The following is a 70,691-nucleotide window of genomic DNA, read 5'->3' as shown; positions in this document are numbered from 1 at the left end:
AAATAACTTATAAACTTTCAACTTTTTAATTATTATACTCATTAATTTTTAACTAGCTTATAAACTAGTTTCACCTAACACATCCTACAAGTTTTCAAATTTTTAACTTGTAACTTATAGCTTATAAATTTTAGTTATTTCAACTTATTGATAAACTAGTTTTACCAAACACACAGCTAACACGATAGTGAATGGAGGCTTAAAAATGAGTTGCACCTTTAAAGTAGTCAAGCTGAGGAGGGAATTACGAAACCATTTTATATTATCAGAATTTAGACAGTCATCAGGATCAGGTATAATATATTTTACAGAAGGCACCAGGATTCTTCATAATGCGGTTTGGATATCATTTTAGTTTTTACATGAATTTTTGAAAGTGTAAAAAGTGAAATCAGGACTGGAGGTCCTTACTTGATTGAGACGCAATAAAGATTTACTAACATGATAATCAGCGAACATAAGAAACGATTGCCAAATTACCTGGGCAGTAAAGTGCCTGTGTCCCGGAGATAAAGTACTCGAGGCTCGACCCATCGCCCTCTCAAGCAGAATGCGCATGGATCTTTCCTCCTGTAGGCGTAACTGTAGTTGCTCAACCTGTAAATCATAATAGTGAGGGTCTCAAGCTTTGTTATCTTCATCTGCGTACTATCTAGTGTTCTTTTTCCATTGTATTATCTTGAGCTGAAGATTATTCCAAAACTCTACTTGCTTATGTAACTCCCCAATGAAGGATTTTCATTTTTTTTCCCGTGAAGACAGGAGAAATTTATTATAGAAACACGAAACTTTTTGTCATTAAGTTCCATGATGATATCAAACAATTCTTTTCGCGTTTTCAAAGAGGGTTCACGAGCTCACACATGCATTGGCTTTGACCCCTTTGTTCTTTTTCTCCAACTTTTCAATTTGAACTTTTTTTATGCGTCAATTAACTCAATACTAGAAGAGAAAAAAATTTCAAGTTACGAAGCCAATTTTACTAGGGTGAAATGAAACCAAAATACATGAAACCAAGAAGCACACAGTCGGTCAGAGTCATCTCAGGTCAAACAGAATGTGGGAAGTCAAACAGAATTGTTTAAAATAAATTTTGAAGAACCTACATGTCCAGTGATACAACAAAACAAGAGATAAGAGCTTACATCTTTCTCTAAGGATGCTTTGTGACTTGAAAAGGTATTCTTGTTTACACAAGTCAGATTGTCACGCGAAGGACTCTGTAACCTAGAAGCACTCACCGAAGGTGGCGAAACCTGTTCAAGTCAGGATAAAACCAGTTAACTATCTTCCCAGTTATACTCAAAATCAAGGTATAATGACTACACAGTGCATCTGTAATGCAATAATTGTTTGTTAAGAAGAATTAGGAGATATGATTTCAAAATTTAAAGATTAAATTTAAATTTCAGTCTCACAAGGGATTCATTGTGGCCTTTCTCCAATGGATGCGAGGCTCCACCTCTTGCAATTTTCAAATTCCTTTCAGAAGCACTGAAAAGTGCAGGAAAAAAGAAAGAAAGAAAAAATGCCGCGTCAGAAAATGAATCAGCCTAAGACAATAACTGCAATGCGTCTAAAGAAACTAGATCAAAATTTTTCATAACCTAATCTAATTTAGACCAAGTTTTCCAATTCTCGGGAAAACTAGTTTTTCACTAATACATTGAACCAGAGCCAATCACCCAACAATAACATTAATAAGCCAAACCAGTTACTTTAAAAAGAAAAGTCAACAGTGAAGGAAAATCAATGAGGCAAATTGAACCCCAAAAACAAAAAATATTGATCTCAGTTTTCTCATTCAAGCACACGTACTTGGAAATGCAGCTCCCAACAACCAAATTACTTCCTTCCCCCTCCTATCTAATCTCTAACCATTCCAAACTTTCATCCCCTCTCTCGCACTTATACTTTTCCCACAATGTCTTCAAAATTGAAAACGAAAACAAACGTACGACGAAACTTCACATCACACTAACATCCACACATTACTCAGCACAGAAACAAACACATTGATCCACAAAACCAGAAATGCACAAGTATTATCACGCAATGCTATTATCCACGTTGTTATAAGAAATTGAGCTATTGAAATGTGAAAAAGGACCTCTTAGATCGTCTGTGTCGAGATTTTCCATGGCGAGAATCTCCACGGAAGTGAGTCATTATTAATTCTCAGGTATTGTAGAAAGTGCATGCATTGTTCTTGAGTAGCGGTATTAGTTGAATTGTTGTTTTATCAAGAGACCAAGTGAAATGAGATCATAAATGACAAGTACAGATATGTATGGCGCAGAGAGAAAGAAAGTGTGTGGGCCTGAGTTAATTGAATGTGGAGAGCGAAAGCTTGGAGAGGAAGAATAATTGAATGGAATCTGAATGCGAAGTGTAAATAGCAATATAGGTTACCGAAAGAGTGCGGCAAGGTGGTGACCCCGCAATTGAATTCGAAGGGTTTTGGGTGGTTGGGCGCATTCAATGGCCGTAGATCAACTTCCACAGTCCACACGCACTCTCTCAACTCAATGCTTCATTCCCGCTAACGACTGTGCTAGTGCTACAACCACTTGCCCGCTACGCTTGTTTAAACTCAAAACACACCTGGGAATTTGGTTTCTCATATCACAATGTTTAATATTTAATAGACCAAATTATATTTCGATATTTTATCTTATTTTTTTACATTCATTTACTTCTTTTATTTTATTTTTTTTAAATATTTTAGTTCTTAATTTTTTTTATATTTAAAATCAGTCAATTTGGTCCGTCAAAATCAAAGTTCCGATGTATTTTTTTTTATAATCTTTTTGACAACAATCTAAATTTGTTTTTTATATACTGGCGAAAAGTGAACAAAATTAAACAATGACAAGAAATTAGCCTCTTTGGTGTGTCACTTTCAATGATAGGATATTTCTTGCTTGATTTAAATTGTGTAAGTCGAATTATTTGATTCACTTGTATAATAATTGTCGAGTACAATTGATTTTCGGACTAAAATGATTAACAAACATCATGAAAATGGTGTGAAAATAAGTTGAGTAAATAATAAAGAATTAAAAGAATTATATTAAGTTTTTTTAATTGTTTATAAGATTTATTCCTCTTGCAAAATTTATTATATTTATAATTTTCTTATTTTAGTATTGATGAACCTTTATACTTTTTGTGTAGAGAAATTTAATAAGACAGATTTTATGTTTTAAATTAGTAAAAATAAAACTTTATCCCAAAATTAAAGATAATTATTTTTTTTAATGACAAAATTGATTCAAATTTAAAAAAAAATTGAAATGAATTTAAAAATAAAATATTACACTAAAAGTATGATTTAACTTATTTAATATTAAAAAAATAATCCAACAATATTTAAGATTTCACATTTTAAATATGCACTTTTTAGTGTCAAGTTATATATAAAAGAATGTTTATTTCGAGATATCATATTATATAATTAGGAATCGCATTTTCATAAATACTTTGGCTATAATGTTACTTTTAGTTATATTTTTTAAAAAATTATTTTTTGTTATGTTGTAATATTTATTTTAAAAAATAATATAAGAAGGAATTTAAAATGTATTAGAAAATAACTTCTTTTATTTTCATAGGATCTTCCTCATGAGAATGAAAGTGGAGGAAATTATGATTGCACAATGTTATCAAAAATCAATAATGCTCAATAATATTTTTTCAAACCTCCTAATAAATATGAGAGTATTTCATTCCTATGTTTAGGTTACTAAGAATTTATCATTTGTATATTTTCAATTTACTCAAAGAAATGAGATTGAAGGAGGATTACTTGGAAAAAAAAACTAAAAGGAAGTACATTCAAGAATTGACTAATCTATAACAATAAAAATTTTGAGAATCAAAAGTTTAGAAGTTTGAGTAGTTATAGTCAATTTTTAAAAGTAATTAAGATTGTACACGTGTAAAGTCGACGTTAAATGACCATTATAATGTTTTTTTCTTTAAATACTCGAATTTGGATTTGAGTTGGAGGTCATAAAAACTTCACACAAACTTATTTTATACATTATTTTGCCTACTCTCATGACTTTTAGTTTTGAGGGGTGATTGTATGTATTTATGTACCATTTATTTTCTTTTCTTTAGTATAATATATATTTACTTTATTTTCACTTGGTTTTAGTTTAGTATCTGAATCTTATTCTAAATGCTTTGGATATAATTTTTTTTTATTGATATTCATATTAATCAATTGATCATTGTAACATTTACTTTATATGATACTAATTTGATAATAATGATAAAATTTTACTTTTGAAATTATAATTTGTTATTTAAGTTGAAGTTGCTAGTTTGAACATAAAGAATCCACTAAATGAAATGCATTGAAAACAAATTGGAATTGATAGATAAACTCATACGAGTTTATAATCAATCGTAGCTCTCAAATCTTTATCTTCTATTTGAAGTTCATTGAGATAAGGATGAACATTTTTTGAAACTTCCTTCAAAGAAATAAGCTTTTCCTTTATTTTTAGAAGTCTTTCTTTATCTTCTTTCATGTTAACTTTGATATGATATACCTCTTGTTTCATACTAAATCATTTGGATTGAAGTTTAAAAGTTGCAATAAAAGCTTGAACATACTCATATAGTTATATAATGATTTCTATAGGAAGATCAAAATAATTGTTCAAATGGTCAAGCATTTTTCTTACTTGTACTTTAAAATGAGAAATTGTAAGAGTTTGGTCTAAATCTTCCACATAATTTTGTAGTCATAAAGAGGAGAGCTTTAACTCAAAATCTTCCTTTCTTGATGTAGATTCATCTTCAACTTTCTTATTTGAAACAGATAGACCATTTAGCCAATTCTTTAGAACATCAAACATATCACCTTCTTGGTTATCTTTTTTAGTGTTTTGAAATAATTGAGCTATATCAAAGTCGAAGGTGGAATATGTTTGAGGAATATTGGATAAAGGAGGAAGAAGATCCATATTGGTTTTGCTCGAAAGAATGATGATAAACTTTTTTTGTTGTAGATGTTTTTCTATAACATTTTATTTAGTGGTACATAGACATCAAATATGGTTTTTTTTTTTGTAGTTGAAGATGCTAAAAAACACCAAAAGGAAAGAAAAACAACAAGCAACAAGAAAAACATAAACTAGAATCTCAGAAAACGCTCTCCAGCAGCATCCGCTCGAAGCAATGGAACAACATCCAGAGGAGGCTCCATAAAATTAGTTAATCTGTCAGGACACCTAAGGCCCAATTTTGCAAAAAGTCTGCACACTTGTTGCATTCTCTAAGGACATGAGATATAGAAACTGCCCAATGCTTGCCCAATAGTTTGTGAATTTCTTGCACCAAATAAGGTTTGCAACATATTATTGAGTTGTTAATAAACATTAAAAAATATTCAAAATGATGAATATTAGTTTTGTTTGTATAAGTATCTAATAAAGGGGGACCCTGCAAAGAAGGAGATAAAATCAATTTCTTTTCGATTTGCTTGAAGGAACAATTTTTGGCAAAATAATAACACTTCCACCAACACTTAAAAACAAAAAGGCATCTTTAAAAGAGAAAAGGATGAAGGTTAAATTTGCATGTTTCAACATAAGTGATAGAAATTTTTTTATATCACTACTTTTAACTTGAATAATTGATTTTTTCTCTATTGACGTCAAATTGGAATTGGTCTCATCTGACATAGGCCATGCTGATGTGCAAATAGTTGAAGTTGGTATAAGTATACCCTGACCTCTTTCAACTTCATACAAGATATTATGATATCCCAAGACAGAAAATCTTTCTAAATTTTGATCATATCCACGAAAATATTATCCACCTTATTGCTATCTTTTTACCAAATTGGTCCAACAACATCCAATTAAATGAATGGGGCTAAATCTTCAAAGAAAACTTTGAAATCAAAAATTGTGTTAATATATTTCTTGTAAGTTTTTATCACCCTTTTCTTGGGGATTAAAAAAGTCAACTTAGCACCTTTTAAGTTGTAAACATTGGAGTTAGAAGGTTTAGGTTTTGGTGGAGATAATTGCAATTTTTTTCTCTCCCAAAGATATCATTAAGCAATAATTGGAGAAGCCAGAGAGAATCAAAAAGGTTTTGAAGGACTTAATTTTTTGACAAAAATTCTTGCGCTTCATCGAAACTAGTGTAGAGAGAAACCAATAATGATTTGCTTAAACATGCTTTTTTTTTCTCTCTCAAATGAAGAGATTAAGCCAACGTGTATTAATATTATGGGATTTGAAGAAAAGAAGTGCAAAAAACACAAGTAGGCAACCAATACATTAAAAATGCAATATGTTCACCAATTCTTACTAGAGTACCTTCCTCTCCGAGATGAGCAACAATGAAAGGGGTATAGGTTTTCTTATGTAACGACCCGGCTGGTCACTACACACAACACAGTACACCTGAAAACTGGACAGAAAGGAGCAAGTGTATACATATAGTGTCTAGAATATACATATATACATGGTCCAAGTCTGACTAGATTCAAAATGTACAAAAATACATCCAAAGCTACTACACCAAGTAGCTGAAACAACAAAACATCAACAAGAGTCAGCTCTGCCTTCCAGCTGCAGACTCATCACTAGTCACCACCTATCCCTGCTCTGCTCCCATACATAGTATGATCATCGCAGTCCAAACCACATGGAAACAACAAAGGCTAAGCTAGTGAAAAGAATCAACATATAAACATATACATGAAATATGAACAACTACAACTTATCAGCACAACTTCAATATACACCTCATCAACTATACAGCGTAAACAGCAATAAGCATACAATGCGTCGTCACGCATATCATCTCGGAGATCTCCTACAACAACTCAGCCTTGCGGCCTACAACAACTCAGCCTTACGGCCTACAACAACTCAGCCTTTCGGCCTACAACAACTCAGCCTTACGGCCTACAATAGTTTATATCAGCATACAACACAACACATCTTACAGCATATAGCAACAACAGCTTACAGCACGGCACAGCTCATCAATATACATTTGATACGGCTCAACTCAGCAATAAATATCTAGTACAGCTCAACATCACAATTCTACATCCTCAACTATAATCAACACAGTACATTTTACGGCACATCTAAACGTCTTACAACAATATACTTCCAACATAGCTCATCATCATCAAACAGAATTTTCTACTAATCATCACATCATATTCATCAACTTCGACTTATACTCAACATAAACAACTTCTAACAGCATTTAGTGGAATCTCATCTCCGCGCCCGGTGCACTCGTGGTTGCGCCCAGCACGGTACAACCAGAGAGCACCAGGGACAAGAGCGCCCAGCGCGAGCATGCCCGCGCCCGGCGGGATCCAGCCAGAGAGCCCAAGGCTCACACGTGCCTGGCGCAATACCAATTGCGCCCAGCGCCTGCCAGGCAGAGACTCCATGGAGTCTCTCGCGCCCAGCGTGCCTAAACCCGCGCCCAGCGTGGGGAAGGCAGAGACCTCCCTTGGTCTCGCGCCCAGCGCAATTCAAATTGCGCCCAACGCCCTTGAGGCAGAGACTCCCAAGGAGTCTCACGCCCAACGCGACAAGGGTCGCGCTCAGCGCAGAACCAAAAAGCCCAAAACAGGTTACAACTGGTATCGCGCCCAGCGCGGTCCAAGTCACGCCCAGCGCGGACTAGCCAGAGACTCACATTCCCAAGCGCGCCTGGCGCACTCATCATTGCGCCCGGCGGACTTGCCTAAATGGAGTCCCCTAGTAGCCACGCGCCCGGCGCGAAGAACTGCGCTCAGCGCGAAGCTCAGCAGCAACACCAAGCAAGTTCAAAAATTTCACCCAACCTTGCAAAACAACCAGAAATCCAGCATGCAAACGGTTCAAAGTGCCACATTTTCATCCAAAAGTCCAAAAACACTACCTTTTTACACATGCAACAACAAAACAAGAAAAATCCCAAATTTCTCTCATAACCCCAACAACCCCAAAAACTCCATTTCAACAATCTCAACCAAGAATCAACCATCATAAGCCACCAAATGAGTTCCTTGACTCATTTCAACCAAAAATGCATCAAGAAATCTAACTTCCCTTACCTCGGGCAAGGGATCCGAGCTTCGGGACAAAGAAGACGAAGAAGAAGATTGGAGGAGGGCTTGAACGAAATGAGGAAGGAGGAAGAAGAGATCCGCAAACACACCAGCTAACAATCAACTACTCAGCACAACCACCTTGTACAGCCAAAAGAAAGATCAAAGGGAAAGAGTGAGTAAGAAAATGAAAGGGAAATGAGTGAGTGAGGGTGAAGCGGGGAAAGAAAAAGGAACTAGGGGTCTCACATCTTATCCCATTTAATTTCGATCTTCTTCATCAAAATTTCATCATTGAAAAAATCAGGAGCATACCTATCCCCAATAGGTTTTAAACTTGTGATGACAACAATATCCAAGAGAACTGGACCAACAAAACCATAAGGAAATTCAAATGCACAAGTTTATTTATTCCAAAAAGTAATTGTTGCTAATAACATATCAAGAAATTTGGTTAATTGAAAAAAGTCATACTATTGTATTCCATAGACCACTCTTAGATTTCTCAACTATCTTTAACCATTTTATTTGTCTATTTTCACTAGGAGGAAAAGCTCTAAAAAAATAGGAGCATTTTTAAATATCAATTCTCTCAAAATCAATTAGTGGATACTTGTCACCGTTCTTTAGAAGAAGAGTGTTCACACATTTCTTTTTCTTGTGATTTCTATATGGACCTAACAAAGCATAAGAAGACCCATCTTCAAGAGAAAAATGAATGAGTACTTGAGAATTGGAATTAGAGATTGAGTTTGAAGAGGTATACAAGATGTAGCAGGTATGAAAGTTGAACCAGAAGTAGAAGTACATGAGTAAGCCATTTCTCATAAATTTAGAAGCAAGAAAAGCTTTCTTGAAGAGAAAAAAGAAGATTTTGAATTTCTTGAATCCGAAGGAGAATACAAGGGGTGAAAAGACTTATTATAACAAATACTTGTTCTCATATAAAATTGAGACAAATATTTTTTTAGGAGGCATTTGTTATTTGTAATTTTTCAATAAACTCGAGGAAAGGGATTGAAGGAAGATTGGCCGGAAAAAAGCTAAAAAGGGATGTCTAAGAATTGAGTGATCTATAACGATAACATTTGAGTATTGAAAGTTTAGAAGTTAGATTAGTTATAGTCAAATTTTAGAAGTTATTAAAATTGTACATGTGTAAGGTCGTTGTTAAATGATCGTTATCATTTTTTCTCTTTAAACACTTGAATCGGGGCTTGAGTTAGAGGTTAGAAGCACTTCACTCAAACTTATTCTATACATCAATTTGTCTACTCTCATGACTTCTAATTTATGAGGGATGTTTGTATGTATTTATGTACCATTTATTTTCTTGTATTTATTATAATACATTTTTACTTTATTTTCATTTGGCTTTAGTTTAGTTAATGAATTTTATTCTAAATGCTTCATATATGATTTCTTCAATTGATATTCATGTTAATCAATTGACCATTGTTACACTTATTTTATATGATATCATTTTCACAATAATGATCAAGTTTTATTTAGAAATCATAATTTGTTAAACATATTTATGTTGAAGTTGTTAGTTCGAACATAAAGAATCACCGAATAAAATCGACTAAAAATAGGATGATAATTTAATTTGTGAATCAAACACACTCTAAAAGTTAACAAGGCTTTTAGTGTATTGTTTACAATAACTAATATGATTTTAAAAATATAAAGATGGTTGGATATTATTTTAAGTAAATGAAAATAGTTAAAAACTTAAAATGTATTTAATCACTAATTTTAATTGTGGTGGGAGGTTTAGAGTAATATACACACTGTTGAAAGCTCATATCTCATCATTATAATTAAGATTGATATAAAATAAAAATCAATAATTTTATGAAACACTCGCTAACGTGATTGAATGTGTTTTACTGACCGTGTGATTATGTGAACCTTTTTATCCTTGTTTTTAAATTTTCACATAAAAGAACGTAGAAGCTATGCTTTACTGCTTCATAAATCATAATGGACACCAAATGGATGTTAGTGATGGGAAACCAAATAAGCTATGAGTATATGTACCAAAATAAAAAAACATGCTATGAGTATATGTACCAAAAAAAAAAGCTATGAGTATATGCACCAAAAAAATATAATGCATAAGCTATGAGTATTTGAATATTTTGAATTAAATTGATTTTACAAACTTTTTTCAATTAAAATTTATTTTAAAGTGAAGTAATTTTTATTTTAAAAACAAGTTAGTGCTAAAAATAAATATAATGCTTTAGATTCAATAACAAAGTTACCCTAACATATTTAAAACTTTGTCTTCAAATCATATGTATCACAAAAATCACATTAAACGATTCAATTTGATGTAAAAGCTACAAGAACTTACTTATAAATGGAATGGAATGCTAAAGCAAACATGAATTAATTTTGGACCCATATCAATTCTTTAACATGAAATTAAACACGTAAAACCTTAGTTAATATTTCAATGTAAATCAAAACATATTCAATAGTTAAAATATTAATTAATCAAATAACATTGTCTTAGTTTAGTTATTTGATTTGCATGCTCCCCAATTTACTAATACTTGTTTATGCTGATTTTGCAAAATCCTTCTTCCTTTGAGATAGATAACTCTTTGTTTTGTCTCTCTATATTTTTTTTTTAACCTTTCCACTAATAAATTAAAAACACTGAGGCAATGTTAGGATCCTATATGTTCATATCTAGAAGATCAAAAGCCTTAGAAGAACACAAGTTTTTTACAAAATATTAAAGAGGCCATAAGTTTTATAAGAGACTTACAAAATTCCTTTAATAAAAAAAAAACGTGAAGAGGAGAAAAATATAATATTATGAATGATGTTGTTAATAAAGAGTATATACACGATTGATACGATATTTTGATGATAAACGTAAGGAAAAAGCGATATTTTGACTAGACTTAAAATTGTTGTGATTATTACACGAAGTCCTATGATAATTATCGTAACTTTTGCAAGAAGTCAAGGACAATGTTTAACAATAAGATGTCATGTGTCCCTTTATCAATTCACAACTCGATCGATACATAAACATATAGTCATCGACATTTTTGCCTAAAAACCATCCATAATTATGTAAGGGTCATAGAAGTGGATTTGCAACTCAAAATGTTTGTTCAAACAAGGAAAAACTGTTTTCAATTGGGCTTGTGGGACAATTCACATAAGGAAACAATATTTTTTACAATTCTTTAGGTGTAGTTGGATCAAAACTAAAGTTTTACTTCAATAATATTTATATTAAATATTAATGCATAATATGAAGGTAAAAATTTAACTCTAATTAAAGAACAATAGTAATTATATTTAAATAACTGTATCTAAGTTTTATCTTTTATAAAATCTTAATCCCAAACTATTAATCAAATGCAAGATACTTGAGATAAAACTTGCGAATAATAAATTACATCAAGAGAAATTATCATTATTCTTGAGAGATTTTGGCTTATAATAAAAAATTCAACCCATATTGGTTCTTTACAAATACCATTAGCTTGTTTTTACATTAAATAAGAATGTGTTTAATTTTCGGTTTGAAGAAAATAAAAGTAAATTCATTTAGAAGCTTCCTCTAATATACTTTTTCATTTAATTGTTTAAAAACATATGCTATCAATAAAAAACAAACACACACTAAGCATTTATAATACATCGCTACTTTAGTAGAATTCTTATTGGTTTGTGTTATATTAATTTTTGGAGTTATCCACTCATTTTATTCTTGTTAAGAGCTAATTGAATTCAAAAGACAATAAACCTTAGTCCACGAGTAGGCCAATTAATATCTATCATAATTCAATTTAAGTGGACGATTTACTTCGAAACACATCGGAAGTAAACAATGACACAACAGTTAACTCATTGACATTTTTATCTTTTTAATTCAAATTTATAAATTCTCTTATTTTTCTTTCCAAATTGAAAATAATTTTTTTTTAATATGGAGCCTACAAAACTTTCATTCCAGGCTTATTTATATGGCAACCAAAAAAGGAAAATAATATTCTATCCATCTCATTCTATTTTCATTCGAGTAAACTATTACTTTGATTTCTTAAAGAGTAATATAGAGTTACATTAGTCATTAAAATTAAGAAAATTTTAAATATATAATAATTTTAAACTTAATTACTTACTATCATTTTATCCTTTAATATACGTTAATATTGTCATTTGAATTATAATTTTTAAAATTTTAGAAAAATACTTATTTACCTTTTTTTTTAAGTTTAAAGACTAATATAACAGAGATATATTTTTTAAGGATTATTTTAAAATAACAAATATATTTTTAGTTGTTATAAAATGAGCGAATTTTAATTTTTTTTATTATAAAATATTTACTTTTATTCTCTCTAAAATTTAGAATCATTAATTTTGAATTTTATAAAATTAATAAATTTTAATTTTAGTTTGTATAAAAATGATATTTTAAATTTTAAAAGAATAAAAATATTTTTTACAATAATTAAAATCATAACTTCATCGTTTTACAATAAATAATATCATATTTAATTCTTTTAAAATATACTTTAGCCACTTTCTCTTTAACCCAACACACCAAAATGGAAGTACATCTATTCAAAATCTTGCTTTAGCAAATTCAATGTTATAAATTCTTATAGATAAAATGTGAATAACTATTTTGTGAAAAAATATTTTTAAGAGTTATTTTTTAACATAAATATATAAGGATTATTTTAATTTCTTATATAATTTAATATTTATTTTTGTCATCACATCTGAAGTCATAAGTATTGTTCATTTTAGTATTTGTTGGATCGTCATAATTTAATCCTTAAAAAAATGTCTCGATAGGTTAAAAAGGGAAAATGTTTATAAATTACCTTTAATTTTGACTTCTAAATAATATGAAATTTTTTAAGTATATTAAAACGATTTATAAATTAAATCAACCTCCAACCTTTATATATTAAACATAGAAAAATATTTTTAAAAATCATTATTCAACCGGATTCAAGAACATTTTTAATATTTTTTAATTTCTTTCATTTTCTTATCATATTTATTTATGAATTAATTATTAATATTTTAAAATAAATTATCAATAATTAAAAATAATCATGTATTTTATATAAAATAAAAATTTTATATATTTAATAATGTCTATTTATATAAATTTTAATTATATATTTAAATATATTATTTATTTACATATATAATTCTTTATAAATTTTAATTATATATAACAAACATTTGATCTATCATATGCACGTGTTAATCTATCAGCTGTTTTTCATTTTTCAATAGTACCGGTACTTTTTTTTTATTTTTTTATTTTACAAATATAATCGGTCACATATTTTATTGTTGATTGATATTTTTCAAAGTTATAAAATCATAAACAAAACCGAGGAAATAAAAATGAGCTTTATATTATTTTATTATTTCTATTAAATTTTAACTAATAATAAAAAATATTTTTAAAAACATGTTTTAAAAAATAACATACTCTCTGTTATTTATTATTAGTGAGAGATATGTGACTCTATTATTTAAAAAATAAAAAAAATTGGTGATTATTATTAGTCAGAGAAATAATGGGAGTGAATAATTTAAAAATTGTTATAAAGATAAAATTGTTAAAAAAATGTGTATATCAAATCAGGTATAGATTTTATATTTGTTATAGATTATAGATAAGTAAAAGAAAATAAATTTACAAATATTAAAAAATTTGATTATTTATATTATATTTTACTAATTTTATAATTTTTTAAAAATTATTTTTGTTATAAATATAAAAAAGATAACACAACTGAAAATTTATGTAATGATTGAGTGATATTCTTTTAAAAAAATATTAAATAAGATGAAAATAATTAAAAAAAAAATTATATTTAAAAAATAAAGTATTCAAAAGATTCCTTTCTCCCATAATGTTTGTAGATCATGTAGTTAGAAATAAAGAAAAGAAAGACGACAAGCAAAACGGCATGTCGTGTAATGGAACACGATTCATGACACGACACGCATTTCAACAAAACGAATCAAATGGTAGAGGATTGAGAGAGTGCGGTGTTGGTTGAATCAAATCAAACATGTCAAAGCTTAGTGCTTGATCCTCAACATTGCGATTCAGACACACACAGAGAATGGCCTTGGTCCGAAGAGTCCCTCAATTTGTGGGGTTGGCCAACAGAAACAGGAACATGTCCTTCAAGTCTTTGGATCCCCCTTCCTCCCTCACCCACGGAATCCACGTCTTCCATTGCCCTGTAACTAACATTCTTAGCCTTCTCTATCTACATCCTCTTTTTAACCAAAAGGAACCATTTTATATTGAACCAACCCGTAGAGTATACATGCTACTTGTGCTCCTATGTATTGCTTTTATTTGTGAATTCTGAAATGTGGTTTTGGAATGGGAACTGAAATTGGTTTTGTGAATAGGATGCGGTTGGAATTGTAGCCAAGCTATCGGACTGTATTGCCTCTAGAGGTGGAAACATTCTTGCCGCTGATGTTTTTGTTCCGGAAAATAAACAAGTCTTCTACTCAAGAAGGTACACTCATTATCTTCTTTACATGATGATTCATTTAAAGCGCGCACATAATCAATGTTGTCTAATGTGTTGGCTATGAATTGCATTCTTAATTCGTTGGGTAACTAATAGGACAAAACTTAAATATAGTACTATATGCATTGTTCTTTAATCAAAATCAGCATTAGGTAAGTTTCTCCGCAAGTTAAATGCACAAACTAATTTGTAAAAGCTTTATCTTTTTAGCTTCTCCAAAATCTTATTTTAAACTTGTGTATAAGTTAATTTTGGATTATGTTTTAATTTTCTTTTCTATCTTCTAAAAGTGTTTTTTAAGAAGTCTATCCAAACGGGAGCTTATATCTCACATATCTTTTTTATTTAGAGTCTATTTGAATCCAAAAAAGAAATGATTTTGAGAGCTTCTCTACTCATAATAAAGAGTATTTTTCAGTAGAGAAACTCTCAAAAACGCTGATATACTTATATTCAAACAGACTCTTATTGATAGTTTTAGATGAAAGCAATGGTTACTCTATTGAAATGCCAATTTTGATTGGAGAACGAAACTTATAGTATGTAAGTTTTGTCCTGGCCAATAACATTTTTATCTTTAAGCTTTTAGGGTTAAAGGAATCTCTCTGTCTCTTTCTTGCTTATTGCTGACACTGACTTTGCTTACTACTGAAATTCTTCCATCTGATTTCATTGTGTATATGGAGGAATTTTGGAATTTTTTCCCATAGGGACAGTTCTGAACAAGTAAAAATACCATGTATGTATATGCTTTATCATGCACTGATGTCCAGTTTGTGGTGCTTGTTCTTCATAACCAAATGCATGCTATAAAGAATCAGATCTAAACACGACCGTCTTCAATTAATTAGTTGTTTGAATGAGGGTATATGGAATTGGAAACGTTGATGGCAGTGGCATTAATTTGTTTTGATCATTGCAGTGATTTTGTTTTTGATCCTGTTAAATGGCCACGGGTGCAAATGGAGGAGGACTTCCTAAAGCTTTCACAAACATTCAATGCAATAAGATCTGTTGTAAGGGTGCCAGCTCTGGATCCTAAATATAAGATAGCAGTTCTGGCATCAAAGCAGGTGTGCATTATCACTCTTGTTATCTTTTCTTGTCTTTTATTTTCAAAATATTATAAACCTAGGTGAATATCAATGTTTGAAGGATTTTTTTTTTTTTTTTTGCTGCAGGACCACTGCCTTGTTGATTTATTGCATGGATGGCAGGATGGAAGACTTCCGGTGGATATCACTTGTGTAATTAGGTAAAATTCCAGTAATTACACCACTAAATTCATTTATATGTTTCATATTTATTTAATTTTTAATGGTCTTCTATGATGTATTCACCAGTAACCATCATAGAGGTTCAAACACCCATGTGATTCGTTTTCTTGAAAGGCATGACATTCCTTATCATTATTTATGCACAACTAAAGAAAATAAAAGAGAAGGGGAGATATTGCAGCTGGTTCAGAATACTGATTTTTTAGTACTAGCGAGGTATATGCAGGTAATAGAGAATTCATCTTTTCTGTGTATTTATTATATTTTAAGATTCAAAGTAATGAGATTCTGGTAATTGAACTTATTCTTGAAGTTTTGGTGCCTTTGAGAAGAGCTGGCTCTTCTCTGCGTCTACATGTTATGAAAATCTAAAAGTAGTTTATGATTATCTTCTACTGTATATCAATGTTAATATTTGATAGTATTGAACTATTAATACTTACAGCATTGATTTATATGCAAAGATACTATCCGGAAACTTTTTAAGGAGCTATGGGAACGATGTAATTAACATTCACCATGGTCTGTTGCCATCATTCAAGGGTGGTAATCCATCTAGACAGGTAGGTCTTCCTGCACCATCACAGGTTAAACTTGCCACTTTTTACCATTTGTTATGTGGTCTTTCAGATTCCTTTCTTCACTTATATACACGTTTAATATACTAGATTATTTTGGCAGGCCTTTGAGGCAGGTGTTAAATTAATTGGTGCAACGAGTCACTTTGTGACTGAGGAACTTGATGGCGGACCTATAATTGAACAAATGGTGAACATAAATTTTTTCATACGCATTTTACTGTTGCTCATGTTTCATTACTTCCTTTGTAATACTGTTTGAAATGATTCTAGGTGGTAATAGACATTTAGCATATTTAATTCATTTATTTCGGATGTTTTCTTTTCTTTTTAATTACACTTTATGCTGGAGACTAAAATAATTTGCAAGGGCAATATTTCTGCATCTGCCTTCTGATCCATCATCCTAGAAACCCTAGTCTGGTTGGAGCAACCTAGAGTTAGATGGGACACTAAGAGTGGACTAAACATCGGCGAAATTAGCATGATATATGTGCCACTAATATCCAGTGAGCAAATTGCAAGGATAACTCATGCAAGATATATTTTTGAGGGTGGATTTTCTCGTAGATGTTCTTACTAAATTTTTTTTGTTTTATTGTTCTAAAGTAAATTAGTAAACAATTAGAATACCCACATTTTTGCACAGGTTCCTAATAAACCAGAGCAACTAATGGTGGAAAATATTGCATCAAAGATTGATCTGTCCAAATCCTGGACAGTTTTTATAATACTCTTGATTACATTTGCTACCTTTAAGATCACTAGCACCTCTCTTATTGACAAAATAGAAATTGATACCACTGTAGAAGAATCTGTTCGGCATGAAATTCTTTGTGCTTCCGTTTTCAGCTAAAGGCAGACCAAGTTTTCAAGATATATTTGAGTCTTGCACTTTTCAGTGCAACTATTTTTCTGTGTCATTTGCTAGACTGTAAACTAAACATAGTTAAATTGCGCAGATGCATTTTATAGCATTTTTTTAATAAACAGCCTCAAGTATGGCTCTATACTATTTATCTGCGTTAAAATGGTTTGATCTCATTTGCAGGTTGAGAGAGTTTCCCACAGAGATAATTTGCAGAGCTTTGTGCAGAAATCAGAAAACCTTGAGAAACAATGTCTTTCTAAGGCTATCCGATCTTATTGTGAACTCAGAGTGTTACCTTATGAAGAAAAGAAAACTGTTTTATTTTGAGGGAACAGCACATAACCAAAATATAGTGCACCAAAATGGGGTGCATAAGTGCATTTGTATTTGTATTCATCATTTACTTGGAAAATTTGAATAATACCTCACTTTAGTTGTAAAATATGAGCACAAAAAGAAGATTGAGCTTGATTCTTTGGATCCTTATATGATTGCTAATTTCGTGAAATGAATACAACATGAGAATCTTAAATCCTTGGGAATTGTGGTCCTTGGAAAATGATGGAAATATGTTTGATTGATTATAAATGTTTTTGAAAATGTTAATGATTTTTATTGCATTAAACAAGTCAATAAATGTACCATGACGTTTTTATTACATAAAAATTTTATTTTTAACTCAGGAATATTAGTTTTCCACATCTCCCATCAGAAAAATTTTGTGAAAATTTTATCTAAAAATCATTCTTAGAAAAAATGTTTTCAATGTTAATTTTTAAATAATAAACTAAATATTATCAAGTTAAATCTTTGGAAAAGTGTAATAGTGTGCTTGGATGTGAAATTTAAATTGGGTAATTTATTTGTCTGAAAAATTTTAAATTCTTTAAAGTGAAATATTTTGTTTGGATAGAAAATTTATAAAAAAAAATTAAAATTCAAATATTTGTAAAATTTTTTAAATTTGAAATTCTTTATAAATAAATATTTTTTTTCTTATTTCACTCATATATTTTATCTTATCTCTTCGTGCTTTTAATTATTCAATATTTAAAAATAATTTTTAAAATTATTAAATATTATCTAATATTAATTTTTTAATTATTAAATATTTAAAAATTGACTAATATTTATTTTTATAAAATTTAATGTAAAAATCTCAACATATGAATATATATTTAAAATCAATTTTACTATAGTAAAATCAAATTATCATATTTAAACTAACAATTTAAAATTAAAATTTTTTGAATTGACTTATCCAAACAAAATATTTTAAGAATGATGAAAATTAAAGTCATAATAATTTAAATACCAAAATTTTAAATTCTTTAAATTTTTTAAATTTCTCATCCAAATACACCGTAAACTTTCTTTATACCAAATCTCTCCTTATTGTTACTTGTAACATTATTATTATATGTTTGATTTCTCCAAACATTTTATCCTGAAATAGAATACCTATTTTATTTCATGGAGAAAGTGATGACGTGTTGATGGAAAACAAATAATTATAAGCAATAAATCCTTTGATTATGTCGTAATATTGTAATTGTCGTACACTTTAGATACATAAGTTTTTGGATTTGGATCCTCTCCTACAATCCTTTCTTTCCAGCCCCTCTCCAGTAATAATAATAACCATTGGATATATCTAGTGACTCAAATTCAATCTTATAAAATTATTTAAAAAAATTACATTAATTACAATATTACAAAATTAATCAAAATTATTACAAAATTAATGTGATTTCTTAAATAATATTATAATAATTTTGATTAATTTTGTAATATAGTTAATGTAATTTCTTAAATGATTTTTATAAGATTCAATTTGAGTCATTAAATATATTTAATGGTTATTATTATTGCTAAAGAGAGGCTAGAGAGAGATGATTGCAAGAGAAGATGTAAATTATAATTTTTTTAGTTTTAACTTATCATTCCTTTCTTGATCTGGTATGAACATTTTTCCTATTTATATTTTGGTAAAAAAAAAAGTTAATTAAGGAAATATTTATGATATATCTTCTCTTAGTTACAAGCGATGCCTACCAAAAGATGTTGAGAGAAGAAAAGTACGTCGAGACAAAAGTAACTTGAGATATATATTTAGGATCAAGAAGCCTTCGAAGAGATTTAAATTCTGTGTTAAATAGATTTATCAGAAACTTGGTTTTAGTTGTATCTGTCAAGGACTTTTTTCTTTTTTTTTATACAGTTTTGCACTAAGTAAATAAACATCATTGCTTCAGTTTTGTGTCTTAGTAGCGATAGGCAAAATTTCGTCCCAATGTCCCATTCTTCTAGACATACATATACATAATACAATTACACACATAATTGTACAGCTGTACTGTCTTCAAAGAAATTAATTTACAACCTTGATTTTCCAAATATCTTTTTGAAATGTCATTCCCGATCCTTTTTCTTTACAACTCTACATATCTTGAAACCTTAGGTGACTTAATACACTCCTTTTGGTTTCAATAAAACAAAAGGTCTTCTTAAGTACTCAACTCTTAATTTTTTAACAACCAAACAGTGATACGATGTAATTCAAACTAGTCACATGCTGTTGTTAATTCTTAAAAATTCTAGAGAACGTTCTGTTGCTTCAACAGAGTTAACTCGATGAAGTAAACCCCCTATCTCATCAACCCATTTTTGCTTGTGGAATTTAGTGTCACACTTAAACTCTAGTAGACCTTGTGCAGTTTTAAGGCCAAAGTACAACTCTTCGGACGTTTTCCTTTCTTTTCTGTAAGGCCATGCCCCATCTTTGTCACAAATTCCATAAACCACACCTAGTACAATATATGCAATGAAAGTTAGACTACCTAACTCCAAAAACATGGAGGCAAGTGGGCAGAGTGGGAATTTCTTGATGTCCAAATCAAGAAAAAAATAAAGGAATTTTATGATGCCAATAGATGCATGGATAAAAGTGGTCGGTATGCGGTTGTTGGAGTTTTTAATGAGAAAAATGCTTACATTTATTATTTTTGGAGAATGCTCCTCCAACGTGCTTGCTTTTGATCTTGATTTTGACCTGAACAAAAGGAGAATACAAGAAATTCCTTTCTTATCATTGTGAACGAAACCATCTTCACATGAATGCTTGTTTAAGCCAGAATTTAATTTAGTATACCTGGCACTTCTTGTTGATGTATACAGAAACATGCTTGCATCGTAATACACCTGAAAAAGTAAAGCAAAACAGCCTCAGAAATAGTGATGAGCAAATTCCTATTATTATTTATTGGTGTGTACTTCTAGATCTTCAAAATTACAGCTCAATAATCATGCACGGTGAGTGTAAAACTTTTAAAATAATTATTATAAAAATTTGTACAAGTTTTACTTTGTTATCTAATAAAAAAAACATCATAAATGTAAATTTTAAAATAATTATTGAAAAAATCGACAAATTTATATAAGGAGATTTTTAATCGGATGTCATATGGTAAAATTAAAACTTGACTATGATGGAGCGTGTTTGGTGTTATCACCTTTTCGTGTGAGCTGCAACAAATCTCCTGCACATGGAGGATGAGGTTCACTCATCTGACCTTCAAAAGAAGGAAACCAATGAGATTGTGGTAGTAGTACCCTATCATAGGGACTTATAGATGCATTCCTCTTTGCTTCGTTTGGCAATCTTGCTCTTAGAGCTGCTTCTCCTCTCAAAGCTGATTTTAGAAAGCAATAAAATCTAGACGTAAATGATCAACATCTCATATTCTATAACAACTCTTAAAAACACTTTTCAAATCGATAAGGATAAGGATGAATAATTTCCACCCCAATTTAGGGGTGGATATACCTATAGTCAGACATTTTCACACATTCAGGCATTTAGAAAATCTAAACTGTAAGATAAAGATTGGATGACTTATGTTTTATCTTGGTAAATCAGACTTAAAAACACGTGTTTGTGATAGTTAAGGACTAGAAACCGTTGTTTTGCCACTAAAATCTCGTAAATAAGCTAAACCAAACACTTGAGCAAATACCTGTTGCAGCTGCAGCAGTAAGAGTCATTAGATCACCAGGGGTTTGAATATCAACCGCAGACTTTACAGTAGAAGCCACATGGTCATGATGGGCTCCAGCTAGTTCAGCCATTTCAATGCAATGTGATGCCAAGAGTTGTGTGGCTGAAGCCAAAGCAAGGTTCAACTTCGAGTGAGAGCCACTAGAGTTCTCTGCTGCAGCAACTGAAGCCAAGGCTGAAGCTAGCCCAGCAATGGACACAGCAGAATGCACTCGTGCATTTTCTAAACGTGCCCTTTCTTTCTTCTTTACAGTTGTATTAGTATTCCGATGCTGCCTCTGATGAAACCATTTTCCAATGGTACCCATCTTTTTACAATTAGGAGAAGGTATGATCTCACCTGTCTGCAAAAGAAAGAGTAGAAAACTTAGTTTGCAGAGAATAGGGTGCTGGGTAGAACACAATACGATCCATATTTTTATACACTTATGTGGACTTGTGATTATTTTGGTTTAAGACAACAAATATCTTTGAAGGATATAATTCTACTTGAGTCAGGTAAGATTACTCATGTACTTAAAAGCAAATATATAAACAAGTACTCAAATCAATGACTATTAGTTAAGTCGAAACAATCTTACATAAGTTGATTTACGTGTTCGGTGGTATATAAACTTGTGATTAGAGATTAGCAAGTAATTTTGTTAGCATATTTCTTTTTGTTAAGCAACTATCATTCAGAGTTATGGCTGATGATGAGATTATGAGATTCAATCAACAATTAATGCAAATGGGCATATAATGATGATTGGAAAGAACATGGCTTACTACTAACTGATGTGTCAAAGTAGCTTCTGGCAAGGAGGCTTGATTCTTGTCATGGAAAGTGTGCTTCTGTTTTTCCAGAAGAGCCTTTGAAATTTCTGCAGCAGAGAGGCTCCATGACCTGGATAAGAACTCCATAGGCTCATGTGGGGTAGGTGGCTGAGGTATGGCTGGTAACGATGAGACCAGTTTGAGTTCATCATTTTCATGCACATCCTCTAATTCTAACCCATGCCACGAACCAACTTTGCAAGGCGGAAAATAACCACCATCCATTTTGGTTTCTATCAATCAATCAATCTGTTTCCACACCAATACCGAATGTTCCACTCAAAAACTTGGAATCCTTATATAGGCAGAAATTAACAAACGACCCAAAAAGCACACAAAAGAAGGTTAGTTTCGACTTCTGATTGACACACACTATTTGGGGTTCACAGGAGCCGAAAAAGGTAAAGGCAAATGTTTGGTGTGATTTGAAAATAACCGGCTGAGTACTGTTTTAGTGTTTGTGCACAACAGCAACAGATAACTACTTACAATACTGGCAAACCGTGCCGTATATTCCAAACTCTCACTGAATTAATCAATTAAAAGAAGAAATGGTACACAAAAGAGCACAACAAAACATCTTAGCAAACTTTGGAAGGCACACACACACAAAAAAGTCTACTTTGAAAACCCAATTAAGTCCCTTACAAACTATGAAAGGCTGAATCAACTGAATATATAATAATCCGATTTCTCAAAGTGTTATTAAAAAAAGTGCTTTACAGAGCTTGCAACCTTAACATAAGCTTTTGACCAAGCTACCTGCTTTTGCGACCAATTGAGTCTCAAATAAAAGAGAGTTTAGAAGCAACGAGGCAGAATAGATTACATGAACACTAATCTAAGTCTTGTGCTTTGGAGCGCCATGAATTCAGGTTGAAGTTGATTAAAGAATCGGAGACAAGCAAGCCGGTGTTCACGAAGCTCAAAAAACAAGTGTTCTAAATATTTAATAAGACATGTTCCTGAAGAACCGGGCATTTGTTCCTAGGACTCATGCACAACCCTGTTGTCGATGAGAGAAACAATTTGATTGATATTATTTTAAAATTATGGTGACATTTCATGGGAGAAGGAATATTAAGATGTGTCATCGACTATGAGATTAGGTACCCTACTCAGGGTTGTTGGAAATTGGAATAAAGTGAGTGAAGTGCAGGACCAGCCCCTATGACTACGAGATTATGATCACATTGCATGGACCTTAGACTGGACGGCGATAGGGGCGGTATTTACTATTTTTGGTTAGAGAAATGATATATGAACACTTATACAATAAAGAAAGAGAAAGAAATTTAATATATAATAAATAATGTGAATATACAAAACAAAATGAATAATGTGCACAAATGTTGTACACATTATTGTAGTAATTGTTATATGTAATTATTCTGACATGTGACAGAAACCTTTGCAATTCAGGAGCGTAGTTCATAGACTACTAAGGGGATAAAAAAAGTGTACTTTATTAGATATTTGGAAGAAGTGTTTTATAGGGTACAATAATGTTACTCGACTCCAACCGAAACTATCTTTGATAAGAGCTATACCCCCCTCCCCCACCCCATATATATATGGATATGAGTCTAGGTTTAACTCTAAAAATTTTATATTGAATCTTATATTTTAAATAAATTTTTTTATAATATAAATTTAAATAATTCAACTGTTAATCTATTTTTGATCATATATATTAATTTTTATATGATTTGGAATTTTCTAAATATATAATTTATCGATGAATATTTATACATATTTTAAATATCATATTATATACATCAAGATAAAGTATTGTGATGAACAATTAAATGATTTTGAAATAATGTAAAATTTGATACACACAATCTTAAATATAATACCACATAATTTAACGGTTAGATCGGTTAAATTTGTATTATACAAAAAGTTATCAAATGTATATGATTTGGTGTAAGTTTTTAAATTTACATATAGTGTCAACAAATCCTTGCTCTCTCTCTCTCTAAATATATATTGTACCCTCTTGGATATTATTTAACATGGAGGACAAGTGTACCCTTCCGAACATGGGTCATGCCGACATGAACATGTCGAGTATGAATATATGGGGAGATAAGTAACATATACAGTCAGTCTTAGAGCTGGTCAAGGTTTGTCTGATCTACATGTCTAATAGACAACCGATTAGGATGTCATGAGGTTTGTTGAGGTTAGCCCAACCCCTATAACTAGTACAAAGCCGACAAGCCTTTCCTAAGGCCACTCGAAAATAATCTGAATGTTTTACCTAATGCAAAATCTTATTTTTAATAACTATGATCACACATCAATATACAATATCTAATAATAGATAAAGAACCCATAAAATCTTGAAATTCTCGAGGTCCATAAAGTCATGATGGTTAGGTATAAAACCCTAACCTAATTAAGGGCAAAGATGAACAGAATACATTTTTGAATGCTTTGACTTTATTTGAGTAGCAGATTAACCCTAGTATGTTCTCTATACTAGAAGAATCAAGCTCGTCATGGGTGAAAAAGTTACCAAAAGTTCTCTGGTTTTACCATACAACGGTTCAATATTCGACTCATGAGACTCTTTTTAACTTAGCGTGTATGGAAAAAATGTTATTATTCCAATTGAAATTAGTTAACATGCTATGTGAACGATATGTTTCTACAAAGAGGAGTACGAACATAGAAGGCGTGCCGACCTAGACATAGTTTTTGAGATAAAAGAAATGGACCAAATTAACCAAATGGCTACTCAGTGTTGTGCAACATTTAAGTAAGACTATAAGGTTGTTCCAAGGAAGTTCAAGAAAAGATACCTTGTTTTGAATTGCGCCCAACTAACCCAAATCAAGAATAAGCTATCCCCAAAATGGATGGGGTTGTATTGAATTAAGGAAGTTTTAGGGAAGGGCACGTACTGACTCAAGACTGTTGATGGTGGCAAAATTCTGAGAACATGGAATGTTGCGAGTTAACAATTTTATTATAGTTAAATTGTTTCTTTTACTTTTCCTTTTGTTGATTGTTCCATTTGTTTTGCTTTATTGTTGCGTTACATTATTGGAATAAAGTTTGTGTCATTCATACAAAAAATAAGTAGGATCGTAAAAAAAAGTTACATAAATTGAACCAGTTGTACAATGACAAGTGTGACATGAGTAGAATTGGTCGTACACCAATTGTCACACGAAGACTAAAAAGAAGATACTTGACTTGAATCGTTTGTACACCAACAAGTATGATATAAGTAGAATTGATCGTACACTGACAACCATGCGAAGACTAAAGAATAAGATACATGATTTGAATCAATCGTACATTGACAAGCACAACATGAATAAAATTGGTTGTATACTAACTACTAGTGAAAACTAAAACAAAGGTATGTGACTTAAATCCGTTGTATATCATCAAGCACAACGTGAGTAGAATCGATTATACACCGTCACACGGAGACTAAAACGAAGATATGTGACTTGAATTGGTCGTACACCAACAAACGCGACACAAGTAGAATTAATTGTACACTGAATGTCACCCAAAGACAAACAAAAAAGTGCATATGGGTTAATCGTGAATCAATCACCACGCACAACCAACTCAGTTGCAAGCCTACTTGAATCAACAAAAAAATAAAGGTAAAGCTAATTTTGAAGATTGACAATCAACTTGGTTGTACACTGACAAGCACAATATAATCATTAAAATTCTTATACTAATGGTGGCAAAATAAAAAGCATAAAGGTATGTCATTTAAATTACTTCAATGTGTTTTATATTCTACATTGACAAAAAATGATTTGAAGTATAAAGTGTAACATAATGATGTCTCTACATTCTACAAAGCATAAGGAAACTCCACAAATGACATAAACACTACACCAATTAAATACACCTCTTACTATAGAGTCCTAAGAATGCTCGTGAATTGAGGTTCATGGTGACTCCATAGTTAGTAGTGAGTTAGATATTAGATACACAAATAAACCAAGAACCTTAAATTGCATGTTAGATAACCAGAAAGCCAAGGCAATTCCATATCCCCATATCCTTGAGTTATTTGGTTATCTAACAAATATCTTGTGATTCATTTTTCAAAAATAACAACGAATGTGGACTACAACGTTGTTTCACTATTAGACCAATTTATAAAGGAAAATTATGGAGTAAATACTCAAAGCATGACGACTACATTGAAAATACAAATAATTAACCCTTTCTAACGTTTCCCAATAGATATTATTAGTCTATATTAGAAACCTACATATTCGTTGAATGCATGCACTTGTAAAGTAGTCAAAATTAAGCATCAAAAAATTCCTGAAACACATATTTGTAAGACTCTGATTAGTATTGATGAGTACAGAATTTAGATGTTATGAAGTTGGCATTTAAATGTTACAAGGTTGGAAATTAGCCGTTGTGAATTCATAGGCGAGAAAGTGAAAATAAAGCAAAGTAATAACACAAATAAATGCAAATCATAAAAGTCGAAACTCATATGACATAGTGACAAAGATAGGAATTTGTGAATGCTTGCAAAAATAACAAGTTAAGTTTTTACGTTCAACTTAACATTGAGTACGTTTGGACAATGAAACAAAAAACAAAAATGTCTTGAATAAAGAAACATGATAAGAACAAGTCAAAAACCATACTCAATCTTCCTCTAGTGTATCCATGAAGTCGTCATCCACAATCTCCTTAAAATACTCGACCTTACTCACATTGATGTCATCATGGAGGAAATTCACTTGAGTGATGATTACATCAAATCCATGGACGAACTTGCTCATCGCCTCAATGTTGGTAACTTGGACGTCATTTTGCAACTTCGCAATTTCTACCTTAGATAAGGCGATCTTACCCTAAAATATTTTGGTGACATTGATAGTCTTATTTCACGCAAGTCACACTTCCTCAAGTTCTTTCTCCAATCGGGATTTTTCTTTTTCCCATGCTTTCTTTTCATTGTCAAAACCTCAATGACTTTCTAACAAATTGTCCCTTTTAGAAGTAACCTGTTTCATGTCAACTTTTCCTTTATTTAAATTTTCTTCACCCTAGTGCATTTTTTCAAACTAAAACACACACACACATAGAAGGGATCCATTTATTCCAAAAGCAAATTTACCTAGACTTACTTCACTCAATAACTTGTGTTATACATTAAATTTTAACGATTTAATCACCAAGTTAAAAATTCTTAATATATAGATCAAGTCTACAAAGTTTAAAAAAAAATTTAAAATTATTTTATATTCTGTTTCATTAATTTAAATCAATGTATAAATATTTTTATGATTATCTATTAATTTGAATTAATTAAATGAACTATTAAATAATTTTTAATTTTTTTTAAAACTTTGCATAATTGATCTATCAAATACGAACTTTTAATTGAATGGTTGAATTGTTGATATTTAATGTAAAACATATGTTATCAAGTGGAATAAATCTAATTAGACTTACTTTTAGAGTAAGTAGATCCCTCCTCATATATATATATATATATATATATATATATATATATATATATATATATATATATATATATATATTTGATGAGGAATCTATTTATTTTAAAAATAAGTCTACCTAAATTTACTATTTTTAATAACATATATTCTACATCAAATTTTAACAATCCAACTATTAAATTTAAAATTCTTAATATATAAATCGTTACAAATTTTTTAAAAATTTAAAAATTATTTAATATTTCATCCCATTAATATAAATCTACATGCTTTTATATTTTCCCTCAATAATAATACGTGGACACTTCTAATTATCTTATTCCGATGCCTTGTCTTTTACGATATGAAAATATATGGGACAAAAGCTCTTCCTTTCCTTTTCATCCTAAAATTAAGGTAGGAGAATAGTACAAAAAAATATAAAAAATTTATTCAAACATTTTGGATGTTATATATATATATATATATATCATCCATATTTATATCCAGGATAACTCATAGAAAAAAACATATAATTGATATTTGTTAGTTCTATTTTTTTAAAAATAAGACTATAATTTATTATATAAAACTAAATAAACGTGTTCTTTTTATAATTTAAATAATTAAAAAAATTAAATTTCTAATATGAAATTACTATATTAGAGTTATAACCAGTGCATTAACAATTACTATTATTCTATAAACAAATATTGCATGTTAACAACTTCACCTTTAACTGAGTGGTCCTTGATGCCCTTCTCTAGTATTATTCCTTGCTCCACTCCTCGGCCATCGTTATAAATTAATCTACAAGCAACCAAGACAAGAGGGTCAGGAAATGACAGGATGAACATACATAAAAAAATAAAAAATAAAAAGTTATATGACGAAATTTTTTTATAATAAATTTTTTTATCTCTTTGCAACATATTAATGGTCTTATTTCATTTTTTTTCTCTTTTAATTTTTGTTTTTGTTCGACAATTGTTGTACAAATTTTATTTATAAAAGCAAATTGTCTTTGTAGAACTTGTACACAAACTTTTCATAAAATACATTTTTTGGTTGAATTGAAGCTGAAGTAATCATTAAAGTTTAAAACTGAAGATAAATTCGTGTAAAGTGCTCATCTGCATGGGCGTCCCAGCTATTACGAAGTGATGGGAGAAAGCGAAAGGCATTCTTTACTAAAGTCAAGAAGCTTATCCATATAGCCATATATAGAGTCCTTCTTAATTCACTTGTTTGAGATATATTTTTTTTGTTATTAATTATTAATCTGATTTTTTTATTTAAATTTAGTTTACTTTTGTTTAAGGTGACTAATTAACTTGTTATTTGACCAACGAAAACAAAATATAGGCATGTCTAAAAATCTGGATACTTGTAAAAAAAAACTAAAAAGAATCTCAAATATAATAATGAGTTTTTTTTTCGCACAGATTTTTCTTTTTATAGTGGGAAAAAAAATCTATATAGCGTAGGTGCAAATGTCTGTGAAACACAATTCATACATTTTTTTTTAATGGGATCTGTATTATGTTTGAAAGGTATTGAAGTTACTACCATGAAAATCAAACATTTAGCTCACATAAAGGTAGCGAGAGTAAATCTTTCGTAGTAGCTCAATTATTATTCCTAATTCTAGTTCGATGAATGTTTGTGTTAATTTTAGAGTTTAATAAATATATATACAAATTCTTTTATAACGTCAACTAAACAAAAATTAGTTTATGATATAAATTTTAAAACATCAATAATTAATAACTCATTATATATGTATTAGAGATTTTACATTGACTAATAATAAGATCAGCAAAATATATATAAGTGAAATGATAACTCTCACTTTACAAATTAATTTTGTTAGATTGAATTTATTCAAACTTACTTTCTAGGAAAATATTAAAGTCTATCTTCACAATATAGATATATATATAATTAAGTAAATAATTATGTTTCATTTGAAGATCTTAAGTATGTTATTCATCTCTTATTTATCATTTTTAATTATATAATAAAGAATTTTAAAAAATAATATATATGAGTGAAGATGCTAATTCAAAATTAGGATCATAAGAATAATAAATATAGTCATAAAGGTAGAATTAGAGTATAATAAATATGTGATTGCAAAAATAAGATTTATTAGAATATATTTGATAATATAGGATGGAAGGTGTACATAAAGGGGTGTAAATAACAAAAAGACATGTTTTTTTGTTCTAAACGAAGCCCAGAAGTGTGTACGAGTCCTTGATCAATGGTCACCAGTCAGCGGTAACTACACGGGCATTTGCTTCCTCTACTGTGTACTCACTTGCTTGATGCCCACCACTTGTGAGTTGTGACGAGAACTGCAAGCCCAAGTTCTTAAGGGGTTGGAGAAAGCAAGGCCCAATAGTAACTTTATGAATCAGCATGTTTAGGATTTACCGTATATTGGGATCCGTATTGCCGTAAGGAGGTTGCGAGGTTAATAAAATATGAAAAACGCGAGTTTAAAATCGAGTCATTTATTGAATTAAAAGAGAAGGTTCTTGGCACTTGGCAGTGGAGTAAACGACAAAACAGCGAGTGGGAACATTTTGCGTTTGGTGGAGATGCCTGTAAGTAGATTCAGGTGTTGTTAGGGTTTTCAATTTCGGATCTAACCGAATTGGGATCGTAATGTGGTGAATTGCGATGCAGATTAGGAACTTGGTAGAGGTGGAGCCACCAAGCCCACTCCGGTACTTGATCGGAGCCGCCGTCATGATGATCGGAGTCGTGTTACCCGTCGGTTACATGATGTTCCGTAACAAGCGCGGTCCCTCCTCTTCCGCCTACTCCAAACAGACGTAGGTGTGCCCTTTCTTTTTACAATTCCCTTTCATTTCGTCTTTTCCGATTCCTTCTAATGTCCACGTCGTTATTCAAATCATAAATGAGGGTTTCAAACTTTTTTTTTTTATTTGGGGTTGTCGAATTAGAGTTTGTAGATCCGAGTGTAGGAACATTTGGTGGGACTAATATTGATTGCTATTTCAGGAACAAGGTTTTGATTTGATATAGAGACATGGTGATGGTGGTGGTTGTGATGTGAGAAGCCTCTGGTTTAGTTTGGAGGGGGTGATTGATTAGCTTAGAGTTAGAGGCTTCGACAGATCTACCATTTGTTCAATTGTAAATGCATTTTGACATTCTAAATCTCTTAACTGCTTCTTCACTTGATTCTGAACTCTCCTCCTATTGAGATGCTCCTCGTGTTCAATATTGTGTAGCACAAAAAAATCTCTATATACGTGATTTGCATTTATTTGTTTGTTTATTTATTTATTTATTTTCCCTTTAAGCAAGAAGAAAGATCTGATTGTTGCTGCCCCAGCCTTGATTATTGGATTATTTGGTCTTGTTCCATGAGGATACTCAAGTGTTGTGAATTTATGTTGGTTTAGGTAGGAATTAGGAACTTGAAGTTGGGCAGTAATCTTTCAAATATATGAATCCTTTCGTAACTGGTTTTTACTTTTCGCTGGATTTCCATATACTAACTCCTGTTAGTTGGGTGTCTGTTAAGAAATGTTCGTAGCATTTTTAGTTTGATATGGCTAGTAATTATTTTTCATTAATTTAGAGAGACTGTTATAGCAGTGTATGGCATATTAACAAAAATAGTTGTGAGAATTTTTGTTGGATCGTGTTTTAATGGGTTATACTTCACCCATCTAAATTGATCAAATCATGCCCCGATAAGCTTATATATCGAGTGTTGGTGGAGAAACTGCAAAAGACATGAAAGTGGAAAGCAATGTAGCTCTTGGGTCTTGGCTTTTGTGGTGAAAATGGAGTACGTTTGCTCATAAAATGACTTTTAAGAGGTTTAAACCTTTTGTAATTAGCTCAATATTTTTATAAACATTTTTGTTTTTCAGCTTTAAGTTTAGAATATTTTAGATGTCTCTTCTAGAGAAACGACTAGTGCTCATGACGGAGTTCTGAAGCATGAACCCCCTCCAACCCAACCAAAAAATCTTGCTGTGTGCATATGGTCTCTATGAAGCATCGGTACGTTTTTGGTATGTTGGATAGTTCTTAGTTATCAGCATGAACCAAGTCAATATCGTTTTGAATAAAAAGTACGAAATTTTAGGCAGAAAGAGGTTGTGTAGAACGCATAAATCTCATATCTCGATTGACATTCGGATCGATGCACACCTTGTCCAAACAGATTAACACCAGTCATCAGTCTCAATTTTGTTAGAATGTGAATGTTAGGATAAGGTTTTTTTTTGGGAAGATCTTTCATTCAGCTGATCAATGCACCTGAGCCATCAGGGAAGAAGGCCCATCATCGGTTGAAAGACTTGCATTGGTTTTGTCATGTAATGTAATGTAATAGAAAAACTTCATTTTGGCGTCATAAATAAGAATAACCAATATAGAATGCAGCCTTCTGAATTTTAACTACGCAAGCAATAAAAGTGTTGACATACAGAACCTGGATGCTATGTAGTTCAAACTACTCGAATTTTCTATTACTCTAAATATAGATCAATTTAAATTAGTAATGAAGAGCCATATGCAAAAAGAAGAGGGGCTTGTCTCTGAAAAAAAAAATTTAACTTCTACTCCACTGATCAATAATCCCAAATATATTTGAAAGAACCTTTGGAGTCCATGCAGCCATCTGCTCTAACACCGTTATCTTCAATAAACAATAGCCATTAGAACCTAAAACTATCTAATAAAGGCGTAAATCAAATTTTGTCGTATACATTTTGTGGATTTCTGCCCTGGTAACTACTATATACCCTTTTCGAGCAGTCATTGAGAAGCATCAAAGCCTTAACAAACCAGACGGTTTGTACTTTGTAAAGAACAATGTTTCTGTAAGGGTTATTTTATGGTATTTGTCTGAGGGGATATTTTATGAGGGTTGTTTTATAAGTTTATTACACAAGCATACTCCACAATGATGAGATATTGTTCGTTTTGAGCTTAAACCCTCACGGTTTTACTTTTAATCATCACCCAAAAGGCCTCTCAATCATTGAAGTATGTTTATGCTATATAAGTTGTTATTTTTTATCATATTTTATCGATGTGGGACTTGTTTGTATTCCAACAATCCTCCCTCAAACAAGAGACCTAACCTGTTGTTATTTTTTATCATATTTTATCGATGTGGGACTTGTTTGTATCCCAACAATCCTCCCTCAAACAAGAGACCTAACATTTCATGCAGCAAAATCTGTCTTTATAGAGGGACTGCAGTAGAATCTGTCTTTATAGAGGGACTGCAGTAGAATCTGTCTTAGGATATTTTTACTTTTGGTCATCACCTAAAAGGCCTCTCAATCATAAAATATGTTTATTCTATATAAGTTGTTATTTTTTATCATATTTTATCGATGTGGGACTTGTTTGTATCCCAACAATTTGTTTCTTCGCATCTTCATATGGTGCCCAAATTTGACTCGAGCTCCTACAAATTCTTCATGACAAAATATTAATTAATTTTATTTGAAAGGATAAAATAAAGCTTTTACCTGACACAGTCAGTTTCAGACCATTTGCCCCCATTTACTTGTTAGTGAAATGTTTTTTTTTTCATATAGTTTCACTTACTTTATTTATTAATTTCTATAGTTTAAAGTAGATTTTTTAATTCTTATAATTATCTTTTTCAACATTATTTATTCCTAGTTTAAGATAGATTTTTTTAATCTCTATATATTGAAGTTATTAAATTCTTTTAGTCTCTATTGTTAACTTTTTTTTTTGTAATGTTTATTTTGTGTTAATATGATAAAGGTTTTCAATTTTGTGAAAGTAAAAAAGTGTTTCAATAATGAGTGTCACAAGTGAGGCTACAAAAGAGTTACAAAATGTTGAGAGATTTAATTTAAAAATCTAATTTAAAATAATTTTTGTATAATAAATTCGATATAAGGCACAATTAAATTAAAATACCACTGTTATCTTAACATTAAAAAAATTAATGAAAAATTATAAGTATATAAATTAAAAAGATTTATCTTAAGCAGAGTTAAAAAAAACTTATTTTAAATTATATGAACTAAAAATGATTAAAAAATATTAAAAAATATTTTAAATTATACAAACTAAACTAAAAAGTAAATTAAGTGAAATTATAAAGATTTAAAATGTATTTTAACTTATTTTTTAGCTGCCAGTTTTGTAAGATCTTAAGTTTATATATTCCAAATCAAATTTATTTCTTTTTTGCAATCCGGAGTAATTGTAAGCTTTTATCAATGAATTCTAATGACAGTAAAAATATCGATTATATCATATGCCTAGTGATTATTGGAATAAAATGGTAAAGCAAATGCAATGCCAACTCTATTGTCCATTTAAGATCTGTTTATTAATTTTAAAATTTTAGTGTCGTATAGCTATTTCCTTTTAATTATTGTTTATAATGTAATCAATATTATTGTGTATAGTGATTAGTTCCTAATATTTCTACCACATAATTTTTCAAAGAAAAATGGGTATTTACAATATATAACCATTTTACAATTTATTGAAAATGGGAAGAATAAAAAAGCATAATAAACAAGGAGAAGATAGTCTTGGCTATATGAAAAATAAATATATTTTTAACCCCTTTCACCCACTCTTGTTTAACTGTCCAATTATCCAACGGTGTTGTAAGTGTATCGATCAATATTTTTTAAAATTTAATTGGTTATTGAACTGGTTAAAGGCTTGTTTAACATTCAACGATTTTATCATAATCAAATCATTGTCTAATATCAAGTAATCAAAGTTATTTTTAATATATATTTAAGATTTTAAAAGTTTATATATTTTTTTAATTTTTATAAAATGAATGAGTTTTGATTTTGATCTTTATAAAATATTGTTTTTTGTTTTTATCTTTTAAAAATTTATTTTTGACCTTATAAAATGAATAAATCTTTATTTTATCTTTACAAAATATTTTTCTTTGATTTTTATCTTTTTAAAATTTAAAGTCATTATTATTAATTTTTCTAACTTTTATTTTTATGATAAATAAATCATATTTATTTTTAAAATTTATAAATTTTTATTTAAAATGTCACATATTGACATGATATTATAAATAAATGTCGATATTCTTGGAATGAACACTTAATTTCTTATAAACATAAAAGTAGTTAATAAATATCATATAATAATTAAGACCTAAAAATAATAATTTCAAAGTTTAGAGAATGAAAATAATATATATATATATATATATATATATATGGACTAAAATCAAAATTTATTCATTTTGCATGATAAAACATATTTAAGTTTATTTTAGATAATAAAATAATATTAAATTATTAGAAATCAATATCTAAAAAATTCTAAATTAATATAAATATTAAATTATATATTTTATAGGATAAAATTTATGATTGAAAAAATAATTTATACTTGTGTGGAATCTTTATGTGTTTTTATTTATCTTTAAAATGTTTTGGATAAAAAAAGAAAAACTTGTCCAAACTGATTTTCTACATCAATTTGAGCCGATTTAAGTATTTAACATGTACTCATTGGTGAAAAAAAAACTGTTCTCGTTGATTTTGAAAAAAAAAAATTCTGAAGATTTGAAATGGTTTTTAAAACAATGATAAGGATTGATTTTGACCTTGTTCGTAATATTTTTAAATTATAAAACACGTATGTCATAGATTCTAATAATTAAAAAGAATATTTAAATTTCCATTAAATATTATTAATGTGCCACATTATTAATGTGCCACTTTATATGCGATAAAAGTGTAACATACAAATTATTTTCTCAATAACAAAAATAATGTGAAATAAGTGTTCTTGAATCCACTGTCAAGTGCAACGGCCAATGACGTTAGATAAAAATTTAATTTTCCTATGATAAATTGGTATCTACACATACAATATAACTTAATAATCACAATCAAAGTGAAATGTGAAACACAAAATGATAGTAAATAACGATCTTAATACATGGTGCAAAAAAAACGATCTTAATAAATTTTCATAAATAAATAAAAAATAGTTTATCCAAAGATTTTAATTTTCGTATAATGATTTTTTTAATACCGTTAATCAATTAAAAATTATATTAAATATAAATTTTTAATATTATCATAAAACCCAACAAATTTATGATAATATAACACTATTATAGTTATTATTATTTTCGAAAACAAATAAAACAAAAAAAGAAAACATAATCTAGTTTAAATGAAAAAAAAAAAGATGTGAACTGACATGGCTGATTTTGTCGGATAGGGAACAATGAATGGATGAAATATCCTCTATGACTCCAATTACATGATTTTTGACAAACCAAAGCAAACCCAAAAGTTGAAGAGGTGTTGTTAGATTAGATTAGAAGATTCAGCATTCAGAATCCATGGCAGGTGCTATTGTAAAGTACGGAATCATAGGAGTTGGAATGATGGGTAGAGAGCATCTACTGAATTTGTACCATCTTCGCACCGAAGGTGTGGCGGTAGTGGCTATTGCTGACCCTCATCTTCCCTCTCAACAACTCGCCCTTGACTTAGCACACTCCTTTAGTTGGCCTCTCAAGGTACTATGAATGAAAATAACCCTGTTTTCTTTTTTACTTTCATCATATAGCAAATTCATCTCTTGATATCTATATTATATTTTGTTATTATTTTGACTTGGATAGAGAAATGCTATGCTATTGATGAGGTTTCATTTGTAAACATCTAAGTTCTATCTGCAATTATCTGGGCAGTATTTGTATTTTGCTGATAGTTTGATTAAGCAGAAAATGCTACATGAAATCTGTTTAGGTAAATTTCTCCAAAAGTGCCTATAAAAGAAAAAAAAATATATGAAAGAAACCAAAATAAGTTTTTTCATAAGTTAAAATTAGCTTATCAATAAATTAAAAACAAGATTTTGGGAAAACTAATACAAGAGAGCTCTTCATAAATTAATTTATACATAAACTAATTTTACTTTATGGAGAAACTTATTTCATTTTTTTTTTCTCTATTTTCTATCCTAGAAGTGCTTTTGGAGAAATTTACTTAAACAGATCCCTAGTTAAGTGAGGCGAATGAATGACCTTGAGTTGAAAGTTGTGAAGGTTTTCTCAGGTCACCAGGAGCTGTTGGACAGTGGACTATGTGATGTTTTGGTGGTATCCACTCCTAACATGACCCATCATAGGATTCTTATGGATATAATCAATCATTCCAAACCCCATCATGTACTGGTAGAAAAGCCCTTGTGCACCACAGTTTCTCACTGCAAAGAGGTTTGTCATTCCTTCCATAAAATTTGTTGCTGCTTATTGGCTTAACTGTTAGAATGCAATTTTATATAAAGACTAATGACTAGTCTTCATAGAAAAGCCCTTGTGCTCTCCCTCGGGAAAGGGGATTTCAACTATACATGTGTCATTTCCTTAACTGTTATCATGTGACAGTTGAATATTTGTATTAGTTGTATGGCTTCATAAACAAGTAAAGCATGCTGCCAAAAATAGCATAAACTGTTTTTTGGTAAATGAGTATTGTTATGGGATGCCATACCATTAGGTGGGAGAGGGCATGAATGAGCTTTAGTAACTTGTAATCTTTCCACCGAAGTAGGAAAAGGAATAAATATAGTAACATTTTAATTCCTTGTTGCCATAGTAAATTGTAGAGAAGGAACATAGAATTTAATCAATTTATTTCATTGCCTTTACAAAAAGAGAGTAATTAACTGATTGTATTGTGTTTTTTCCCCGTTAGTTAAGTTAGGCTGTGGACTAAATGTGTTTTATTTTTTTATTTTTATTTTTGGAAAAATGCTAACTGAAAGTCTTGATCAGGTAGCAGGTGTTTAATTATGCTGTTTGACTTTGATCCTCCAATAAGTATTTGATGATGATGCAGTAAATTATTGTTCCTGTGTGTTACTTTGCATTAGGTTGTTCATGCTGCCAGAAAGAGACCAGATATATTGGTGCAAGTTGGACTGGAATATAGATACATGCCACCTGTTGCAAAGTTGATAGAAATAGTTAAGGGAGGAAACCTTGGACGTGTCAGGATGGTAGCAATTCGTGAGCATCGGTTTCCTTTTTTGGTTAAGGTTAGATTTTGCAGAAATTGAAATAACATCACGTTTTTAGGTTCTCATAGTCAGCAAGCTGAAAAGTGATATTGATCGTAGGTGAACAATTGGAATCGGTTCAATATTAACTCAGGGGGCACTCTGGTAGAGAAGTGTTGCCACTTCTTTGATCTAATGAGGCTGTTTGTTGGTGCAAATCCTGTTCGTGTGATGGCTTCTGGAGCTATTGATGTTAATCACAAGGATGAAATATATGATGGAAAGGTAGATTAGATTCTGCACATGAATTACAGTCACTCTATGACCAAGCGTTAAACATTAATCCTACTGTTAGTCTGTATGCTGCTTTGATTAATACTGATTATAATCTCTGTATAATGTTCATCAATCCCAAAAAGGGATTGTGCAGAGTTTGGTTTCACTTGTTCAATACTAACGCATAATCCCTTGAACCAATAAGCATATCAAACCAAATAGTGTTACCAATGTATAAAAGAGTAACCTGTTATAACACTAGGTACAAGTCTTGTTGAATAATGAATGTAATAATCATGATGAACCATCAAATTAAAATCTCAACGTGTTTTAGGAAAAAAAATATATATATATATATATATATATATATATATATATATATATATATATATATTATTAATGTATATTTGTGCACCCATCACTCACAGGCTAGGGAGAATTTTAGAACTTGATATGTGATTATTTGAAAGATTTGGTTAGAGAAAGTTGAGGTTCCCTGGTGTTTGTCCTTTTTCCGTGAGGAAATACTGATTATGACTTTTTCCTATATGAGGATTATGGTATATTCTGTTTTTCAATGTTCATTTTTAGGGACTTTTGTTCATATTGTCACAGTTCTAACTGGAATATATTATCATGTGCTTCTGTGCGACAAGAGTAATCGGCACATGGCTTTTTTATAAACATTATTGTTTCATGTTATTATTGCCATTCACTGGTTTACTTTGGGCAGGTGCCAGATATCATTGACAATGCATATGTTATAGTTGAATTTGACAATGGTTCTCGAGGAATGCTTGACCTTTGTATGTTTGCCGAGGGGAGTAAAAATGAGCAAGAAATATCTGTTGTTGGTGATATTGGGAAGGTAAAATTCTCTCCCTATCAACCATTCACTCTACCTGTTATCTTCAATTGTATTTTTTGTGGTAACTTTTTGATCAAGATACAATAAGGTTGATCAGTTATGCTTCAGTTCAACATTTCAATGATAAGGTGCATAATTTAAAACTATAATAAATACAACCTATCTTTCTTTCATGAATAAATGTCAAGATGTTAGCATGCTTTGTATCTCGACATAAATCATTTATAACAGGGAGAAGCCTTTGTTCCTGAGAGTGTTGTGCGGTTTGGTGCACGAGAAGCGGGGCGAGATGGTGTCCAGACTTTGAAAGCTGAGGATCCCAGGATAAAGTGGGTAGCTTCTCTGTTAAATGTTTCATCAATTACCGAAGCTTTGAGATGGTGAAATGAAATTTAAGTGGCTCCTGTTATTATGAGAAATCTTTTGTGACTTGGATTTTCATTTTACAGATATGATGGGCTACATCATGGGTCTAGCTATCTGGAACACCTTAACTTCTTGTCTGCAATCAGAGCTAAAGGAGAAAAGGCTCCTAGTGTAGATCTCCAAGATGGATTAATATCTGTTGCTATTGGAGTTGCAGCACAGCTCTCTATAGAAAATGGTCGATTTGTTACTATTGAAGAAGTTATGGATGGACTCAAAAGTTGAGTGTTCCAACTTAGAAGTGAAAGTAGTGATTGTCTCTTTTGTTGTGTGTTCTTTGACATAGAATCTGTTTCGATACAAGTTAAAATCGTTTTTGAAAGTTTCTTTACTGAAAATAAAGAGTGTTTTTATGTAAAAAAATTCTCAAAAGCGCTTTAAGCTTGTATCTGAGCAGGCTCATGGGGGATGCCATACCTTCTTTTCTACCTCATTAAAGGTGCTAAATGATTTGTGAAACTTCACATTTCTTCCACCTAAACTTTAGTCAACTGGTAACTTTAGCTCCTATGTTTTCTGCTACTCATTTTCTGTAAACTGAAACAGTGGAAAGTAAGAAGTCAGCTGAAAGTTTTAGCCAAATAAACAACATGCAGGAATCTTTTCTTATGAAGATGTGATATGCATAAGCATGTGTAGCCCGTTACTGTGTTGTTTTAGCCAAATAAACAAGCTAGAATTTTTCAGCAAAGTAAGTTAAATCCATTCTTTTGTAATGTTTGTTATTGGTATGACCAAAACAAATGTGAGCAATTAAATCCATTCTTTGGTAATGTTCATTTCATTAACTATGAAATATAGGAAAATCCATCTTGAAGGTCTCTCTCTCCCTCAATAACCATCATGCAGTGGCAAGTGGCAACATACTGCATAATAGTTGTGCATGAGATTAGTGATCGGTGTAGAATCATATGTCGCGGAGTTATGTTCTTCATCCTCCTAACATGGTGATGATCTCCATCTTATGTGTAGTAACTAGTGAGAGAGTCCACCCTTGAAATTGAATTGTGAAGTTTTTTAAGTCACTAGAGGCAGAGATAGTCGTAGGCTTATATGAAGGTGCCAAATAACGGTACGGTTGACTAAGACATAAGGTTCACTCTATAAGTAACTGCGACTTATATATTTTAATTAAGTTATTCAAAATTAAAATCTTAAACTTAAATATAAAATAAATCATGATAGGAAAAAAATATTTATTTTATATATACTCATAGTTCTTGATTGAGAGACAATAAATACTTTATATTAATATCATGATTAAAAAAATAAAAAATAAAAACTTCAAAAGTGTTACTACAATACTTTAAGATAAAGTACCTAAGTTAATGCTTTGAATAAGATAAAGTACGTAAGTTAATGTTTTGAATTTCCATGAAATGAAATATAAATGTAGGCACTGTTTTTTATTTGAAAATTAAATTATATTTTTAATCTTATTTTTAAAAAGTTCAATTCGATTCTTTAAATTTTAAAATATGTTTAATGTTGCATTTTTATCTAAATTGACAATAATAACATTAATAAAAATATATTAAAAGACAACATTAAACATTTAAAAAAATTAGTGGGATCAAATTAAATATTTTAAAAATAATAAGATCAAATTAAATAAAATTTTATCAAACATTTTTTTCTAGATAAATTTTTTTTACTTGAGTACTTGAAATTAAAAAAAAAAGTATTACAAAATGAATAAATCATCTAATAAAAAAATATTAAATAAATTAAAAATTTTAAATTTATCTAAACAAAAATATAAGATAATTTTTTGTCCAATTTAATCTTTTTATTTATAGAATGTTTAATTTAATCTTAACATTTATAAATGATTTGATGTTTAATGATATTTTTCCATCCCATTTCATTAACATCTTTAATGTCAATTTAGACGAAATAATAACATTGAATATTTAAAAAAAAAAAATAGAAGGCCAAATTAAACTGATTAAAAATAATAAAATATCAGGAAGGGAAAAAAATACATAATTTAATCTTATTTTAATAAAGTTAATTAACTAATAAGGCAACTGGGTCAAATTTAAGAACTAAATTGAAAAAGTTGGTAATTTTTCACATCTGACTTTAAACTCTTCAAAACTTACTTCTAGTGACTTTCTACTGTCATAAGATTTAATAACTAACATTTTATTTTACTACAATTAGTGGGTCAGCTTGTTTTGGGAAAAAAAATTGTTTGTATCTAAGTTCGAGACATTAAGTGAAATTAAAAACGGCTGAAAAATTAACTAACATAAGTGCATGAATATATTATAATTTTGAGTAAGTTAACTTCTCATACTCAACAAACATCTTATTCTAAATGCTATCCTAAATGGGGAAAAATTGCATATTCAAACAAGTTTTCATCTGAGATACCAGATAGATTTGCCTTATACATCGCAATTAAAATTAAAATCATTGCACCACATACTTTATACAGAAGCAGAAGCTAGTATTAAATCATTTATATCACTTAACCATTAATTTGGCAGTTATACAAAAAAATAATAATAACACGTTTAAATAATAATACTAAAATTATTTGTTAATTCAATATGAAATCAAGCATCACAAAATGCTCCATTAACAAAAATAACCAAATCATTGCTATAAAAAAAATAATAAAGGAACAAGTTAAAACATACATTACTATTTCCATCTTTCACGCCGTGTTTTATAGTATTATCACTACGCCAAAAATTAAAACGAAAATAAAAACTTTATGCCGTTGATTTTCTGATTTTTCGCCTCTCAAACCTCAAAGAAACGATAGGTGGATCTAGTAAACAACAAAAAAAGAAATAGTCGGACTCCAAAAATAACCATAGCACGAGATTTGCCACGATGAAAAAGTACGACAATAAATAAAAACACTTCCGGCACATTGCAAAAATCTTGCATCATCAAGCATTCAAAACTGACGATTTACTAAAGTCTACATAATGCACTCCAAATAATATTCGGAAAAGAAAGGAACATACGATAACTGCAATAAAATCAGCGGTAACGACGAAGGGAAAGGGTGTTGTTTCTCTTCCAGGTTGCCCTGCGGGATGGACGATTTTTGTGGTACAGATGTCCTCTGCCACGTAAACCCCTGTTACTTTTCCCAGCAGAAGTGAGGCCACGAAGTTCCCTGTGTTTGTGGACTGGATTGACGAGCCAGTTGATCCTTGGATCATTTCTTATAGCACTGTGGGCAACGTCCACCAGAATGACCTCAAAATATTTGTAGGTCGAGTCCTGTAACACATAACAATAGCATCAGACCAACCACCAGACAACAATTCATAACCAGATTCACTTTCAACAATGTTATGTTTACAAACCTCATTCACCCAGTACGAATTGAGGACCCTGAGGCCACCCAACTTCCTTCCAGCACGCTCCTCAGCAACAGACCTCTTGCTCCTCTGAAATTTCAATTGAGTAACACCCTGGTTGGTTGGCTTACCATAAACAATACCTTTTGGAACTGGCCTCTTCCTGCCACCCCTCCGAACACGAACACGGTAAACCACATAACCCTGGAATGTTATATAATCAATATCAATAATTAAAAAAAATAATAATAAGAAAAGGGCAACAGCTCTATAAGGACTGACCCAGTTGATAGCAATGAAAAAGGCATAATCAAATGAACAATTACGAGACAGTACAGAAACTATGTACATTTAAGTAAGAAGTAAACAACAATGTAGAAAAACTGTGTCAACTGTTACAAAAGCAAATTTGCTAAGAAAATCTGATTGGTCAGATGATCCACTGCTCGTTTTACTATAGCATGTTTCAGGATGTATCCAATCATTGAACATATGCACGTTCCACAAGGGAAAATACATATGTATCAGGACACCACTTAACCAGCACATAGTTGTGAGATACTTTCATAGAAACCTATCTGACTTAACCATGCATTAATTCACAAGGTTTGTTTTACCATAATTCTAAATAGCTAAACAATTAGTTATGCCGCATTTACATAATCAATTTAAATAAGAACTAAACACAATTCTCACTGCTTTAGTGAAAAACTGAGTGGGCCAATTACACAAGCAAATTTAGTAAACAGGGAATTTGCTTAGTCTAGTGATCGACTGCTCATTTTAGTTCGTTCGATCTCAGGAAGCATCCAATCATCTAAAAATATGCAATTTCAACAAGAGAAAATATATATGCATCAGGATAAACTTAACCTGTACATTGTTGTCTTCTACTCAAAAAAGTTTGCCTGACTCAATTATGCTTTAATCACAAGGTTTATTTACTCTGAGCATTTATGACCCATTTTCCAGACAATCTAAATAAGAAAGGAATTACACAAAAACTCCACTCTGCTTCAGCTATATTGGGGCATAACCATCCGCTGAAGAATGTCCTTTATTTATTGATAAACACTCAACTAATATTCACCAAAAAAAAAAATAAAGGAAAACAGCACAAAAAATATAAATAATAAATGATACAACACAACTTCCACAAAACAAAAATGGAAAATAAAAATTAACAGATGAATAAACACAGATATATAAACCACTAAAGGCTATGTCAAACACAAAAATAATATTTACCTGTTTAGCCTTGTAACCCAGGCGGCGAGCCTTGTCTGGGCGAGTTGGCCTTGTCAAACGAACAATAGAAGGTTGCTGGCGGTACTCCCAGCACCTCACACGCTGCAAGAATCGCATAACATCAGACTGCTTCTTGCGCCAAAGCTCCGAAACATACTTGTAGGCACCTGCAAAACAAAATCAACACAATTCATCATGTTCCACTGGTTCCAACACATCAAATGCCTAATTACATATAATAGCAGAACGCTATAACAGCATAATGAATATAGATCAGCTTACAAAACCGAAATAGGAGCAAGCAACAAAACAACTTCACACAACACACAACCTTTACAAATATCATAACCAATCATTCCATTTAGGTTGATACAAGGAAAATAAAGATAAAACTTGACCACAAGCACCAGAAAATCGCAAAGCATTTAAATCTGGTCGGTGCAATCAACCGAATGATATGAAAAGAAAACACTAAAATCCATCTAAAATCACACACTCTGTATACTAATTTTCTACAGCTCAGCTCCTCGAATGTTACTATCAAATACAAAAAGCTTCCAAAATGGAGTGAAACAAGGTCCACCTTATCATACGCGACAAGCCAGTAAATACAATGAAGCGGGAGATCGAAACGGATACATTCATGGAGAAACGAATCTAAAGCAAGTAATGAAGAGAAAAGAGAAGAGAGGGAATACCCATCGTGCGGAAGCGCGCAGTCGCAGTAGCGAAGAACTAGGGTTTTTCAGAGTTCCTCTAACTTTTATAGACGCCACTCTCTGTCCAACTCTTAGAAAAATAGATCTGAGCCGTCCGATAAATTTGCTTGACCTAGTGGCGTGAGAACCGGGTCGAACCCGTTACAATTGTAAGATCCGGTAATCGGGTCGACCCGTTTAACTGGATAATTTATATAAAGTATAATAATTATTGTGAGTAGTTTTACTAGAACCATGCCATTTAAAAAAAAATTTAATAATTAATTATTTATGTGCTCTAAAAAAATAATTAACTTTTAATAATTTTAGATTTTAATAATCATTGAAATATATGTATAAATTAATCTTAATTAACTTCAATTTAGTGTTGAAATTAGAATAAATTTACTCAAAATTATCTGTTTTAATGTAAAAAGAAATAATCTTAATTACATATTTTATATTAAAACATACGGTATAAAATCAAATTTAGACTAATATTTTAACAGTATAATAATATTTTAATATATAAATAAAATTTAAAATAAATAAATATTTATGAATATATAAATTATGATATGATTAAATATTTTAATGAGTAAATATATAAATTTTAGTTTATATTTATGATAAATAATTTATATTGTGATATAAATTTATTTTTTTTATTGAGATTTTCTAAAATATTAAAATAAAAATAATATATTAAAAATGAGAAATTAAGAAAAAAAAATTACTAAACCCTAATTAACACATGTTTAGGCCTTGCCTAACATGCAAACATTAAGAATGAGTGTGTTATATTACACTTGGATAGTCATATAAATATCTTTTTGTGTGGCAAGTTAGCCAATATGCTACATAGAGACTACCTAAAGAGTGAAAATCACTTCAAGACCTCTCTTTAGACAACTGATTGGTTAAGTAAAATAGAGGTAATTATTAAACACTTTATTAGACACATTTGTAATATCACATATTTTGTATCTCAAGTGGAGCTTAAACTCATCAAGGATTATTCAAATATATCAATAAGATATTGGTCCAAATGGAACTGAACTCAATCTTCTAAAGTAAGGTTTCGAGTTCAAGTTTTAAGTATGAAAAAAGAGATTCAATTAAAGGTGATCAGTCAAGTTCTATAACTGATATTAGTTACCAATGAAACTGGTGAATACTCCATAACAATAAGATAATTACAAAAAAAAAATCATTGAGGATGTTATCTTGTTGAAATGAAGAAGTTTAAGGAATGAATTAAAACAATTTAAAAGAATTGGAGTTTAAGAGTTGTGATACACTATTTTAAAACACACATATGGATAAGCGTATCTAATTCCACAAAGTAATAATGGACTAAGTCTAAATATCATTACCCAAATGACTAGATGTTATACATTATAATTGGATTTGTATGGTATAGTCCAAGTAAGACAATTGTCTAAGGTTTTAGTTTCCATAATAAGATTAAAATATAAGTAATTAAAATGTTATATTCAAGTTTAAGAGAAACCTAAGATTAATACTTATATATGTTTTCAATCATTTTCTCCTTGATTTAACTATCAATTGATTGGTTAAGTTAAAAACTAACAATTTCATCCAAATTAGTGCTCCAAAGTTTAATTGTGCATTGAAAACAACTTTCTCTTAAAACAACCTTTACTTGGTCATGTAGGGATTAATCCTAAAAAAAAGGTTTAAATTTTGTGAAATTTAGAGGGTTGGAAAATTAGCTTGATGGATTGGTGATGTTTTTGGAGAAGAGAACCAAATTATTTTGGTCCCTTTGTATTGCACAATCTTGAATTGGTCATTCAAAATATTAAAAAACTTTTGATATTCTATAATATTATCATCAATGCAAAGAAGATTACTACATACATATAAGGCATACATGGCTCCTTAATTTGTATATGAAACATCACAAAGTAAAGGAATTGATAAGATCAACTATGACAAGGTTTGCAATTTCCTATCCTGCACTATTACTTTAAGTAGAAAAAAAAAATGCTCTTAAATTCATGTTTACATCATAGAAATAAGCTAGATAAGTTATGAATCTTGTGTTAAATGGTAATAGATTTTGAAGATTAAATCACATATCGCCTAAAATGTGTGATTCCAATTTAAAAAATGAAGACTTGTAAATGGTGATTCAAAACTAGTCATGTTATACATTTATGAACCAATGGATAAAGTTAAAGAGAAAATTGCTAAAGATTTTCAAATGCAAGAGTCAAAATATAAAAAAGTGTGAAAGATTATTGACACTAAATGGAATTTGCAGCTACATAGACATCTTCAAGCAAATGCCTATTACCTTAAAACTAGGTAAGTTATCTATAACTAATCTTGTCATTTTAAATAGTAATATCTCTTTTGTATTTAGCACCTTATTTTTTATTAGGTTAGATATTATTATGACAAAAGTTTCTATCCAAATAGTAAAAATGTTGATTGGCCTATGCAATACTTTTTAAATAATGGTTTAGAATACAAGGACAAGAGTTACACTAGATCAACAATTTCAAAATTTCAAAAGGGCGTTTGTTTCATGCCATCTTCTTCTATTTCTAAGAATATGAAAGTAGAAATATTTATTCTCATGGAGATATAAAAAGGTACACTTGTAACATTTTTATTAATTTTTATTTAAATTATTTTAAATTTTTTAAAAATATTCATAAGAATATTAAAATGAACCTAACATTTTTTTAAACATTCCAAGGAATAATATTCCTACTTATAATATTCTCAGAAATTTCATTCTTAAGAATGCAAAATAATACCTTAAAACAAACACATCCTTAAAAAAGTTAAGGGGGTTTTCGAAATAGACATGACAATATATACTTGATAAGAAGCAACCAAATATCTCTTTGGTCTTTACCATTTATACATTACAAAGATAATAATAACTAGCTCATTTGTTTAACTTCATGATAATTGAGTTCTAATTTTTTTTTTTTTATGTCTTCATAGCTCTTTGGTGGGAGAGCTATGCTTAAGTTGGAGGTAAAAAGCTACAAAAACAAAAAGTCATGAGAATTTTGAGTCTCACGTGTGGTGCCATATAATGTGAGAAGAATTGGAGTACATTTAATCAAGTGCATGCTAAGAGAAGAAAATAAGAAGGTTATCTATGATTCCATTTTGCACTTATGCATGTCAAATATAACTTTCAACTTGAGACGAGTAAAAAAGAAAGTAGAGAAAATAAGAGACATAGATACCTATGACCTCACAGGCTTGTGAGATATTAAATTAAATGATGAACTAATCCACAAAGATGAATGTACATGAGTACTTTGGTGTTAATGGGAGAGCTCCAAACAAGAAAAGAAAGATAGTTATTTATATTTAGAAGTTAAACTTGAACCTTATTCTTTTCTTTTGATTATATAATTCCAAGAAACTAAATGCCAAGATCGACAAGAATGAAAAATCATTATATGAGAGTAAGGATGAATTTGAAATGGAAAAAGGATATATAATTGAAAAATAGACTTTTAAATACACAAAATCGTATCATTAGTTGAATTATGTCTCGAAATTTAGGGTTTAGGATTTAAGCCAATTTCAAAGCTCAATCTTCAAGCTATGAAGGTTCGCTAAGCAAAATTTGTCCTCAACATGCAAAGCAGTCTCGGGCCTTCAAACCCAAAATCAGTCCATCTAAAGCATCACTTTGGTCATACAACACCCTAACCACATCATAAATGAGCCAACATGACGAGTTAAAAAACCCAAAACCTCACCCTAAGCAAAATCCTAAAATATCACAACATCAAGCCACCCAAATGGATCAAAATGGATTAATTCAACACAACTTAAATACATTACAAGAGCCCAAGCTCGCTGAGCAACCCTCTTGTCGTTGACCGAAGTTTCAATGTATTCTTCATTCTCGCTAAGCTTACTACCTCAAAAAGAATGTCCCACATATATTTGTATCTTGTACTTTCATTTAAACTAAACTATATTTTTTATCCCATTATTTATTTTTATATTTAATTCAATCCCACTATTTTTAAATGATTCAATTTGATCCTTAATTTTTTTTTAAAAAAAGATCCAATGTTGATCTTCCTTCTAAACTAACACTAACTGTATTAACAAAATTAGATAAAAGGACGTCAAACATTTTATAAAAAAATGAGAATCAAATTACTATTGTAAAAATATTAGAACCAAATTAGATATTTTAAAAATAGTGTAACTAAATTAAATATTTTAAAAATAGTAAAATTAAATTAAATAATAATTAATTAAAATAAGTGTTTGGAATGTTAGAGATATTTTTATTTAATATCTTATTTTTAAAATGTTTAATTTAATTATATTATTTAAAAATAATAATTTGATCCTCTAATTTAAAAAAAAAATGTTTAATATTATAATTTCATCAAAATTCATTAGCATTATTTAATATCAATTTAAATGAACAAACAACATTAAATATTTTTAAAAAAATCACATAATCAATTTGAACCATTTAAAAATAATGAGATCAAATTAAATCTTAAATATAAATAAAGACTTTAAAATATAATTTAACCTTTAGTTTGTAGTCCCGGTGGCAGTGGACCAATTAGTGGCAAATAACGTGAAGTGTTTGACTTCACATCTAAAACTACTTGACTAACGTCCATCCAAAATTGAGAGAAATGCATGTAATTAACACCAAAACAAACAGACTCAATCGGAATAAAGCAATTCAATAATTTCCTTAAAAAAAGATTGCATTTGCAAAGTATTGACGTCATGGATAAAAAAAAAAAAAAAAAAAAAAGGTTGTGTATACGATAAACAGATTCATTGGACTTGAATAAAACAGTCATAATATTACATGGCGAAATTATTGAAAATTGATGGGAGTTGGTAGCAACAAAGTTACATTGAAATTCCTTCCAAGAAGAAGTTTATTTCAAGCTTTGAAAGAGAGAAATGGTGTTGGGTAGGCGATGAGGATCACATGGTCTCTCTGAGCAAGCATAGCGGCGGTAGCAGTTGCATTGCAGTGTATAAAAAATGTCTGTCACCTATGTTTGCGCTCCCTCGATCCTCTTGAATGTCTTCCTTCCTCCTCCCAGTCGGCGGGCTGAGGCGGAGGAGACGGCTCGTACCTCGACGGCCTCCGTTTAAAATGCCGCTCATCGTCGCTGGACTCGTAATCCGCAACGGCGTTACTCTTCCTCCCTTCATAATATCCGTTCGACACAGTCTTGACATGTGCCGAAGAGCCACCGGCAGTGGCAGCGTTAGCAGCTGGTTCCGACGTTGAAGAAGCGCTGACCTTTCTCTTCTTAGATGCTTCCTCCTCAGCCGGGAAACTTATACGGGAGAACACGCTGGCCTTCTGCTTGCGATCCGCCGCCGCTGCAGCAGCTGACGCTGCGTTGGATGACGCTTTGGTTACTGGTTCCGATGACCTTCTAGATGAGGATTCTGTTCGGTGGTGGCGGTGATGGTGGTGGCGCTCGTGCTCGTAGTCCCGATCCCTCTCTTCACGTTCGCGATCCGAGTGATGATCGGATTTTCTCTTTGCCGGACGAGGAGGCTCCACCTCCCGCGGAGACCGATCTGGTGACTGCCGTTCCGAACGGAAACGGTGGTGATGGTAATCGCTAGCCGAAGACGGTGGAATTGACTTCTGCACCAAAATAAAAAATAAAAAAGCAATTCTTATAATAGGTAGACAACTGCTGTTCCTAAAATATGACTCTTTTAAATTAAAATAATATAACAAATATAACAGTACCAACCAGCACCATTGGACCAAAATAAAATGCAATTCTTCTAAAATGACAACTTTAAAATCACTAAAGATTTTAATACAGGAACAATTTTCTTGTTTCTTTTCTTCTCAAAAGCTAATGCAAGCGTATTCGTGCTTAAATCAATTTAATTGCAATAAATTGGCATAGTTCCCGACATTTATTCAAGATTTTTTTTTTTAAGCTTTCAGAAAGTGAATAAATTAATCTTAGTTTACAATAACTCGATTGGGATATCATAGAAACAACAAAACAGAATAACCATGACCACGCCAATTACAACGCACGCGATTCGTTTAGTCAGCCACTTAGAAAACATTACAGCCGTAATTGTTTACAGTTCACTTCAGTTTTGTGCATGAGAGGAAGCGGCCCAACACAAGCCCACTCGTGTTCGCCACAGCCAATTGGGCTAAATAATCAACAAAACGGTACTTTATCTCCAGCTTCCATACCCCGTGTCCCCCTCTAGTCCTTAATAGTAATTATAATCAACTTAAAAAAATTCAACAAAATTTAAATAAAAAAAAACTTTAAAAAAAAGGGGGGAAAGCAATATTCTTCTACAAAATATTACATGGCCCATTTGTTGCACATAAAAGGTGAATTTATGATGTCACAAGAATTATGCACACATCTAAAACCTCGCGGGACCATCTGAATCCATGACAAGGGAATCAAGCCCACCTCCCCGCAAGAAAAAAATTGACGTTAATATAACGAAATATAACCAGAAATTAATATGCTACCAGATCCTTTAGCCGCCCCATGAATGAGAATCTTGTGTCAACTCTCACTGGGGATCAATACCCACATTTAGCCCATTAATTATTAATGAAAAACTAACTTGAAAACCTCACATCCCATAAATTAGTTATTACACATGCTACACAACTTTTATGTTCAAAATCAAATAACCAAAATATAGGAATCTCAAAACTTGATGAACCAATTAATTCCATCCTCAACAGCAAACATTAACAACGAACAGCAAAGCCAGATACAGAAAAATTGGCCATTATCTTGCATGAATCAACAAAAACATGAAAGCCCACCCAATCATAGCCTAAAGAAAAAGCTTTAGGATGAAAAGGTTAAAATAAAGATTTTAAATATTAGAATCTGTTTTATGGTTTTGTGCATGTCTACAAGTCTGGATAAATGATCACGAGAGCCTTTGTCACTGGGATCGTGAAAATTTAATAACAGCACGACATAATTATCATGTAGTGCAGACGCAACTATATCCACTACTTGGTTTTAAAACAATTGGCTGCTGTTGACCACAGGATAGGATTATGTTGCTCCCTCAACCATTTCAAGATCAACCAGAGTATCACTTGAACAAATCTTTTAATCAATAAATGAAGCCAATAATTAACTGACAAATATTACTATAATAAAAGAAACAAAAATATTAAGTGGGATTTATCTTGTGCAATCAATGCTCTTTTGCAGGCTTGAGGTTTCTGGCCAAAGTTCCAGTAGAAAAACCCAAAAAAGTGAATGACACATAAAAGTCCATGGAAAAAGAGAGCAAAATTAAGACAATAAAAAGAACATACAGTTTTTGGTTTCATTGAAGAAACATCCCCAACACTGCTCACTTCCCTACCAAAGTCACGATCTTTGGAGAAGTCCCTGTTCAGTGAAGGAAATAAACTCATTAAGTCGAGAGAACTACCTTGAAAAACTTGGCAATTAAATTCATAAAACAATGACAAGAATATATTGTATCCTACGTAGTGTTTTGCAATTATTTTACCAAAACATAGTACCCCTATTCCTTATTTTGGAGGGAGGCAGTAAAACTAAACCCACACTAGAATATTTGTGTCCAAATAAAAATCCTAATCTCCTTGGTCAAGAAACAAAATAAGAAAATGTTGAAATGAAACACATGCATTAAATGTATGCAGGAGGTTTAATTTCTTATAAAAATATTCAAAAGCCAGATGATAATTTCTCAACACATATCAGCACATAACAGCCTGCCATCCAAGGGTGGTTGTGTACCTTTCAGCCCGTCTCTCATTTTCACGTTTCCTCCTCAGATCAGCTTTACGGGCTTCAAACTCCTCCCTACTCATAACTGGGGGTGGAGCATTCATTGCCATACTGAAGTCAGCAAGATCCCTGAACCAGACATAATAGGGTCAGACAAACATGCAACCAAATTAACCAGAAGAATTCAATCTGCTACCCTTAATCCCCCTCCCTCAGCAATAACAAGACATAAAATGTCCGGGATGTGTTGTGGGGGAGCAAGGAGAGTGCTGAATTTCAATTTTAAAAGTCATACTAATATTTACCTGTGAGGTGGCATGACAGGCATCATGTAACCTTGCATACCAAATGGGTCATGAGGCATACCACCTGCAAATGGCATGTCCAAGGGGCCTAGACCATAACCCATCATTTGCATCGGACCAGCAGCATATGGTGCCATAAATCCATCCATAGGTTGCATGCCATTCCAGTAAGAATTATACCCAGGAGGTGGACCCATTGGCATCATATAGTTCTCAGCCCCAAAGTCATGTGGGGTTTTCCACTGCATATCTGCAGGATAGATAAAAAAAAAAGTTCCAAATTATTAGAAACATAAGTAATGCCCCCTCAACCACTAAATATTATTGTGTTACCAGATGCAGAAAGAAAATTACAGATACTGGTATTCATGTCAGAAATTCAGATTTACCATTTGGGGGCAAACGGACTTTCTTCTTTTTCTTTTTCTTTCCTGTAAAGTTAAAAACAAATGAGATCACCCTCAACAGAAAATCAACAAATAAGAGAAACTTTTGCTAGTCCAACCAATGGTGTCTCATTATCTGATTTTTTTCCAAACCATACTCAAAAAAAGTAGGAACATAGCTACAATCTACATTACCAGCCTCAGTAGGAACCAACTTTTGCTGCACTTCTTCCTCCACCAGCTGAGCACTCCCTTGTGAGGCTGGTTCCTTCACACTCATAGACTCATGAGTAGCTTCAGATACATCAGCAACTCTGGGGTTCCTCACTTGCTCTGATGCCTGCTGTGGAGCAGAAACAGCCTTTCTATCATCAGCTGTTTCCTGCATATTTGTTGTTTCTATATTAACAGGTGAAACCTTCAGTTCTCCCTTGGACGCAGCAGATGAGGTTGGGGATGGGATCTTGGGCTGTGGGCAGCGAGCAGACTCCATATCTGAAAAATCAAAAATAAAAAAAGGAATTAAAAAACAGGTATGCATTGACTAAATGAAAATCAAAATAATAGTGCAAGAGACATATTAATAGCTTCACTAACCTTGAACTTGGAAAGTGCTCCCGGCATTTTCAGCACTGCTATTGCCTGACTCCAATATACGATTGATGGTATCTCTTAGTGTCTTATTTGGTAAAAGATCATCTGCAAGAATGTTTGTTGCACCACATACGCAAACAGACTTGGAGATTATATAGTCCCTGATACCTGAAGAAATTTTAAGAATCACATTACATAACTTGAAAGGGGGAATTTTACACAATAGTTCAGGGCAAGAAAAAGCAGAGACGACACAAAACATCAAAACTGTTCTGTTATAGACTAAAGAAACATTGGCATAATATTCAAATTCTGAAAACTATAAATACATCATATGAATGAAAAACATACATTTGTCGCAAAAGCTTTTAAAACAACACTTGCTTGTCAGGACAGCATCTTTCATAACTTCATTACACAAGGGACAGTGAAGCTCAGGTGGTAGGTCCCCAACAGAACGTGTTGAGGGTAACCCTTCTATCTCTTTCTCAAATGCGGCCCTGTTTGCAAGGAAACGATGAAACTCAATATCATGTTTACATATGACAGAATGGACAAGAATGATAAAGATGAACTCACTCATTAGGCTTCAAAACAGCTACTGAACCATTTGGTAAAGCATAGGAACCTTGTGGATTTACCATCAGCATGGATCTTGGAATGCCAGTAGGTTGCTTGACTTTCCTCATGTCATAATTTGGGTCACCATTTGTAGGGCAGTGCTGAATAAAATGTCCTAGACAAGTTTAAGAAAAATAAATAAGCAAGTAAAATCGACATTGCTATACAGCAATTTGCATGCAGATGGTGATTAGAAAGTTCAGAAACATCAACTTACCAGGCACTTTGCATCTGTGACATACATAGCCTTGTGGAGGAGTTTTCCGCTCCATCCCTGCCAGACTCAGAAAGTAAATGAGCATATTAGTTAACCAACATATTAAAGTTTGTATTAAAAGCAGTAAGTGACTAAGACATATATATATATATATACATATATATATATGTGTGTGTGTGTGTGTGTATATATATATATATGTATGTATATATATATACACATATATATACACATATATATAATAGAGAAAGAGAATCACCAAAACCACGTCCACCACCCATCCGTCCACCTGTACCCCTTCCAAAGCTTCTACCATTGCCAAAATCTGAACCTTGACTGCATGCCCAAAAACATCAACATAAATATAAAGCCATAATGAAAATCTTTTCCCCAAACAAAAACACATTTGGCGTGATAAGGACTTAACATATTGCTTACTGATCTTACAATTCCATTCATTTCTGATTCCTATAACAACAAAATGAAAACTTACCCAATTCCGTCTTAAAATATGCAGACAATGATATGGTAATTTTATTCAATCATATCCATTCCCATCTCATTCCATCCCACCCATCATTGAATATCCTACCATAGTATTAGTTCGTAGGAAAAACATGGAAATAACTATTCCAATACAGTTTTTTTCAGTGTTAAGGAATCCCCATTTCCTCTTGAAGAGATGGTAATACTCTTTCATGCAGGTTGGAAATAATTAGTAATCTCTGTGTTTCTTGTGGATTATCATTATATTATTTTATATTTAATATTATATTTATTCCCATTCTATGATGAATCCATGCATCAAACAACACAACTAAAGAGAGAAGGATACTCTACTCACCGCTGCCAATCCAGGGCTGGAGTATCAATGAAGGCTTTAATCTTACTGTCTTCATCAGCTTTATTAGGTGCAGGAGCCTCTGGAATTAAGTTGCTTGATTGAACAGGCATTTGATCAGGAATTGAATACAAATCATTGCCAAATTCATCCCAATCTGAATCTTCAGGCTGTTAAGTGGTATGAAGAGCTCAATTTCCAAGGAATTGCATCTGAATTGTTTATTATTTATAACAAACAAAAGGAAAAGGGACTCACATATTTCATGGCAGATGTATCTTCAGCTGGAAAGCTTCTGTTTTCTGGTTCAGATTCCACCACTTTATTTTCCACCTTTTGTCTGCAAAAAATAAAAAAAGACAGTTGCAACTCAAGAACAGAATTTCTCTTGAACAAAGTAGTTTCTGGTTGTGGGCCTATTATATACAAATTATTGAGTGTTGAATGTCCATTTTAACAAACTTACAAACACAATGCATGATTAATGGTGGAAAAAATTTCATCAACAGTAATGAGATTGAAGGTTCGAGATAGTACTCTAGTTCAGTAACAATTGGTAAACGTGGCCGTCCTGGAACCCGACGAATTAACACTGAGGTGTTTTTAGGAATCAACATTTCTTCATCAAGATATTCTGAAAATCCAAACAGATAACTATAAAACACTGTAAATATGCTATTCATGAAAGGCCTACAACATGAACTACCATACTAATTCCGCACAGTTGGGCATCTGTAATTCCTACTAGACTGCAGCCTAACTTCATCTTAATACCTGGGTCAACACTATGCCCTTTCAACTTTAAGCATTCTTTTTTACTTTATTTTATTTTATTTTAAACATGAGAGTGAAAGGTAAAATTCAACCCAAAATTATTTCATTTTAAAAACAGATACGATAATAGGACTAGTAAAAATTTTAAATTGGAGAGTACAGGATAAATGCTGAGAGTTTAACCAAGGAAACCCCTCCTCAAAGCTAAAGAATATGCAAAATGTTAATTGTTTAAATTTTAAAATTAAGCCCCGAATTTTAATGCCTAAAACCCACACTCATGTGATCGCTCCCAAAACCACTATTCAAAGACAATAGTTTAATCAAAATCAGAACCAACCTTCATTGGTCTGGGCGTTGGTGACCACAAGGTCGAAATCGGTACCCCTCCCTAAATGCTTGGATTCGAAAATTTTTTCTTTCAATGTACCAACAGAGATGAAAGGACCGTCCATTGGAATTGAATCATAATCTCTTGCACTCTTAAATTTATAATACACCGCCATGGTATATTTCTCTTTCTATCTATAAAAAAGATAGACTTAGAACCAATAACAAAGGACGATGATAATAATCAAAGGGCCTCAAAAAAAAATCAAAGGGCCCTATCATTAAAAACTAAAATGAAATCAAACAGTACAATGAATCGAAGCTCTTTTTCTTTCTTTTCTCTTTTCTGCCTTTTTTTTTCTCTTTCCCTCAACTTGCAGAATACTAAGGTTAAGATCGAACAAATCGAACCGCCACGACGAGATGAGATATAAAGATGCCGCTTCCAGAATTCTTCGCGAGCCGCAACCAGATGCCGAGTCTTCACTTCGTCCCGAGCGCACTCCGAATTGAGATTTCGTCAAGAGACACGAAATCGGAGCAAGAAAACCGTCGTCGGAGCGAAGTAGGATGGAAACCAGAGGAATCCGAATCCGGCGAAGCGAAGCCCTCTCGAATCAAAAATCCGGTGAAGCCGCAGCAAAACTTAAGGCAGAGCAGTGCAATCGAATCGAATCGATTGGTTCCTTCGGCGGAGAACTGGAGGCGACGAGAGCGCGTTGGATGGACGGCGACGGAAGCTTGAAGCGGGAATCGTGAAGAAGTCCTCGGAGCAGCAGAAAATCCGAAGCGATTTGAGGGAAGGGCGACGCCGATCGGAGATCGATCGTGGAGAAAGCGAGAGAGGGTTAGGGTTGGGAAAGTTTGGGTGAGAGAAGCGCGAGTGGGAGCATAGAGAAAAAGCGGGTGCGGTGTGGAGTGGTTTGGAATGGATGTGGGATTCCGTGACAAACCTAGAAATAATGCCTAGTGTTTATAACATCAATGCCTTGCCCTCTTTTATACGCCTTTGGTTTCGACAAAGTTACCGCCCTTCTATTTCAATAAAAATTTCACTTCGCTCCATCCATTTAAAAAAAGACGTTAATAAAAATATTTATTACTCCCTCCCTCCTGTAATAATTAATTACAATTTAAATTTTGTTACACGAATTAAAAATAATAATAAATACATCGATTGTTATGTGATTTTATTAAAATAGTTTACTATCTTAATAAATATGTTACTTATAACTGTGATAGTGAAATAATTTTTGAAGCTACAAATTAGAAGAAAAAAAATTAATACTATATTAAAAAGTGAACATATTTTATTTTAAAATATTTTTTAATGTTAAAATTGTGATAGGGATAGTATATTATAATAAAATTTAAAAGATCTTTTTATTTTAAAAAATCTTATGATATTTAATTAAAATTTCTTTTAATATATAAAATAAAGAAGTTCTTTCATAATTTTTTTTTATTCTCTTTTGAACTACTCTCATTTATCTTTCCATTAATTCTATACATAGTTGAAGCTTATGTATTAAGTCTCTATTGTCAATTTTAAATAATTGCTACCTCTGAAAATTAATTCTATGCAATTTACTAAACATTCATTCCTCTTTTCTCTAAAATCATTTCTTTATCATGAGGTTGATTTTCTAATTATAAACATGTATAATTATGTAACCAAATTATCATTTTTCTTATCATATAAACTCATTAATTATAAAACTTATTCATACACTTCGGTGTTTGATAATTAAATCACTGAAATTTGTGGTAAATCTCTTTGTATGAGAAGGTTATTACTTCTCAAAAAACACATTTTTTGAAGGATCGTCTCTTTTATTTATGTAATTTATGTAAAAGAGTTCATTACTACTCCCTCCGTTTTTTTTTCATAGTCGTTTAAGGTTTTGCACGAGACTTAAGGAAATCATTGATATTTTAGTTTTCAAAAATATTTATTACTTACTTTTCTATTTTACCCTTTTTTTTCATGTTTTAGACTGTTGAACTACTCCATTAAATAGTTGTCCCTTTTTTTTGTTTTTTTATAGTATTTTGTTTAGAACATATTGCTCTTATAAATGCACATTAACTTTATGTGAGTAGTTAGAGAAAAGTTAGGTAGACATTAAAAATAAATACACACATTGTTCAAGAAATATGTATTAATTATTAAGGGTAAAAATAGAAGAAAAAAATTAATAACTCATTGATTTTAGTAATATGACAATGAAAAAAAAACAACAAACTCTGACAAAACGACTATGAAAAAAAAAACGGAGGGAGTATTATATAAATAAAACTCAAAGTTGATCTCGTTCTAACTCATTGAATCAACCTTATTGTTGCTTTTTTTATGTTGATATTTTACACCGTTGCACTACTTCTTCCTTATCAACCCGAGATAATCCCTTTGAGCTCAGAACTCCCTAAGTCTTAAGCATTTTATTTTATTTTGTTATTTTACCTTTTAATTCAATGCAATTGCTCTACATGATTCTGGAGAGAACCATATTTTTGTGGCTTTCAAATTGAGATTTGATTGATGGAGCATGATTACTTTTGGAATATAAATCTATTAGTATTTTTTAATTGATAATTTTTTATTTAAAATTTGTTGAGATGACTTACTTACAATTAACATTTGGTTGCAATGTCTAACATTATATTGTTGATTTTGAGATAAAGGTTTCTTGTTGACTAATCCATTAATTCATTCTCAAATGTTGACAATCATCTAATCATAACCAATTCATTTAAGTTATTACGAGTCTTTATTAAGTTATAACTTTTCTCAATAGTTTTATTTTAAAAAAATTATATATTTTATTTAAATCAAGATAATTACAAATATATATATATATACCTATTATAAAGGGGGATTTCAATATATGTAATTGTCTTATGTCTCTACTTTTTAGTGTACCACTATATTCCTAAATTAGAAAAGAAAAGTGATAATTTATCGTGTTCTCTTTGAAAATTACTTAGTTTTTCGTACCAAGTTCTAGGAGTTTGTTTTATATCGTAAAGAGTCTTTTTAAGCTTGAAAATGTGTTCTCTATGATTAGGATTTTCAAAACTCAAAGGTTGTTTAACATAAATTTCATCCTCAATGACTCCATTCAAAAATGCATTTTACATCCATTTGAAAAGATTTTATGTTTTTTGTGAGTTGCAAAAACAAAAACAATCCTAATATCTTAAAGTCTAGCAACATGAGAAAATATTTAGGGAAATCAATACCTTATTGCTATTTGTAGCCTTGTGCTACTAATCTAACTTTATATCTCACCGTTTTACCTTGCTCGTTCATCTTGTTTCTGAACACCCATCTAGTTCCAACAATGTTTTGGTGTTCTAGCTCTAGTACTAAGGTCTAAACGTCATCCCTTACAAATTGATGGAACTTCTCCCCCATAACAATGATTGAGTCGCTAACTCTCAATGTTTCGTTTATGTTCTTTTATTATATTTTGGACACCAAAGACAATGAAACATTATCTATGAAGGCAAACCTTGTCTTGACACCTTCAGTTTTATCCCCCAAGATTTTATCTTAAGGATGATTGTTGACGAACTCCTAGTCTCTATGAGGTTTGGTTGCTTTGTTTGACTTATTTGTCTGACTTTCAAGAGAGTCCATCATTTGATTAGTAAATCTAACTCCTTCATTTAATCTCCTTCAATATGCAAAATTGCAAATTCCTCTTCTAGATATGATAATTTCTTATTAGTCGTTAGTGCATCATTGAACCTCACATGGATAGATTATTCTACCATAGAGGTTCTAAATTTGAAATCTTAAGAAGCATTTGAAGTAACAGAATATCCAAGGAAGATACCTTTGTCCACTTCTGAATCAAACTTACCCAATTGCTCATTTGTGTTTAGGATATACACATCTACATCCAAATGGATAGAAGTGTGAAATGTTGAGTCTTCTTCCTTTTCACAATTCATTGAAAGTATTATTTAATAGAGGTTTTATTTGTATTCTATTTTGAATATAAGATATTGTGTTAACTATTTGTACCTATAAGTATTTTGGAAAATTGTTTTTGCAAAAAAATGTTTTGAACAACTTTTGTAAAATTTGATTCTTTCTTTCAACTACCTTGTTTTGTTGAGGTGTTATCGATGAAGAGAAATTGTGAAATATGTTATGTTTTTCATAAAAAATTTTGAAAATAATTTTCAAACTCAGTTCCATGGTAATTTCTGACAGTAGCAATGCAAAGTTCCTTTTCGTTTTGAACACACTTGTAGAATATTTCAAAAACTTTAACAAAATTTCTGTTTGTGGCCTATAAAGTATACCTATGTATATGTAGAATAGTCATCTTTAATGACAAATCCATATTTTTTGCCTTTTACACTAAGTATCCTAACTATATCAAACATATCCATGTAAAACAATTTTAGTGGTTTAAAAGTGGAAGTAATTTTCTTAACTTCGAAAAATGTTTTAATTTGTTTTCCCTTCTGACATGTTTCGCAAAGAAGATGAGTTTTCTAAGAGATTTCATATAGTCCATTTAGTAAACCATTTTTGGTTATCTTTGAAATATGTTTCATATTGACATGCCTAAACTTTTTGTGCCAAATCCATTTTTCATCTTCTTTAAATGCTAGGCAAGTTACATTTTGTTTACTCAAACAAGTCAAATTAATCTCATAAAGATTTTTCTTTCTCTGAGCAATAAAAAGTACAGACTCATCATCTTGCTTGACTATACATACATGTTTGTAAAATACTACAGTTTAAGCATTATCACAAAATTGACATATGCTAAGTATGATATACTTTAAATCTTCAACATACAAAATATTGTTTATAGTAGGTATAAAATCTTTACCTATCTTACCTATACTTTTGATTTTGCCGTTTCCACTTCCAAAAGAGACTAAATCTTCAAATGGGTGGAGGTATATGAACATAGATATTTCTCTTGTCATATGTTGTTAGCAGCCACTGTTTAAGTACTAGTGTGAATCCTTCATTCTTCCTATTAAAGATATATACAACAGAGATTATTTGAGATTTTGGTACCTAAATTTTCTCGGGTCTTTTTCTATTAGTACCAATGCCTGTGGTCTTACTCCTTTATTTGCCTAGAGTTTTATCTCCTTTTCCACTAGCTTTACGAAACAAAGTATAAATTGGTTTTCAAATTTTTATAATTATATGTCGATTTGAATTAATGAAACAAAGTATTAATTGATTTTCAAATTTTAAAAAATTTGTAGACTTAATCTATGTATTAAGAACTTTAAATTCAACCGTTGAATCATTAAAATTTGATGTAGAACATAAGTTATTAATTGAAATAAATCTAGGTAGACTTACTCCTAGAGTAAATGGGTGTCTTCTCTCTCTATATATGTATATAAAAAGAGAAAGAGAGAGAGAAAGGAGGGATCCACTCACCCTGTTCAATAATGCATGTTGTATATCAAATTTTAACGATTCAATTGTTAATTTAAAAGTTCATAATGCATACATTAAGTTTGAAATTTTATAAAAAAATTGAAAGTTATTTGATACTTTGTTTCGTTAACTTAAATCAACATATAAAATATTTTTATAATTATTCGTCAATTTGAATTAATGAAACGAAGTATCAAATAATTTTTAAACTTTTTAAAAATTTGCAGACTTGATATGAAATAAAAACTTTCAATTTAACGGTTGGATCATTGAAATTTAATGTAAAATATGAGTTATTCAATAGAGTAAATTTAAGTTGACTTCCTCTTAAAGTACATGGATATTTATATATATATATATATATATATATATATATATATATTTATACTAATATATAAAGGGGATACCCTTTTTAGTAATTACATTGGTCTCCATATTTTGTTGACCATTGTACCCTTCTATTTTAAAAAGTTACTATATTACTATACTAATATATAAAAGAGATATCCTTTTTAGTGACCATCTTGATCTCCGTACTTTGTTGACCATTGTACCCATCTATTTTTAAAAAATTATAAAAACCAATATATAAAGGGGATACCCTTTTTAGTAACTACCTTGGTCTCCATATTTTGTTGACCATTATACCCTTCTATTTTAAAAAGTTACTATATTACTATATTAATATATAAAAGGGATATCCTTTTTAGTGACCATCTTGATCTCCATACTTTGTTGACCATTGTACCCATCTATTTTTAAAAAATTATAAAAAAATTATATACTAATATTTTTTTTATCAAATTTAAGAACTTGAAACTAATAGACTAATTAGACTAATTTTGTTTTTATTTTAAAGATCAAGTACCAAGAAGACCCAAAATGGCCTTGCACTCTGCATTTGAACCATTATACCCTTTTATGTTAAAAAATTAGAAAAAATATTTTTTAATTAAATTTAAGAATTTGGAACTAATAACTGATTTTTACAATAATTATTTTTGGTTTTTATTTTTACATGAATCATTTTATCCTTTATTTGTTTTTTAATAACTACTTTTTTATGAGTAACTTCTCATTTTTTTCTTTTATTTTTTTAATACAATCCAGAATGTCTTTTTCCTGCTAGTAATAAATAAAGGGATATTTCAATTTGGTTTCCACAAACCCTTTATTAATATGTTGTCTTCCTTAATTTATATGCATATAATTGGAAACAGAAAAAATTGTTTTAAAATCATACGTGTGGCTCGCATCTCCTTCACTTTTCAACCCACTCACTACTCTCACATTGATAAAATTGTAACTGCACACTCATTTCTCTCAAACTCCTGATAACTTCTCTCATAAGTTACAATTTTTGTAGTGTCTGGGCAACCCAAAACTTATCCTAAAAATTCATGATGATTGTTGTTTCTTCATTCTCGTTTATTGTTGTGTTGATTTATTGTCTTTCATTATAGGCGTTTGACTATATATATTCAAAAAAATTGACCCCGTGATGTTCAAGTGAAATCTTTTAGTATTTTTTTTGTATAAGTTATTCAATACCTTTGTACATATATATTTATTGATACTGTCATCTGTTGGAAAATGTCAAGCCCTCAAGTTACATTTTTTCTTTGATCAATTGTGTTACATAATATTAAAAAAAACTAAGGGATATTAATTGTATGAACAAATGTTAGGATTCTGTATCAATGTTTCAACAACACGACTTGACTTCAATTCGAACAAAAAAATATATTGTTTCTCGCTTGAAAGTGCTAGGGATATTACTTTTATTTTAACAAATCTCATAAGGATATTACATTATGCAGTAGGATCCCACTTCTGTTATATAGTTATCTCATAAAGTCACAATTTAGATTTTAGACAAAAATATACTTTGTTTCTTGCTTAAAAGTGTTAGGGATATTATATTTATTTTAACAAATCTCATAGGGATATTACATTATGCAGTAGGATTCCACTTCTGTTGTATGTTATCTCATAAAGTCACAATTCATTCTTTGAAGAGACCAACACACATAAGTCGATATATTCTCCTTAATAGACAATGTGACACCCTTACTACCCCAACACATATATAAAAAAATTATAATACATTTAAGAAGGTTAAATTTTCTAAGTTGGTAAAAGGGTTCACATAAAAATTCGACAATCACATTAATAGAGATATAAAACATAAAACACAAGAGTTTTACAAATTGTTTTCAAAACAATATTACAGTGCCAAATACACATAAATATTTCATCCTAGAAATCCTCTGCCCCGATGTCACACTATCAGAGCATTCCCAGAATTTTAACTGTTGGCATCCTAGAAGCCACTCGTAGCTGGATCTTCTTCTCCTAAAATATCCACAGTTTATATGGTGAGAAAAGAAAATATCTATATGCAAAGTACATACAAACACATCACAATATAATCTCATAATAACTCATTATTTAATAAAATATTCATAAGCATTTATCTATATATATATATATGTGTGTGTGTGTGTATCATAATTTATCAATCATTCATCATATTCACATCTCAATTCACAATTACATCAATCCATCACAATCCACTTGAACATTACAATTCATTCATAATCCACACAAATTTCACTATGTCAAGGTCACGCTACCCTTTTTCCAACCTAGGGCCGTGCTCACCCCTGACATAACACTGTGCCAAGGTCACGCTACCCTTTTTAGTAGCCTAGGGTCGTGCTCACCCCTGACATAATACTGTGCCAAGGTCACGCTACCCATCAGCTTAGGGTCGTGCTCACCCCTGGTCATCAGTACCATAATCACATCTCATTCACATCTCAATCACATTCCACACTTCTCATTTCATAACTCAAATTCACATCACGTACATAATTCCACATCACATACACATCACATACACAACAGATAAGCCCAACAAAATGAGGGTTTACACACCCCTCAAGCAATTCACATCAAGATCATCCATTCTTAACGAGTAATATAGCAATAATATTCATAAATTATAATAATCAATAAGATAATCAATTTAATATAACAGTGAAACTCATAATTATTCCAAATTCTAGTTCACAGCATTTATGATTTCTTCTTTCTTCCCAGATCATTATTCCTACAATTTGGCATATCTATAGACCTCAACACATAATTTCAATAGAACTAATGATTCTTCAAATAAAATAATTATAAAATCATAATCCTAAGAAATTCTTCCTCTACCCAATTCCCTCGTGTACTCTACATATAAATAATCCCCTTTTCCCCCGTACCTGGATGAATAGTAACTTGAGCAGAACCTCCTCTTCTTTTTCCTTAAACGGTAGTCAAAATTCGGGCAGAACCTTCTCTTCTCTCTCCTTAAATCGGGACCGGAACTAGGGTAGAACCTCCACCCCCTAAGCTCCTTCCATCAACAGCAGGAAGTAGAGAGAGAAAGAAAAGAGAGAAGGGAGAGAAGATGAGAGGTGTGAGGATTTGAGAGGGAGGAGGGGCCTTTTTATAGGCATTTTCGCGGACCTATCCGGAACGGCCGTTCTGAAAAGTGGAACGCCCGTTCTGGACCCTTCAAATCTACGCAAAATTTTCAACTGGAACGGCCTGTTCTGAAATCAGAACGGCCCGTTCTAAAACCCAGCAGAACGCCCCGTTCTCCTTCTGGAACGGCCTGTTCTGCAAGGAGAACGCCCCGTTCTCCTTCTGGAACGGCCCGTTCTGCAAGGAGAACGCCCCGTTCTCCTTTGGAGAACGGCCCGTTCTGGGCCCGTTCTGGACATCCCAAAAATACACAATTTTATCATTTGGAACGGCCCGTTCCACATTTGGAACGGCCCGTTCCAGAAACCAAAAATACCCAAAAACTTTAACAAAATTACGAGAATGCCATTAATAATTACGAAAATGCCATTAATAATAAGTTTACAAAAATACCCTCATTCCTCTATTAAAATTACGAAAATATCATTACTAAATACGAAAATGCCATTAATACAAAAATACTCTTTATAAAAAATTGGGGTGTTACAATTCTTCCCTCCTTTTAGAAATTTTGTCCTCGAAATTTTGCAATGGTAAATTCTTCGCTTCTTACTTCTAATTCTTATGCAACCTCACTACCTACAACTCTATTCATTTTACCAAGGAAATCTAAGGGTAAGACAAGTAAATTTTAAGGAATCTAAATCAATCTCTTAAATGTCTCAAACAAACCTATAATTAAGGTCTATCCATTCACCATCTTACTTCCAAAATGAGACGTCTAATTGCTACAAAATTTGTAAAGATTTCTTGTATACTAAACACGAGTATATGATTTCTTTTCTCTTCACCTTAGGTCACTACACTTCCGCTGCGCAACTCTGATACATCTTAGTAGTTCGTAAATATATTTCAAGAACACTCGTATGTCTTTACTCTAAAATCATCTTTCTTAATTCAAGGTTACTAAACACCCAAATTGGTTCTTGCTCCTCAAAACAACATTGATTTCTACTCAGAATTGGTTATCTATACTTCTACCAATCTTCTCCACTTGGTTCTAAGAAAGGATCTGACTCCTAAGCTTCTCTAATCTCATCCATTAATTCACTAGTTACTTTCAGCATAATCCATTCAATGCTTCTAAGGGTAATCTCACTCATCTAGCATAAGTCTCTAAATTCTTCAATCAAATCCAACCATTAAATCATTAAAATGATATATCAGAGGTCATCATAATCGAGGTATCTGCTACAATATTGGTTTTACTTCTATGGTTATCTCTAAAGATCAAGTACCTAAGTGTAAGTTCACTAGGTATACATATCAGATCACTAATTTCACCACTCCATCTACACCCAAGTCAAATTCTTATCCATCACCTTATCCTATAATCTCATATCTTGTTATCAAATGAATCAACTAATTATGCTTCTCCAATTTCTTTCAACGATCCACTTAGTATTCGAGTCATACCTAGTTTTACACTATTAAGAGTAATCTCATAAGTCAAACTTAAATCCCTAATTTGAATCTCTAATCATAAAGGAAAATAAATATAAAGATTTCCTACTCAAAATATCGGTTACCACAATGACTTTACTCAAATAACAACTAAGTTTGAAATATTAGTCCTTTTAGAAGTTTAAACTTAACTTAACTCTTTCAGTCAACAAATAATTAAGGCTCTAACGATCAATAAATACCTCAAGCTTATAATTATATAGGCAATGTCTCTAAATATTACAACCGTTAACTTAAAATCATAAGTAAGGTAATTCCTATGATGAGTTTTCAGTTGCCTAGAATCACAAGCCACTATCTTTCCTTCTTGCATCAACACTCCACTCAAACTTATTTTAGAAGCATCACAATAAACCACAAAAGTCAAGCAATACTAAAACAGGTGTACTAGTCAACTTTTCCTCAAGGGCCCGGTAAACTATCCTTGCATTTACTATCCTATACAAACACAACTCCTTTCGTAGTCAAACTTGTCAAGGTAATGCTAACTTGGAGAATCCCTCTATGAATTTTCTATAGTATTCAGCCAATCCAAGGAAGCTACTAATTTCACTAGTTAACTTATAGGCAAACAAATTAAGTCAACCATGAATTCTCTACCATCAATAGTCAAGGGACACTTTGGACAGACATCAGAAGTGATCACTGAACCATTAGTGGGTGTCTCTACTATTAGTTCATAAGACAAGGAAAAAAAAAAAAGGTAATTTAGACAAACACGTGATATAGAAGAGTGAGTCGCACCAGTCATATAAAACGATTAGAGGGGTTCCATTGATGAAACACATACCCTGGATGAAATCTGTGGATTAAGTAGCTTCAACACCACTCAAGGCAAATACTCTTCCTGTGGCTCTAGGCTTGCTAGCGCTCCCTTCAACCTCTGTTATTTCTTTCTTATTCTTGGGGCACTCCCGAGCTTTGTGTCCCTTCTCGTAACAGTTGTAACATGTTATCACTCTTGGTACCCAACACTCATATGCCTTATGACCTGTCTTCCCACAGTTGAAGCAATTATCGCGTGGAACAGAACCCTCACTCCCCCCTTTTGATGTTTGTCCAACCATTGGAGATTGACTCTTTCGTTGCATCGAATCTTGATTATTCACCTTAGAACTTGAATTCCCAGTAGACTTGGTGTAAGGTTTACTTTTACCTAAAGCACTAGAATTTGTGGTACGCATAGGACCTCCAGCTCCCTTGTAATAGTCAGCACGTGCACGATTGTCACGGTCGTAAATTCTACTCTTGTTGACAAGAGTCGGGTAGTGATAAATTTCTTGATAATTGATTGCTGTTTTTATCTCAGGGCGAAGGCCATTCACGAACTTAATACACTTAGCCATTTCGCCATCCTCACCATGGTAATGAGTACAGTAGCGAACCAAGGCATCAAATTTTGCAGCATACTCTGCAACTGTGTCATTCCCTTGCTTTAGTTCAAGAAATTCAACTTCCTTCTGGCTTCTTACATCATCCGGGAAATACTTCTCAAGAAAAACCCTCTTGAAGTTGTCCCAATTCAATTGCATTTCTCCATTAATCATCCTTTGAAGTGCTCCTTCCCACCAAAAATGGGCATCAGCAGTCAACATGAAGGTAGCCAACCTCACTTTCTGAGTGAAAGGACACTCCATGGCATTGAAAATCTTTTCGATTTCCATTAGCCAATTCATCGCAACATCTGGGTCATATCCTCCTTGGAAAGTAGGTGGATTATTTCGTTGAAATCGCTCTAACCAATTAGGAGCGATTTCAGTCCTATAGTTGTTACTTACAGCTTGTGCTAATGCTTGAAGAGCATCAGCAATTGCACGATCATTCCTACCAGCCATAATCTAAGAAAATAGTATCATCAAATTATATCATGTCTATCAGACAAATCTTGAGAATACAATGCACACAAATAAATAAATAAGAACATAATTAATCATCTCATTAGCACATCAATCAACTCATCACATTATTAATCTACCAAACAAGCATAGTAGACTCATTACTCACGGCCGATTGGATCGGCCCGCTCTGATACCACTAAATGTGACACCCTTACTACCCCAACACATATATAAAAAAATTATAATACATTTAAGAAGGTTAAATTTTCTAAGTTGGTAAAAGGGTTCACATAAAAATTCGACAATCACATTAATAGAGATATAAAACATAAAACACAAGAGTTTTACAAATTGTTTTCAAAACAATATTACAGTGCCAAATACACATAAATATTTCATCCTATAAATCCTCTGCCCCGATGTCACACTATCAGAGCATTCCCAGAATTTTAACTGTTGGCATCCTAGAAGCCACTCGTAGCTGGATCTTCTTCTCCTAAAATATCCACAGTTTATACGGTGAGAAAAGAAAATATCTATATGCAAAGTACATACAAACACATCACAATATAATCTCATAATAACTCATTATTTAATAAAATATTCATAAGCATTTATCTATATATATATATATATATATATGTGTGTGTGTGTGTGTGTGTATCATAATTTATCAATCATTCATCATATTCACATCTCAATTCACAATTACATCAATCCATCACAATCCACTTGAACATTACAATTCATTCATAATCCACACAAATTTCACTATGTCAAGGTCACGCTACCCTTTTTCCAACCTAGGGCCGTGCTCACCCCTGACATAACACTGTGCCAAGGTCACGCTACCCTTTTTAGTAGCCTAGGGTCGTGCTCACCCCTGACATAATACTGTGCCAAGGTCACGCTACCCATCAGCTTAGGGTCGTGCTCACCCCTGGTCATCAGTACCATAATCACATCTCATTCACATCTCAATCACATTCCACACTTCTCATTTCATAACTCAAATTCACATCACGTACATAATTCCACATCACATACACATCACATACACAACAGATAAGCCCAACAAAATGAGGGTTTACACACCCCTCAAGCAATTCACATCAAGATCATCCATTCTTAACGAGTAATATAGCAATAATATTCATAAATTATAATAATCAATAAGATAATCAATTTAATATAACAGTGAAACTCATAATTATTCCAAATTCTAGTTCACAGCATTTATGATTTCTTCTTTCTTCCCAGATCATTATTCCTACAATTTGGCATATCTATAGACCTCAACACATAATTTCAATAGAACTAATGATTCTTCAAATAAAATAATTATAAAATCATAATCCTAAGAAATTCTTCCTCTACCCAATTCCCTCGTGTACTCTACATATAAATAATCCCCTTTTCCCCCGTACCTGGATGAATAGTAACTTGAGCAAAACCTCCTCTTCTTTTTCCTTAAACGGTAGTCAAAATTCGGGCAGAACCTTCTCTTCTCTCTCCTTAAATCGGGACCGGAACTAGGGTAGAACCTCCACCCCCTAAGCTCCTTCCATCAACAGCAGGAAGTAGAGAGAGAAAGAAAAGAGAGAAGGGAGAGAAGATGAGAGGTGTGAGGATTTGAGAGGGAGGAGGGGCCTTTTTATAGGCATTTTCGCGGACCTATCCGGAACGGCCGTTCTGAAAAGTGGAACGCCCGTTCTGGACCCTTCAAATCTACGCAAAATTTTCAACTGGAACGGCCTGTTCTGAAATCAGAACGGCCCGTTCTAAAACCCAGCAGAACGCCCCGTTCTCCTTCTGGAACGGCCTGTTCTGCAAGGAGAACGCCCCGTTCTCCTTCTGGAACGGCCCGTTCTGCAAGGAGAACGCCCCGTTCTCCTTTGGAGAACGGCCCGTTCTGGGCCCGTTCTGGACATCCCAAAAATACACAATTTTATCATTTGGAACGGCCC

General features: G+C 31.4%; 8 protein-coding genes and 1 long non-coding RNA gene across 16 annotated transcripts in view; 3 read left to right on the top strand and 6 right to left on the bottom strand.

Annotated features, from left to right (window-relative positions):
- Positions 1-2,580, bottom strand: part of LOC109809746 (uncharacterized) — an 8,169-nt gene extending 5,589 nt beyond the window's left edge. The window contains exons 1-5 of one of the 3 annotated variants that reach the window (XM_020373135.3): positions 2,413-2,580; positions 2,111-2,208; positions 1,419-1,494; positions 1,146-1,256; positions 481-597 (exon numbers count right to left, since the gene is read on the bottom strand). In XM_020373135.3, coding sequence (XP_020228724.1) covers positions 481-597; positions 1,146-1,256; positions 1,419-1,494; positions 2,111-2,169 — 363 coding nt within the window. In that variant the 5' untranslated portion in view covers positions 2,170-2,208; positions 2,413-2,580. Of the gene's footprint in view, positions 1-480; positions 598-1,145; positions 1,257-1,418; positions 1,495-2,110; positions 2,392-2,412 lie in introns of those variants that run through there. The other 2 variants (XM_020373136.3, XM_083075365.1) reach the window with 2 other exon arrangements.
- An 11,509-nt stretch (positions 2,581-14,089) lies between these two features.
- LOC109808605 (formyltetrahydrofolate deformylase 1, mitochondrial) lies at positions 14,090-17,849 on the top strand. The gene is made up of 8 exons (XM_020371660.3): positions 14,090-14,349; positions 14,525-14,637; positions 15,575-15,725; positions 15,834-15,907; positions 15,996-16,155; positions 16,394-16,492; positions 16,611-16,697; positions 17,559-17,849. The coding sequence occupies exons 1-8, from the start codon at positions 14,227-14,229 to the stop codon at positions 17,703-17,705; spliced, it is 954 nt and encodes a 317-aa protein (XP_020227249.1). The 5' UTR covers positions 14,090-14,226; the 3' UTR covers positions 17,706-17,849.
- A 1,803-nt stretch (positions 17,850-19,652) lies between these two features.
- On the bottom strand, positions 19,653-23,471 carry LOC109808572 (VAN3-binding protein). Of its 2 annotated transcripts, none has more exons than XM_020371620.3 (7): positions 23,014-23,471; positions 22,204-22,500; positions 21,395-21,779; positions 20,891-21,070; positions 20,530-20,579; positions 20,373-20,430; positions 19,653-20,185 (listed from the first exon to the last, which is right to left on the bottom strand). In XM_020371620.3, the coding sequence occupies exons 2-7, from the start codon at positions 22,474-22,476 to the stop codon at positions 19,947-19,949; spliced, it is 1,185 nt and encodes a 394-aa protein (XP_020227209.1). In that variant the 5' UTR covers positions 22,477-22,500; positions 23,014-23,471; the 3' UTR covers positions 19,653-19,946. The 2 variants fall into 2 exon arrangements, with proteins under 2 accessions (XP_020227209.1, XP_020227210.1); XM_020371621.3 differs by having other exon boundaries at positions 23,081-23,471.
- A 6,851-nt stretch (positions 23,472-30,322) lies between these two features.
- LOC109808958 (uncharacterized) lies at positions 30,323-31,017 on the top strand. Of its 2 annotated transcripts, none has more exons than XM_020372159.3 (2): positions 30,323-30,547; positions 30,738-31,017. In XM_020372159.3, the coding sequence occupies exons 1-2, from the start codon at positions 30,393-30,395 to the stop codon at positions 30,754-30,756; spliced, it is 174 nt and encodes a 57-aa protein (XP_020227748.1). In that variant the 5' UTR covers positions 30,323-30,392; the 3' UTR covers positions 30,757-31,017. The 2 variants fall into 2 exon arrangements, with proteins under 2 accessions (XP_020227748.1, XP_020227750.1); XM_020372161.3 differs by having other exon boundaries at positions 30,323-30,551.
- A 4,957-nt stretch (positions 31,018-35,974) lies between these two features.
- LOC109809844 (Oxidoreductase family protein) lies at positions 35,975-39,943 on the top strand. 2 transcript variants are annotated; one of them, XM_020373247.3, is made up of 7 exons: positions 35,975-36,273; positions 36,805-36,975; positions 37,635-37,799; positions 37,881-38,045; positions 38,770-38,904; positions 39,136-39,233; positions 39,354-39,943. In XM_020373247.3, the coding sequence occupies exons 1-7, from the start codon at positions 36,094-36,096 to the stop codon at positions 39,553-39,555; spliced, it is 1,116 nt and encodes a 371-aa protein (XP_020228836.1). In that variant the 5' UTR covers positions 35,975-36,093; the 3' UTR covers positions 39,556-39,943. The 2 variants fall into 2 exon arrangements, with proteins under 2 accessions (XP_020228836.1, XP_082931490.1); XM_083075364.1 differs by having other exon boundaries at positions 36,133-36,273; positions 36,724-36,975.
- Positions 39,944-42,168: 2,225 nt separating this feature from the next.
- Positions 42,169-44,743, bottom strand: LOC109809938 (large ribosomal subunit protein eL15z). The gene is made up of 4 exons (XM_020373368.3): positions 44,603-44,743; positions 43,905-44,071; positions 42,663-42,860; positions 42,169-42,576 (listed from the first exon to the last, which is right to left on the bottom strand). Exons 1-4 carry the CDS (start codon positions 44,604-44,606, stop codon positions 42,331-42,333), a joined length of 615 nt encoding a protein of 204 aa, XP_020228957.1. The 5' UTR covers positions 44,607-44,743; the 3' UTR covers positions 42,169-42,330.
- Positions 44,744-49,282: 4,539 nt separating this feature from the next.
- LOC109807723 (E3 ubiquitin ligase PQT3-like) lies at positions 49,283-57,441 on the bottom strand. Of its 3 annotated transcripts, none has more exons than XM_083075362.1 (16): positions 56,768-57,440; positions 56,468-56,652; positions 55,891-55,987; positions 55,612-55,693; positions 55,357-55,523; positions 54,772-54,848; positions 54,513-54,569; positions 54,254-54,410; positions 54,026-54,174; positions 53,678-53,842; positions 53,276-53,575; positions 53,084-53,125; positions 52,695-52,944; positions 52,399-52,518; positions 51,948-52,023; positions 49,283-50,258 (listed from the first exon to the last, which is right to left on the bottom strand). In XM_083075362.1, the coding sequence occupies exons 2-16, from the start codon at positions 56,631-56,633 to the stop codon at positions 49,644-49,646; spliced, it is 2,520 nt and encodes an 839-aa protein (XP_082931488.1). In that variant the 5' UTR covers positions 56,634-56,652; positions 56,768-57,440; the 3' UTR covers positions 49,283-49,643. The 3 variants fall into 3 exon arrangements, with proteins under 3 accessions (XP_082931488.1, XP_082931489.1, XP_020225903.1); XM_083075363.1 differs by having other exon boundaries at positions 56,468-56,648; XM_020370314.2 differs by having other exon boundaries at positions 49,283-50,255; positions 56,468-57,441.
- Positions 57,442-64,029: 6,588 nt separating this feature from the next.
- LOC145958368 (uncharacterized) lies at positions 64,030-65,463 on the bottom strand. The gene is made up of 2 exons (XR_014434108.1): positions 65,158-65,463; positions 64,030-64,240 (listed from the first exon to the last, which is right to left on the bottom strand). It is a non-coding gene; the product is annotated as an uncharacterized LOC145958368 (long non-coding RNA).
- Positions 65,464-67,695: 2,232 nt separating this feature from the next.
- Positions 67,696-68,721, bottom strand: LOC145958081 (uncharacterized). The gene is made up of 2 exons (XM_083074548.1): positions 68,500-68,721; positions 67,696-68,373 (listed from the first exon to the last, which is right to left on the bottom strand). Exons 1-2 carry the CDS (start codon positions 68,719-68,721, stop codon positions 67,696-67,698), a joined length of 900 nt encoding a protein of 299 aa, XP_082930674.1.
- Between the last annotated feature and the right edge of the window lie 1,970 nt (positions 68,722-70,691).

Source organism: Cajanus cajan, chromosome 5 (genome assembly GCF_000230855.2).
Source record: "Cajanus cajan strain Asha chromosome 5, NIPB_CcT2T_4, whole genome shotgun sequence".
Classification (NCBI taxonomy): domain Eukaryota; kingdom Viridiplantae; phylum Streptophyta; class Magnoliopsida; order Fabales; family Fabaceae; genus Cajanus; species Cajanus cajan.
This window is presented reverse-complemented; position numbering and strand designations above follow the sequence as displayed.

Bases quoted from the DNA above. Each gene is read 5' to 3' on its own strand.
- LOC109809844 (XM_020373247.3), top strand. From the start codon at position 36,094: ATGGCAGGTGCTATTGTAAAGTACGGAATCATAGGAGTTGGAATGATG. The intron at 36,274-36,804 runs GTACTATGAATG...AAAGTTGTGAAG, and splicing joins CCTTTAGTTGGCCTCTCAAG to GTTTTCTCAGGTCACCAGGA. The intron at 37,800-37,880 runs GTTAGATTTTGC...TATTGATCGTAG, and splicing joins GGTTTCCTTTTTTGGTTAAG to GTGAACAATTGGAATCGGTT.
- LOC145958081 (XM_083074548.1), bottom strand. From the start codon at position 68,721: ATGGCTGGTAGGAATGATCGTGCAATTGCTGATGCTCTTCAAGCATTA. The intron at 68,374-68,499 runs GTGAGGTTGGCT...TTTCTTGAGAAG, and splicing joins AGTGTCCTTTCACTCAGAAA to TATTTCCCGGATGATGTAAG.
- LOC109808572 (XM_020371620.3), bottom strand. From the start codon at position 22,476: ATGGATGGTGGTTATTTTCCGCCTTGCAAAGTTGGTTCGTGGCATGGG. The intron at 21,071-21,394 runs GTATTTGCTCAA...TTCTAAAATCAG, and splicing joins TACTGCTGCAGCTGCAACAG to CTTTGAGAGGAGAAGCAGCT. The intron at 20,186-20,372 runs GTAAGCATTTTT...ATATTGTACTAG, and splicing joins ATTCTCCAAAAATAATAAAT to GTGTGGTTTATGGAATTTGT.
- LOC109807723 (XM_083075362.1), bottom strand. From the start codon at position 56,633: ATGGCGGTGTATTATAAATTTAAGAGTGCAAGAGATTATGATTCAATT. The intron at 55,988-56,467 runs GTTGGTTCTGAT...TTGGATTTTCAG, and splicing joins CAACGCCCAGACCAATGAAG to AATATCTTGATGAAGAAATG. The intron at 50,259-51,947 runs GTATGTTCTTTT...ATTTTGGTGCAG, and splicing joins CTTCAATGAAACCAAAAACT to AAGTCAATTCCACCGTCTTC.
- LOC109808605 (XM_020371660.3), top strand. From the start codon at position 14,227: ATGGCCTTGGTCCGAAGAGTCCCTCAATTTGTGGGGTTGGCCAACAGA. The intron at 14,638-15,574 runs GTACACTCATTA...TGATCATTGCAG, and splicing joins CAAGTCTTCTACTCAAGAAG to TGATTTTGTTTTTGATCCTG. The intron at 16,493-16,610 runs GTAGGTCTTCCT...TTATTTTGGCAG, and splicing joins GTGGTAATCCATCTAGACAG to GCCTTTGAGGCAGGTGTTAA.
- LOC109808958 (XM_020372159.3), top strand. From the start codon at position 30,393: ATGCAGATTAGGAACTTGGTAGAGGTGGAGCCACCAAGCCCACTCCGG.
- LOC109809938 (XM_020373368.3), bottom strand. The intron at 42,861-43,904 runs GTAAATATTATT...ATAACATTCCAG, and splicing joins TGGGTTACAAGGCTAAACAG to GGTTATGTGGTTTACCGTGT. The intron at 42,577-42,662 runs GTTTGTAAACAT...TATGTGTTACAG, and splicing joins ATTCGTACTGGGTGAATGAG to GACTCGACCTACAAATATTT.